The sequence below is a fragment of the Procambarus clarkii genome, chromosome 35 (assembly GCF_040958095.1).
Source record: "Procambarus clarkii isolate CNS0578487 chromosome 35, FALCON_Pclarkii_2.0, whole genome shotgun sequence".
NCBI classification, from domain to species: Eukaryota; Metazoa; Arthropoda; class Malacostraca; order Decapoda; family Cambaridae; genus Procambarus; species Procambarus clarkii.
In genome coordinates this window covers 16,295,159-16,367,247 of record NC_091184.1, presented here as the reverse complement: position 1 = coordinate 16,367,247, position 72,089 = coordinate 16,295,159, and the positions used below count along the sequence as shown (strand labels likewise).

At 41.7% G+C, this 72,089-nt stretch overlaps 1 protein-coding gene across 1 annotated transcript; it reads left to right on the top strand.

The window, feature by feature from the left end:
* The first annotated feature begins 20,769 nt into the window (after window positions 1-20,769).
* On the top strand, window positions 20,770-34,672 carry LOC123768362 (uncharacterized). The gene is made up of 6 exons (XM_069336152.1): window positions 20,770-20,915; window positions 21,342-21,592; window positions 24,758-24,888; window positions 27,457-27,636; window positions 29,484-29,640; window positions 34,055-34,672. Exons 3-6 carry the CDS (start codon window positions 24,799-24,801, stop codon window positions 34,060-34,062), a joined length of 435 nt encoding a protein of 144 aa, XP_069192253.1. The 5' UTR covers window positions 20,770-20,915; window positions 21,342-21,592; window positions 24,758-24,798; the 3' UTR covers window positions 34,063-34,672.
* The last annotated feature ends 37,417 nt before the right edge of the window (window positions 34,673-72,089 follow it).

Sequence of the window (72,089 nt, the reverse complement as noted above, 5' to 3'; positions counted from 1 at the left end):
GACAACATGTCTGGATAACCAGCAGCCTGGGAGGCCACAGTGACATCCGTGCTACACCGGGCAGACAACATGTCTGGATAACCAGCAGCCTGGGAGGCCACAGCTAGTGACATCCGTGCTACACCGGGCAGACAACATGTCTGGATAACCAGCGGCCTGGGAGGCCACAGTGACATCCGTGCTACACCGGGCAGACAACATGTCTGGATAAACCAGCAGCCGGGAGGCTGCAGATTCTTTTGGGCTACACCGGGCAGACAAAACGACTGGAAACGTTTACTGGTACTGGTAAACAAAACTGGTACTGTCTAGCTGTCAGTACTTAATAACTTAATGACAAAGTCAAGAAAACAAGTATAAAGGTAAAACGGTAAGTAAAATAACATGCACTTAGGCAATGCATAATTAGCAATAAATTGCTGAAGGAACTAATCATAATACGAGTCCAAGATAACTTAAAGGGAGAGGCATGAGGCCCGAAGACAGCGTCTAGGACATCCTAGCTGACTTTACTTAACTTAAAGGTGAAGCATAAGTTAAACAAACATAATTGTAAACCAGTAAAGTAAAAACATGCAGCAAGGGCGATGTAAAATGCAGGAAATTTGCTGAGGAAACTAAACGTAAATGCAGGGCCAGAATAAACTTAAAGCAAGAGGCAAGGGCCCGATCCCTACAACTATCACATCCTAGCTGACTTTACATAATAACTTAAAGGCAATAAGCAAAAGTTAAACAAACATAAATGTAAAACCAGCAAAAGAAAACATGCAGCTTGACACTGCATAAAATTCATTAATAAATTAAGGAAACTTATGGAAAATACAAGTCCATGAAAACTTAAAGCTAGAGTTTAGGTGCAGGTGCAGTCACAGTGAGAGGTTGTATTAGCTGAAGCTCCGATTGTAGTAACATTATTATTGCAATAATGGAAGGATTAGTGAAGGATTTGGTGAGTCTGGTTGGAGCTCTGAGAGCAGAGATGGATTCCCTGCGGGAGGAAACACGACGGCTGAGACTTCGGGAGGAAACGAAGGAGGAGACTAGTGTTGACGGGACCTCATCGTGGAGAGTCGTGAAGGACAGGGGTCATAAGAAGACCTTGACAAGGCCGCCTACAGACGCACTAAGGACAGCAAATTCATTTGCGTGTTGGAGGACGAGTGCTGTGGTGAGCCTGCAGTTCACTCGGAACAGAAATCAGCAAGGAGCGGAGCGCAGGCCCCTCAGGCTGCTCAGAAAGTTAAGGAGGTACCGAAGCGAATTTTGGTTGTAGGAGATTCCCAGGTGAGGTATTTAAGAACATAAGAACAAAGGCAACTGCAGAAGGCCTATTGGCCCATACGAGGCAGCTCCTATTTATAACCACCCAATCCCACTCATATACTTGTCAACCCGCGCTTGAAACAATCGAGGGACCCCACCTCCAGCACGTTATGCGGTAATTGGTTCCACAAATCAACAACCCTGTTACTGAATCAGTATTTACCCAAGTCTTTCCTAAATCTAAACTTATCCAATTTATACCCATTGTTTCGTGTTCTGTCTTGTGTTGATACTTTTAATACCCTATTAATATACCTTTTGTTATGTCCATACACCCACTTGTAAACCTCTATCATGTCACCCCTAACTCTTTGCTTTTCCAGTGAATGCAACTTAAGCTTTGTTAATCTTTCTTTATATGAAAGATTTCTAATTTGGGGAATTAACTTAGTCATCCTACGCTGGACACGTTCAAGTGAATTTATATCCATTCTATAATATGGCGACCAAAACTGAACTGCATAATCTAAATGGGGCCTAACTAGAGCAAGATATAGCTTGAGAACCACACCAGGTGTCTTGTTACTAACGCTGCGATTAATAAATCCAAGTGTCCGATTTGCCTTTTTTACGAACATTTATGCATTGATCCTTTTGTTTTAAATTCTTACTAATCATAACTCCCAGATCCCTTTCGCAATCCGACTTCGCAATCTCAACACCATCCAGCTCGTATCTTGTAACTCTATCATCATTACCTAACCTCAGAACTTTACATTTATCAGCATTAAACTGCATCTGCCAATCCTTTGACCATTTCAAAACCCTATCTAGATCAACTTGAAGTGATAGTGAGTCCTCCTCCGAATTAATTTCCCTACCGATTTTCGTATCATCGGCAAATTTGCAAATGTTGCTACTCAAACCTGAATCCAAATCATTTGTATATATTATAAACAACAAAGGTTCTAGGACAGAGCCTTGAGGTATTTAGACAGAACGTTTTGTGCCAGAGATAGGGGGAACAGATTAAGAGTTTGCTATCCGAGAGCTGGAATTGGTGATATTGTTGGAAACATGAATGATATTATGACGGGAAATGGGAACAAACCCATTATTTGTATTAGTGCAGGGGGTAATGATGTTGGGCGAGTTAGGAGTGAGGAACTAATACAGAGATTCAGGACAGCCATTGAATTAGTTAGGAGCAAGGGAGGAATCCCGATCATATGTGGCATTCTTCCAAGAAAGGGAGTGGGAAATGAATGGATGTCGAGGGCACTTGGTGTCAATTGGCGGCTGGAAAGATATTGCAAATCAAATGCAATATCTTTCATAGACAACTGGGAACACTTCTATGGAAGAAATGAAATGTATGCTCGTGATGGGGTGCATCTATCGAGGGCTGGGGTTGTTGCTGTTGCAAACTCGTTGGAACCAGTGGTTAGAGGTGTTTGTTTGGGTTTAAACTGTTAGTAGATAGTGGTATGGGAATTGATTTGGAGGAAGGAGGTAATAAAAGTATGTGTTCGTAGGAGAAAAGAATTGGCAAAATGATCAGGGAAAGAAAAGGGCCTCAAAATAACAGTTCACTTAGGGTATATTACACTAACAGTAGAAGTCTAAGAAATAAAATTAACGAATTAAATGCTCTTGTCTGCACAGAAAAATTAGATATTATTGCACTTACCGAAACGTGGATGAATGTAGAAAATAGAGAACTATTAGCTGAATATCAAATAAATAAATTTAAACTATTTCACACAGATAGATATATTAGACGAGGAGGGGGAGTAGCCATATATGTTACAGGACAATTTGAAATGTAGTCTCAAAGAGGGAATCAAAACTGAGCCACACACAGAAACTATTTGGATAGAACTAAACGAAAAAACAAATAATATAATAATAGGCGTTATATATAGGCCACAAAATTTAGACAGAATGGAAGCAAAGCATCTATGGGATGAAATATCTAGAGCATCTAGATCTAACAGTATTTATGTCATGGGTGACTTTAATTTTAGTGGAATAAACTGGTTGAACAAAACAAGGAACAGTGAAGCAGAAGATTTTCTAGAATTAATTGACGATTGCTTTCTTACGCAACACATTAAGGAACCAACGCGGGGAAAATAATATTTTAGATTTAGTGTTAACTAACAGGGAAATACAAATTAATGACATCGAAATAGGGTGTGAGCTAGAGAACAGTGATCACAAAGTAATCAGATTTAGCATAAAATGGAATAGACCTGTAGGAGAAAATTCTGTTAAAGTGCCAGATTTTCGAAAAGCTGATTTTAATAGCCTAAGAAACTTTTTGGTCAAATAGATTGGAAAGTCTTGAGTATAGGGTGTGGGCCGGTCTTAGAGCGAGACATGAACCCATGAACGACATTCCTGCTGTCGTCATCTTCAGAGAGGTGGTGGCACTGCTCTTTACTACCACCAAGAACTAACATGCTTAAAAGAAATTAGAACTAGAGACTGCTATGGGGAGTATATCTTCGCCAGCTTCAGAGTCAAGGGTGCCGAGTCTGTCCTGTCTGTGGGTGCAGTTTATAGAATTCCTAACACTGATGTGTCCGAATTCAACTCAAACCTTAGAAATCTAATACTTGATAACAGACTGAACAAAAACCACCTAATTATCGCAGGGGACTTTAATATTGACCTCTGCGAGCCAGAACACCCCACTGCTGTTAGCTTCCTCAACTGTATGAATTCCTGCTTCCTCATATCCTTAATCACTAGACCTAACTAGAATCACTGATAGCACTGCCACGACTCTAGATCACATCTGGACAAACATAACCTCTCCGCTTACTTCAGGTATAATCACCGATAGCACTACAGACCATTACCCCACATTTCTCTTAACTAACATTAGCAAACCACCTCTTGAGTCAAGAGAGATACGTTTTAGACTACACAATGAAACTGCTATAGACAATTTTATAACTGCTGCTGATAATGTCAACTGGGAGTCCGAGTTAGGTAACATAGAGGACATCAACCTAGCAGTGCAATCTTTTCTTCAAAAAACTCTTAGCCTTTATAATACCCACTGTCCTATGCTTACAAAACAAGTCACAACCAAAAGGCTTAACAATCCCTGGCTTACAAAGGGAATACTTAAATCTATTAATAAAAAACATGACTTTGAGATGAAGTATAGGTTAGGAATTGTCTCCAAAGAAGTCTCAAAGAATTACTCATTATTGCTATCTAAGATAATTAGACGAGCCAAAACTAAATACTACGAAGATAAATATACCCAAATAAAGAGCAACATTAAACAAACTTTGAGAACAATTTCACAAATATTGGGATCAAAGAAGTCTTTAAATAACAAACCGACTCTCCTGTCTAATAACGATGGTCAGCTTTCAGCCTCTGATTCTGCTATTGAGTTCAATAGGTTCTTCTCTTCCATTGGTTCATCCCTTGCAAATGACATTCCATCTTCCAGTACTGACATTAAGGACTATCTTACAGGTAACTATCCACAGTCTCTGTACCTAAAGCCTATTAATTCCACTGACGTCATTGAAATAATCCTTTCCCTTAAAACCAAGTCTGGTGCCCTTGAGGAGATACCAACTTTAATTTACAAAAAAGCCTCCAGATCTTTAGCCCCTGCTATTGCTTTGCTCTTCAACAAGTCACTTGAACTCCAAACCTTTCCAGATATTCTAAAAAAATCGAGAGTAACGCCTGTCCACAAATGTGGTGATCTCACAGATGTTAACAACTACAGACCTATATCAATCCTGCCTAACTTGTCAACAATTTTTGAAAAACTAATCTATAAGCAGCTTTACTCATATCTAGCCAAACTCAATATACTTAGCCCTTGCCAATATGGCTTCAGACCCAAAAAAAGCACTAACGATGCACTTATTAGTATGCTTAACTCGATTCATACAGCTCTTGATAAAAATGAGTTCCCTGTTGGGTTATTTGTGGACCTGCGTAAAGCTTTTGATACTGTCAACCACCAAAACCTTCTTCTTAAATTACATCATTATGGAGTCAGAGGACACTCCCTACAATACCACAAATCCTACCTTACTGACAGGCTCCAATATGTTTCTGTGAATAATACAATTTCTCCCACCCTACCCATCAACATTGGTGTTCCCCAGGGCAGCATACTTGGCCCTCTCCTCTTTCTCATCTACATTAATGACCTTCCAAATGCCTCCCAACACCTCAAACCAATTCTATTTGCTGACGACACAACCTTCATTTACTCCAGTCCTGATCCCCTTGCTCTAAATGCCACAGTAAATACTGAGCTAAATAAAGTCCATCTGTGGCTAACTGCCAACAAACTCACCCTTAACATTGACAAAACTTTCTATATTCTGTTTGGCAATAAGTCCTCTAATCAAATAAATCTCAAAATAAACAATACCCAAATTTGTAACAATATAGATGGCAAATTCCTTGGCATTCTCATTGACCATAAGCTGAATTTCCAGGGACACATTCTAAACATATCAAAAAAAGTTTCAAAAACTGTGGGCATTCTTTCTAAGATCAGATATTATGTTCCACGCCCTGCCCTGGTGACTCTCTATTACTCCCTTATCTATCCTTATCTCAACTATGGTATTTGTGCTTGGGGCTCTACTACCCAAAATCACTTACGTCCTCGTCCTCAACACAAAGCTGCTATTAGGACAATATCCAATTCTGGCCCCAGACATCACTCGGTACCCCTACTCAAATCTCTGAATATGTTAGACATTAAGTCACTGCACATTCTCTCATGTGTATTATACATATATAAAACGCTAAACTATAATGCCAATCCTGATCTCAAAAGCTTCATAGAAGGTTGTAACAGAACCCATGAGCACCACACCAGAAATAAATACAGTTTTGATATTCCTAGAGTACGACTTAATCAAACTAGAAATGCTCTACAAATCAAGGGGCCCAGAATGTGGAATGACCTTCCCAACCATGTTAAAGACTGTACCTCTCTCAACCAGTTTAAGTTAATAACGAAGCTATACCTAATAAATTCCCTGTAACCTACCTTACCCTTCTATTGTCAACCAATGTCTGTTTTTCTTTAAAGAGCGCTGTTTGTCGACATAATTGTATTTGTGCTGCTTTTTCATCTATGTTTTCATTTCTTGTTTTCATTTTACTCATTATGCTCAATTAGTATTAAGCTTGTCATTTAAGTTCATCATGCCCGAAACGCTTTGCGTAATAGTGGCTTTAGGCATTGTATGTACTAGCTCTACCTATAAGTCAACCAATCTTTGTAAAAATTCATTGTATGTATGTACCTTACCTAAATAAACATTTTATTTTATTTTATTTTATTTATTTTATTTTATTTTATTTTATAATTTATTTAAGAATATTCTAAACAAAGCACAGGAACGTAGTATACCATACAAATTGAATAGATCAAATACTAATGACCCAAAGTGGATAACAAATAATTTAAAGAACCTTATAGGTAAAAAGAGAGCTTGGTACAAAAGGATTAAGAATGGGGAAGTTAGTTTAGAACAGGAATTCATACAACTGGTTAGAAATGTTAAAAAAGAGATTAGGAAAGCAAAAAAAACTATGAAGTTCGCATAACAGAGCAAGCAATGTCATATCCTAAAGGGTTTTTCAGTTATATCGAACTAAGACTAGGGAAAGGATAGGTCCATTAAAATCGGAGACAGGTCAAATAACGGATAATGACAAGGAGATGAGTAGTATTTTTAACAAATATTTTATATCTGTATTTACTAAAGAAGAACTTAACAATATGCCTTCAGCCGAACAAGTCTATGTGGGTAGGGATGAGGACAGGTTGACTAGTTTAGCAGTTACCAGGGAGGATGTAATTAAACAATTAGAAAAACTAAAACCAAACAAATCCCCAGGGCCGGATGAAGTGTTTGCCAGGGTGCTTAAAGAATGCAAAGAGGAGCTTTCCGAGCCACTGTCTTCCATATTTAATAAATCAATAGAGTCAGGCAGAGTGCCAGAGTCATGGAAGGTAGCTAATGTGGTACCAATTTTTAAGAAAGGAGATAGATCACTTGCGTCAAACTATCGGCCAATTAGCCTAACGTCTATTGTGGGAAAGTTACTTGAATCAATAATTGCAAATACAATTCGTCTCCATCTTGAAAAACATAAATTAATAAATGAGTCGCAATATGGTTTTACAAATGGCCATTCGTGTTTAACAAATTTGCTAACTTTTTATTCCAGTATAGTTGAGGCAGTTCATAGTGGTAAGCTTTTGATACAGTGCCACATGAAAGACTAATTAAAAAAATAGAAGCTCATGGTATTGGAGGTGCTATATTAAGTTGGATTAGGACATGGCTATTCCAAAGGAAACAGAGAGTTAGTATAAATGGGGTTAAGTCAGAGTGGGATAATGTTGTTAGTGGAGTACCTCAGGGCTCTGTCCTGGGACCTCTGTTGTTTATAATATATATAAATGATTTAGATTCAGGTTTGAGTAGCAACATTTGCAAATTTGCCGATGATACGAAAATCGGTAGGGAAATTAAATCGGAGGAGGACTCACTATCACTTCAAGTTGATTTCTAGATAGGGTTTTGAAATGGTCAAAGGCTTGGCAGATGCAGTTTAATGCTGATAAATGTAAAGTTCTGAGGCTAGGTAATGATGATAGAGTTACAAGATACGAGCTAAATGGTGTTGAGATTGCGAAGTCGGATTGCGAAAGGGATCTGGGAGTTATGATTAGTAAGAATTTAAAACAAAAGGATCAATGCATGAATGTTCGTAATAAGGCGAATAGGCCACTGGGATTTATTAATCGAAGCGTTAGTAACAAGACACCTGGTGTGGTTCTTAAGCTATATCTTGCTCTGGTTAGGCCCCCATTTAGATTATGCAGTTCAGTTTTGGTCGCCGTACTATAGAATGGATATAAATTCACTTGAACGTGTCCAACGTAGGATGACTAAGTTTATTCCCCAAATTAGAAATCTTTCATATGAAGAAAGATTAGCAAAGCTTAAGTTGCATTCACTGGAAAGGCAAAGAGTTAGGGGTGACATGATAAAGGTTTACAAGTGGATGAATGGACGTAACAAGGGCATATTAATAGGGTATTAAAATTATCAACACAAGACAGAACACGAAACAATGGGTATAAGTTGGATGAGTTTAGATTTAGGAAAGACTTGGGTAAATACTGGTTCAGTAACAGGGTTGTTGATTTGTGAAACCAGTTGCCGCGTAACGTGGTGGAGGTGGGGTCCCTCGATTGTTTCAAGCGCGGGTTGGACATGTATATGAGTGGGATTGGGTGGTTATAAATAGGAGCTGCTTCGTATGGGCCAATAGGCCTTCTGCAGTTGCCTTTGTTCTTGTGTTCTTAGAGGCCGGAGGCCTGCGACACAGCAGCTAGCATAATCTAGCTGACTTTATCTAATAACTTAAAAGCAATAAGCAAAATGATAAACAAACATAATTGTAAACCAGTAATAAATAATACACATGCAGCAAGACGCTGCATAATTTGCGGGAATAGTTAGCTGATGTAACTAAACGTAAATGCAGGGCCAGTAATCTTAAAGCAAGAGGCAAGGTGGGGTGGGGGGCCGTACTCTGCGCCTATCACAGCCTAGCTGAGTTACTTGATAACTTAATGGTAAACAATAGTTAAACAATCACAATTGCAAAACCAGTAAGAGTAAATAACATGCAGCTTGACCCGCATAAATTGCAGTAATAAATTGAGGTAAATTAATGATACGCAATACCAAGATAATCTTAAAGTCAGAGGCATGAGGCTTGTAACTCAGGAACTAGCACAACCTAGGTTACTTTACTTAATAAATAACTGGATACAAGAAGCCAGAGTTTTAATAAGTTAATAAAACATGCACGAGGGCAATGCTAAATTGTAATAATAAATTGCAGAGAGAAACAAATCGTAGTTGCAAGCCCAAGGAAGGTAACAGCAAGAAGCTTGGACCCGCATCACGGGTCCAAGATAAATAAATTGCGGATAAATAAGTTGCGAGGCATAACACATTGTAACTGAAAGACAATAATATAAAACTTTATATAGCCAGCGTTTAGAGTAGGGTAAAGCAACAGGGCTAAATAGGAGCTGGCTTGAGCATTAAATGTCCTGAACAACAATAACAGCACTACCCAATATATAAACATAGGCATGGGGCGAAAGCAAAGGTAAAATTACAGTAAATATTGTAGCGTGAGGAAGCACGCCATGACTAACAGTCAGACTGTAAAGAAGCACTTATATAAATTGGTACTTATTTATAAACTCTGGCACTTATAAAGTTTGCTTCAAGCGCGGGTTGGACAAGTATATGAGTGGGATTGGGTGGTTATAGATAGGAGCTGCCTCGTATGGGCCAATAGGCCTTCTGCAGTTACCTTGTTCTTATGTTCTTATGTTATAAAGAATCAAATCAAATGTTTATTTAGGTAAGGTACATACATACAAGAGATTTTACAAAGAGTGATGGATTTATAGTTAGGGCTAGTACATAAAATGCCTAAAGCCACTATTACGCAAAGCGTTTCGGGCATGAAAAACTTAAATGACTAAATCTTGTATCTTGGGTAAATACTGGTTCAGTAACAGGGTTGTTGATTTGTGGAACCAATTGCCGCGTAACGTGGTGGAGGTGGGGTCCCTCGATTGTTTCAAGCGCGGATTGGACAAGTATATGAGTGGGATTGGGTGGTTATAGAATAGGAGCTGCCTCGAATGGGCCAATAGGCCTTCTGCAGTTACCTTTGTTCTTATGTTCTTATGTTCTAAAGCTTAATACTAATTGAGCATAAAGAGTAAAATGAAAACATAAGAACATAAGAACAAAGGCAACTGCAGAAGGCCTATTGGCCCATACGAGGCAGCTCCTATTTATAACCACCCAATCCCACTCATATACATGTCCAACCCATGCTTGAAACAATCGAGGGACCCCACCTCCACAATGTTACGCGGCAATTGGTTCCACAAATTAATAACCCTGTTACTGAACCAGTATTTACCCAAGTCTTTCCTAAATCTAAACTTATCCAATTTATACCCATTGTTTCGTGTTCTGTTTTGTGTTGATACTTTTAATACCCTATTAATATCCCCTTTGTTATGTCCATTCACCCACTTGTAAACCTCTATCATGTCACCCCCTAACTCTTCGCCTTTCCAGTGAATGCAACTTAAGCTTTGTTAATCTTTCTTCATATGAAAGATTTTTAGAGGAAGGCAGAAACAGAGTAGTAAATATAAGAGAGAGGAACAGTCAGATGGAACCACTACAGGATTACAGAGGGGAACGGAGATACCCACAAGACTGGAATTCAAATTACCAACAAGCACACAGGTGCTACACCAGACAACACCCGTCCTACTACCAAAACTGGACGAATCACTTCCAAAACGACACACCCTGGACGCAAACACAGTGGCCTCCTTACCAGAGCCTCAGATATTAACACCAAGTAAGGCTTCCAGCACTTCCACTAACACGATAACATCATTTATATTTGCCAACATCCAGGGTATAAAAACACGCAAAACCAACAAAGTTCAATTTATAGATGAAATTTATAGATTTGCCTCTCCTTCATGAGGCAAATGCAGTGTTTGCAGCCCTAACAGAAACCCACACAAAGGACTACCATGATGGTGAAATATGGATCTCAGAGTACAATCTTTTCAGATGTGATAGGAAACACCGGCTTCAGGGTGGGGTCAGCCTCTACATCAAAGACACACTCATCTGTACTGAGCTGCTAAACACCTCAAATGATATGGTGGAAGTGCTGATAATCAAAATAGAGATTTTAAATGTAGTTATTGTCCTTGTATATAAGTCACCGGAGGCAAACCCTCACCAGTTTAAAGACCAACTAATGAAAATAGAACACTGCTTGGAAAACCTCACAAATCCAGCTCCGAACATCATCCTGCTTGGGGACTTCAACCTACGGCACCTGAAATGGAAGCACCTGGCTAATACAGTAATATCAGAAAGAATACCAGGAAGTAGCCTAAATGAACAGGCACATGCAAATGACCTGCTACGGATGTGCGACAGGTTTGCCTTAAACCAGCAAATAGTAGAACCAACTAGGAAGGAGAACACGCTGGACCTCATTTTCACTAATAATGATGAATTGATCAAGAACATAATGATTACAAATACCTGTTACTCAGATCACAACTTAATTGAAGTTATGACAACCATGGGGAGTAGACCTTCAAAACCAGTCCAGATTCCCGGTGGAGGAGATTTCAGCAAATTCAACTTCAATAATAAACAGATAAACTGGGAGCAAATAAACCAGGACTTCACAGAAATAAACTGGGAAGAACAGCTGGAAAATGCAAACCTGAACCAGTGCCTGGAAAAAATAAGCTCAGTAGCACTAGAAATATGTTCAAACCGCATACCTCTAAGAAAAAAGAGGAAGAGATGCAGATTGGAACGGGAACGTCGTTCCCTATATAGGCGAAGAAAACGAATCGCGGAACAGGAATTCCAATTGACTTATAATCGATCCAGCAATGCTGCCCAGAGTAGGAAAAGACCATCGATAATGGATACCAGTTCCGAAAGTGACGGCGAGTGGCATCACGTGACTAAGGCTAACAGGACAAGCCACTCCATGACGACCCATCGCTCATTAATCTCTCCAGCTTCTCCAGCTCTCCCAGCGCCTCAGACTAGATCTACGTTTCCGGTCTTCAAAGTGCAACACACGGAAGGTAAGTCTTCCTACGCTACTGTAGTGGACCTGGAAAAAGAGTACCCCCAGCTCCAGGTCAGGGCAAAACCTAATCTCAAAGGAGAATACATTCTGAGGCCAAAAGACGAGTCGGCTGCTACGATTCTAAAAAATTACGCAAAATGTGAGGAACTGAAACCAGAGGATAAAATAAGTAAAATCATTGTCCTCCACTATCCCTTGCATATGGCCCTTGGCCATCTCGAAAAGCTGAACTATGTGGTGTCAGCAGAGAGATGCCAAGTACGAACAAAACAAGAAACTCGACAAGTCCTTCTCACAGTAAGAGGACGGATACCGGAGAAAACTTGACCTTGGAATCTGGGGCGTGTTCCAACACAGGCCTTACACCCCAGAACCCCTAAGATGCTTTAGATGTCAGAGATTTGGGCATCACAAAGATGGCTGCCAACGCCCAGTGAGGTGCGGAGTCTGCAGCCAGCCCCATGATACAAAAACATGTATTGATAAATTCAAGGCAAACCACCCTGTTCAGGCAAAATGTCCAGATTGTTCCAAGGCACATCATGCCTGGAACTTGAAATGCCCTGAAAGGCTCAAAAGGCTTCAAACGAACCCCACCACGCCAACAGCGGAGCCGAAACCCCCACCAAAACGAATACCAGCTCCCATGCCCACTAAAACCGCGTGGGGTCTACCCATTCAGGAAGAGGGGGCACACGGCCCTTCACCATCGGCCATGGTGAAGGGTGAGAAGACAGTACAGGACAAAAAGAAAGATGGAGGACACAAGACTCATGTTCAAAGCAGTCGGCCTCCCATTTCATCCAGCAAGCACACTGGGGTCAATAGGAGTAGCAATTCCAGTGCCAAAGTTACCACCGAGAAGGGTCTAAAAGCCACTAGGCCCTTAACCTGCACAACATTAAATAGTGCTCCCACTGAACTGAACGCTCTCTGGCCAATGCTCAAAACTTTGGTCACTGAGTTAATCGAAAGTCTGCTGTCTTCACATGGAATCAAGCAAACCACAGAGACTCGGAAGACAATTGAGCACAAGCTCAAAAAATTCGAAGATGTAATATCCACACCGTCAAGACAGCAGGGCAAGAGGCACCCCCATAAAAAGCAGATAGAGTCCAGGTCGTCGGAAAGCGACATTGATGAGGCAATTTCAGGACCACTAAGAACCTATACCCCAATTGCAACTTCCATGGCGTGTTCATCAGACTCCATGGATACCACGGAATTATCAGCACATTCCAAGAACCTAGAATTCTAAAGATCCTGCAATGGAATGCGCAAGGACTGCGCACTAAATTGCAACACTTGCAATGCATAGCAGCAACCAAAGGCATAGACATCCTGATACTACAGGAGAGCTTGCTTCGAGCCGGATTAGAACCTAAAATCTCAGGCTATCGAGGCTTCTTCCTTCCATGGATCAATGGGCAATCCAGGGGATGTGCAATCTATGTAAAATGTGACCTGATCTCCAAATCCATAACCAGCCCACCCAATTGTGGAGCAGGGACAGAGGTAATGGGAGTCACCATTGAGCTAAGACACGACAAACTTGAAGTGTTCAATGTGTACAGGTCTCCACAAGCCGAAATGGATCTCTCTGTGTTATTTGGACACGCGACAACAACAAACACAATCATTTGTGGAGATTTTAATGCCCATCATCGATTGGCACTGGGCTCGAACAAAACAAATGAAGCCGGCATACACATTACACATCTACTGGACCAGCTTCCAGAAATACAAATCCTAAACAAGAATGAACCTACCCACATCCAAGGAGGCAGATTAGACCTAACCTTCGTTTCAGCCTCCCTAAGAGATGCAGCAACATGGTCAGTTGAGCCCACACTCACAAGCGACCACTATGGGGTCCAAATTGATCTTCAGTTAGACCTACCCACCTCACCTCCGCCTCCATCTGAAGCCTGGAACTTTGCTTTAGCAAACTGGGAGCGATTTCAAAACCTCATTTCAGAGTGGCAAAGAAACTATGATCGTCCCGAAGACATTAATCAGGCAGAACAAGAATTTGTCAAAGCGATTCAAAGTGCAGCCAACCACTCAATCCCACTGAAAAAACAGTCCACCGGACACCATAAAGATCATTGGTACTATTGCGAACGTGTCAAAGAACTCAACCATAGACTCAATAGAACAAGAAAGCTATACAAAAAGCAGCCAAGTGACCGCAACCGGATCTTACTTTGTGAGGTCAAGGAACATGTACATCGAGAGACCAGACAAATAAAAGAACAAAAGTGGCTAGAATGGTGTTCACACCTGAATGAACACACCTCTCTCGGGGAGATGTGGCAGCAAATTCACCAGGCCAAAGGGAATAAAACACCTAAAGCTCCACACCCCAAAGATCCTCAACAGGAAGCCGAAGTACTGGCAACCAGGTTTGCAGAGAGAGCAGCCAGCAATCAACTTCCACCAGATGTATTAGCAGTACAGACCGGACTAGAGGAAGAAAGGTGGCACAGAGTCCTTGCAGCGTGTGGAAGAAGTCTCTGACACTAATGCCCCCTTCACACTGGATGAGCTCAATCGGGCTAAGAAAAACTCCAAGGATACATCCCCTGGAGCCGACAAAATAACCTATAAAATGATTAGAAACCTCGGCCCAGAGGGAGACGCTGCATACCTAAGGTTAATTAATTTAGCCTGGACTTCTCAAACTAGACCTTCTGCTTGGAATAGAGCAGACATAGTGCCGATCCCAAAACCCAAAGATCCAGCTAATCCCAGGCCCATCTCTCTCCAAAGCTGTGCAGCCAAGACGGCTGACAGAATGGCACTCAACAGACTGGAGTGGAAAATGCCTAAACTGCACCATGATATGTATGCCTATAGAAGAGGGGTTGGCACAGTGGAATGTATTACAACTCTGTTAGCCCACTTGAATGATAGACCAGGAATGCTGATATTCCTGGACCTCGAAAAAGCCTTTGAACTGGCTAGCGCCCCAGCTATTCTCTGCTGCCTCATTGACAAAGAGGTCAGAGGCAACCTGCTCTCCTGGACCAAAAACTCTCATAAACAGAGAAGCAAGAGTAAAACTTCATGGCACAGTCTCTGAGTACAAAAGACATGAAAATGGTACACCGCAAGGAGTACTTGCTAGGAGTACTTGAGTTCATAGCCCTCTTCTCTTCAACTGTTTAATGGAAAGAATAATGAGGTTGAAACTCCCACATCACTGCAGGCTGCTAAACTACGCGGACGACTTTGTCATCATCATAAAAGGAAGGGATGCGGCGCGCCTTGCACCCAAATGCTTAGACTGCATCAGTAAAGAGGCAAAACAGATTGGGATCAAACTCAACCCCTCAAAGTCAAAGGCCATGCCCATAAAAATAGCGAAGCCCAACATCCAACTCACAGTACAGGGTCAACCAATAGAATGGGTCGACACCTATCAGTATCTAGGAATCATCCTGGACACACACATGAATTTTAATGCTGAGGTCACATTACTTGAGAGAGCGAACTGCGGCCCGGACGGCAATCCTCAGGTCGCTAACCTCCCTTTCTGGAGGAGCCAATCTGCAAGTCCTTCGCACATACTATGTACAGGACAGTCAGATCAGTGATCGATTATGCCGCACCTGCACTCACAAATCTATCACACCAACAGTGGAAAAAGCTTGAAGTTGCCCAAAACAATGCTATGAGAGCTGCACTGGGAGCCCCCATGTGGACCAGGCTTGAAACTCTTAGACTGGAGACGGGTTTGCCCTCTCTACAAGAAAGAATATCACAAAGGACAGCTACAATTATCAGTAAGATAATTATTTCTTCTGATCCAATCCCAGTACGGCAGGCTTTGGTGGTTGGACTAGGCCAAAACAATGGAAACTCTTGGGTTGCAAGAGCAGGAAAAGTCCTAAACAGACTACATTTAAAAAACATGATTCTTGATAGAGAGGGTGATCATCCACACCCAAATTACACTCCTTCCGCGCCGTGGGAAGAGCCTACTTTCAAAATAGTAATAGAAAGTCTCCCAATGAAAAAGGCTGCCTATGATCCGACAATCCTAAGGCGCATAATAGAAGAGCAAATGTATAGCATAGCAGTAGCAGGAGCCACCCACATCTTCACAGACGGATCGGTGGACACAGAAAATGAGAGTGCTGGCGCTGCTCTTTGCACGACCAGCGTTCAGGCATATTGGAGACTGGGAGGACTAGTATCATCAACCCAAACTGAGCTGTTTGCCATACAACAGGCATTCGCATATGTGATTGCACAAAACACTCAAAATGCAATCATACACACAGACTCAAAAGCTGCACTTCAAATACTAGGACAAAAACAGTGGAAAGATAATGTGGAAATAATTACCACCATTTTGTATCAAGGAGCAGTCGCTAAAGGCAAAGGCCTCAACATAACTTTAAACTGGATCCCATCCCATATTGGAATCCCATTAAATGAAAAAGCTGATGAAATTGCTAAATTGGCAACTCGTCATCCAGTGATACATAAAACAATTCAACCCAGCCTAGAGAACATAAAAAACATCATTCACCAAAAAACTCTCACATCTCAACAAAGCCTACCTGCATCAGAGAATAGCTGAAGGTTCGCCATCTGCAATATGGTATCTTCAGGCAACCAAATTAGAAAGGTTAAATATCCCAAAAGGAATCCACAGGGAAATAGCAGTTAGGCTATATAGACTACGTCTAGGTTACAGATGCAACTGGGAGATTGGTGAACACCGACAGAGAGAGTGCATCTTCTGCCAAACTGTCACAGAAAAGCCATTACTTCACTATCTTCTGGAATGTGAAGCAACCAATGACCTTAGAAGAGCTTTAAGAGTTCCTGAATCATGCAGTGGCCACCCTGAAGCCATCAACACAGGCACTCTCCTGGTCAACAAAGGTGTCCAGCAGCTGGACACCCTCATAAAGACTGTGAAGCAGTATCCTCCCCCACGATAACAGCTTGATGGTTAAATGCAACCTCAGAACACTGGGAAAAAAAAAAATTGTACCACTTACGGGCTATTCATGCCCAGTGCCACCTCTTGGGTGGCTTAATCTTTATCAATCAATCAATCAATCGTACTCTGAGAAATTATTCACATCTAAAATTTGGGTCACAACAAGGGTCACGTTGTGCGACATCATTACACGCAACGAGTACAGCAACTCAACAATGCTAGTAGACGGGGATATAAAGAACTAGACCACACTTCTCTATCCTCCACAGATCTCCAGTATCAAGAGTTGATACTGGTAATGGCTCAAAAGGGCCACCACTTACGGGTTATTCATGCTCGTGCCACCTTTTAGGTGGCTTAATCTTCATCAATCAATCACTTTTCCATAGTTACGGGCTATTCATGCCCGTGCCACCTCTTGGGTGGCTTAATCTTCATCAGTCTTTATCCATTATGTGCCTCTGTAACCCTTTCCACTACCGCCCACAAGAAGGGTATGGGGTGCATAATAAATGAACTAAACTTAAAAAAAACTATAGGTATAAGTCGAGAAACCTAATTCAACCTACGCGTGGGGGTCAAATCACCATACTTGAGGGTCAAATTAGCATACACGAGGGGTACTGTGTTTAGATTAACATTTTAGTCTATAAACCCATTTAGTGGGTTACTAGGGCCAAGAATTGGCCATGAGGGTAATGACGTCACGATCCCACTGGCGTCGAGTGCCCAATTGTATTTGGACAAACTCATTTAAGCTTTAATCCCCTTGATAAGTATATTATTGTTATTATTATTAATTATGGTTAGAATACCACTGTGTAGGTCTTAAGTTTTGCGGAGGATGAGATGAAGATTAAACATTAAAAGAAGATTAGTAATGGTTTAGTGAGAGTATATGGCAAGTGTATTGGCCGCAGGGTTGCCAGATTGGGCTACAAGTAGCGAATTGGGCTACTTTTGAGAGCCCCGCGCTTCCAAAATTTTCATTTCGCTACTTGAGAGTTTTTGGGCTAGTATAAAAGCAAGTTGGGCTACTTTGGACTATTAATATTAAGACTCTCAATGACGATTATTTATGCTTTAATAATATAATGTGTACAAATCACAGCCGCGTCCAACAGCCTGATTGACTTACCCGACTGGTCCCAGACCGGCCCCCTGGGGATATTGATCCTAGGAACCTTCGAAAGAAAAAGTAACTGCAAGGCAAGGTAATCCTCCCCACGGGCCATAGATTTCCCAACCTTAATTGTTATTAATACTTCATCCCAAAAGCTACACCTGGTTCCACAGATCTTCATTAAGGGGAGAAGGTTATCTAGAAATTTACAGATTGATAAATGATGGGAAAGATCCCTTACAGTTAATACCAGTCTTTCTAATTACCACAAGCTACACAAGCTTCACAAAGCTTCAGAAAGCTTATGTTAGTAATGAATAAATATGATATATTTACTCATTATAATGTTGGTGCTGAATGTACAACATGAGAAAACATAATTTTAATCTGAAAAAGTACATTTTTTATTAAGAAATTAGACGAAAATAAAGAGCTGGTGACGCCAAATAAAGTCGACGATCCAAGCGTTGGTTAGGTTTGTTAGTTTTTTTTTTATTTTTTTTTTATTTATAATAATTTTTATTTAGGTAAAGGTACATACATAAAGAGATTTTACAAAGTTTGTTGGCTTTATAGATAGAGCTAGTACATACAATGCCTAAAGCCACTATTACGCAAAGCGTTTCGGGCAGATTATGTTTGTTTATTATGTTTGAAAATTATGTTTGTTTAAGTTAGGTTAGGTTAGTTTAGGTTAGGTCAGCGTAACCTAACATATCATATTTATTCATTACTAACGTATTGCCAGGAAGCTTTCTGAAGCTTTGTGAAGCTTGTGTAGCTTGTGGTAATTAGACGGACCCGTTAATACCTTTGTCAGGAAGACGATGGTTGGCAAGGAGCGGTAGTGTAAAGCGGCTGTTAGATTAGAGGGATTCTTTAACAACTTATTTCCAAATAGCTTTTTCCTCTTGTGATAAATATGTTGCAAGGCAACTATTTTCAATGTACGCTGATCCCTCCAATAAGCTATATTTCACATGTCTCAAACCAATCCTAAATGATTGGATGAACTGAATGATTGGATTTGAAAGGATAAACTGACTTTATAAAAAAGATGAAGCAGATCAGTGTAGCCTTCACACTGTCTTAGAAAACTTCACTCTTGGAATACTCAGTTGTGTGTTTATGTAAAAATAAAAATAAAATAAAATAAAATAAAATAAATAAAATAAAATAAAATGTTTATTTAGGTAAGGTACATACATACAATAAATTTTTACAAAGATTGGTTGACTTATAGGTAGAGCTCGTACATACAATGCCTAAAGCCACTATTACGCAAAGCGTTTCGGGCATGATAAACTTAAATGACAAGCTTAATACTAATTGAGCATAATGAGTAGAATGAAAACAAGAAATGAAAACATAGCTGAAAAAGCAGCACAAATACAATTATGTCGACAAACAGCGCTCTTTAAAAAAAACAGACATTGGTTGACAATAGAGGGGTAAGGTAGGTTACAGGGAATTTATTAGGTATAGCTTCGTTTTTATCGTAAACTGGTTGAGAGAGGAACAGTCTTTAACATGGTTGGGAAGGTCATTCCACATTCTGGGCCCCTTGATTTGTAGAGCATTTCTAGTTTGATTAAGTCGTACTCTAGGAATATCAAAACTGTATTTATTTCTGATGTGGTGCTCATGGGTTCTGTTACAACCTTCTATGAAGCTTTTGAGATCAGGATTGGCATTATAGTTTAGTGTTTTATATATGTATAATACACATGAGAGAATGTGCAGTGGCTTAATGTCTAACATATTCAGAGATTTGAGTAGGGGTACCGTATTACCGTACCGTACCGTATGTATTAACACGATGTACTGGAAGGGGTGAGAATAGCTTGAGCTACCTCATCCCTTTGTGTGTATTTTACCTCAATAAACTTATTTCAATTTCAATTTCAGAAGAATCGTTCATCCTCATCATGCAAAGCTTCATGCTAATTTGGACTACAATTCTATGTATCTGCCCCTGGAAAAAGTTGACTTTGGTTACGAATTTTCAACACTTCGGGTCACTAACAGACAAAACAATTTTATAACCCAGGAAAAGTTTCAAAATATTAAAGAAAGATGCGATAATTTTTTAATGAAAGCTTGCAAATAGTTTCTTTCTCGTATTCTAAGTAATGTTGAAACTTTAAAAAGGGTGAAAAATCTGTTACCTATCATATGCCTTAGCCACACACGGCCACTATTTTCAGAACTTCCATAAGTATTAGCTGACCAATCTAAGCTTCGTGAAATTGAAAGTCAGTGGCGCCTACTGTTAACCATTGACTGGTCCAACATTTGTGAGGGACAAATTCCAACATCTGGAGCGTCATTTTAGACCAAGACAATAACTGTCAAGAACGCTGCTGGCGATCCCATACTGATTGAACTCGCTGAGTTTGCATTGAAAATATACAGCTTGCAAATCAGTAATGCCCTGGTTGAACGGATATTTTCAAGAGTAACGTCTGTGAAAACTAAACTGAGAAATCGAATGGGACTTGAGCTTTTGACATCAATCTTGACATCAATCTTTGACATCAATCTTGACATCAATCTTTGACATCAATCTTGACATCAATCTTTGACATCAATCTTTGACATCAATCTTGAGAATCAAAACATATCTTGAAGAAAATGTAACTTGTTGCTCGTCATTTGAATCACTCATGTCAATTCTTAAATATGTCTGCAATATACAAGAACGAGGTTGTGGATGCAGATCAAGATCTTGATAATCTTCAACTGTAAAGACGTGGAAGGACTCCACACCCATTAGGCTTCAAACAGTAAATATTGGTAAGTTATCCTATTATCATATTGGTTAAATATATTAACTATATATTTCAGTTTATTTCTCAGTTTAGTGAAGCATAATGGGTGTATATATATATGTGCAGAGAAAATATTAATAAAACAATTAAAATCTTTGATGTACTCTATATATCAAAATAGATTACTTTAAAACCCGTATCAATCACTAAACAAAAAATTGGGCTACTCTTATGATACAAATTCGCTACTTTTAGAGCGTCAGCTCTCTACTTTCAGCAACACATTCATAAGGGAGACATCTGCCGTCATGCAGGGTGCATTCGCACCTCCACAGATCTCCAGTATCAGCTCTTGATACTGGTAATGGCTTAAAAGGGCCACCACTTACGGGCTATTCATGCCCGTGCCACCTTTTGGGTGGCTTAATCTTCATCAATCAATTACTTTCAGCAACTTGACTCTGGCAACCTGGCGTGTTTAAAAGGCGGGCCACCAGACACTTGTCAACCACAACACACTGAGCCGCCCCGAGGGAAGGTTTACGCTGCACCAGTAATACTCTACTAGCCAACAGTGCAAGTCCTCTCTTTCTACAGTAACGTTGAGTTGTGAGTGTTAGAAGATGTCAGTGATGGTGGTAGGTGTGAGGGCCGGGCGCGTGGTGTCAGCAGGAGCCAGACACAAGCACACACTCTCTGCAGGTAAGAACCTCTTATATCACCGTGTTGTTATCTGTTATAACTTACCTGTTCGTCCTTCTGTAAGTTGTGTATGTATAGGTGTGTCATTTTGCGTTATATCGTGCAAGGGGGACACAATGAGGTCATCCAAGGGTCGGTTAACACCAGCCTGACAACAAGAGAAGGTGACCCTGACCAACCTTGGGGACCGGATGGTCACGAGTTATTTCACATTACTCTGTATGATAAACATTGTGTGGTAGAAGAGTGGATTGTTTAGGTGCAGATTGTTCTAATGAGTCTAAATAGTTTAGTCTGAATTATGGCTGTACACTATATTAATGTTCTTGAGAGGAAGCAAGCAAGGTGAAGGAAATGGTCAGATCGTACACACGTTTCAACAAACTAAACTTATTTTGGTTGACTTCCCGGCCCTTCCTCTTGGTGTCCCGGAGTCAGGGCCGGGAAGATTGATAGTTGAATCCATCATTTAACTTTCAGTGAATCATGGGTCCTGACTCAAAGGTGCTTTTTATCGATCTGCTGCAAGGTAATGTTAACTTGGTTGTCAAGATGAGTATTATTATTCCCACATGTAAGGTCCTGCATTTGTCTATATTAAAGAGCATTTGCCAGTCTTCTGATCATGTGTAGAGATCGTGTAGGTCTCTTTGTGAGGCTTCAATATAATTTGTTGATATTGAATTATATAAATTAATTTAAGAATTAATTTTTCTGCAAGCACATAAAAGGTAGAATGTAAAAGGAACATGCACGACTTTGTAAAAATTAGAAAGCATGTACCTGATTTTTTTTTTAAATGTTAATAAAAATACAAATTACTGTATATGAATTATATATGTTGCTGAAAATTGCTGTAGTAAATGTTCCAAGTTGTGATCTTAAAATTATTCAGTAGCATTATAATCTCAATGTGTGCAAGAGAAGTGTTTACCTGTTTGCCGGAGAGCCACTAACACTAATGGACTCGACAAGGACAGGAAGCCGGCGGCTTGTTCAAGGTCCTCTCCCCATTTGTCTATCTTTTTCATTTGTACTTTAAAAGTTAACATTTTTTGGAGTTTTGGCATTTATGGCTTTGGTGGGTAGGTGGTTCCATGCCTTAATAACCCTGCTGGTGAAAAAGCATCTCCCGTTCTCGGTCTTACATTATGGCTTGTTGAGCTTGTAACCCTTGTTCCTTACAACTGACCTTTCGGAAAAAACAAATTTGCAGATCAACATCCTTCAAATTGTTCAGTATTTTAATCATCATGTCTCCAAGGGATGTTCATCCCTGGAAGACTTCAAGGTCTACCCTTGCTGTAAAACAGTTAACATTCACATTCTGTAATCCTTGTGAACCTGATAACAGCTTCTAAACTTCTTGCTGGCCTTTTTCTCCCAACTGCTAGCAGTAAAATGAATTGAACACTTGTTCATTAAAGACTTGATTGATTAAGCCACCCAAAAGGTGGCACGGGCATGAATAGCCCGTAAGTGGTGGCTCTTTTGAGCCATTACCAGTATCAATAGATGATACTGGAGATCTGTGGAGGTACGACTGCACCCTGCGTGACGGGAGATGTCTCCCTCATTAAAAGAGGTGGCCCGTCAATATACTGCATGAAATGGACAAACAAATAACATAATAAAATAAAGAAAACTTGAACCAGCACTTGATCACAGATAACATAAATTGTAATAAATTAATCACTGTATACCAGACCTAAAATTGTCAGATTTATAACGCCCAGCAAAACAATCTACTTAACTTCAGCAGCTGACACATCCTATCTCTCACAACTAACCACTCCACTGGTGGAGTCACTCCCCCTTACTAACTTGGAGAGGCACTCCTATGCAATTTCGCCAACCTATTGTATTCTAACAAAACGGTAATCCTTACTAACTCGGTGACACTGCCATACACTATTTGACAGAGTATTAAATACCTTAATATGTTTATGATAATACTTCCTAAAAGAGTCAGGATTCTCGGCCTCTGTATGCACACAATGTGTAATTTATTTACTAGGCTTCTGGTATTTGTGTAGAAGCAGTTTAAACACCTGACATTGTTCCTAGGGACATGTAAGATTGCTCCTGCATACTATTATTCCATACATACTATAGATATTGTGCCTGCTTGTCGACAAATCTATAGGGTTAGGTCTGCCTGACTGGGTGAATCCTCTCCTCCATCCACTGTCATGATCACCTGCCCAATCCTTGTTTTTAACTTTGTCTGTACAGTACTTTGTCTGTACTGGCCTGTGTGTAACTCCTTTAGTTTGTCTCGGTTCTTTGTTCTTTTGCTGTTCAACTGTGAAGTCTGGGGATGTGTTTGGCCGAGAAGCTATTTGAACTGTAGGATAAAAATATAGGATGACATACTAGGCGAGGTAGCAAGATTAAAATTTTTTGGGCCAATTTGTAAAGTAGTAGTATGGTGGGTACAGTAAGAGTATAATGAATAGAAGAGTGGTATGAAAGGTGAAGAATATAATGAAAGTAGGAATGTTGTGGGGTAATATTCTACTCCCAGTTGTGACAAATGGAATTTAAACTTTCTTATGGAGAGGGGTAGTGCTAAAGACTACAAGCTATGGTAATTATGATTTTGAGAGTTGGCTGGTATAAGCATGTGGCATGGTTATGGTAGTGAAGTAGAGTATAACATGGTGTTGGGGGGGGGGATGAATTGTGGAGCAAGTGAAAAGTGCAATACACCGTGGTGGTAAGAACATGGTAAAATACCTTAGGATCATTTACCAATGGTAAATAAGGGTGAAATATGGTAAAGGATCATACAGTAGGCAGACGACAGTTGTTTAGAAGGGAACAGTGGAAAGGTTTATGGAAAAAAAAGGGCAGAGACCTTTAATAGAGTGAAAGGTTTGAGGAACTTCTGCTAGCATGCTCTAGCAGAAGTTCCTGGATAGGGTTTCGGAATTCTTCTACTCCTCGAGCCAGGCCTGGGGCCAGGCTCTAGATGTGTGCAGCATTTATTAGTCAGGTTAAGCTTTAATGGGTCTGGCCAAAAATTGAACGAGTATGGCTTTAAGGGGACCACGACAATCCATTATATTTTCTAACATATACCCATCATATAATAAATGTTTGTGCAAAGAATGAGTGTCTATACATCTAGTGGGATGTAACATTGAAGATTTCCTTTACCAGAACAACAGCAGCAGTAACAGCAGCAACCACCACAGCAAAAGATGCACCAAGCAGCGAGTGGAATGACCAGTTTTCAACCATCACACATACCCATGCCAGCAAACGTAGAGGAGCTTCAGGCGTCGGAAAAGGTACAGTATGTTGAAGACATGGGAGAATTTAAGGGTGTCATTCAATTAACTCGACAGATGTGAGAAGTACTGTATTTATAAAGACTACCCTATAAAAAGGATTACAATAGTTAATAGTATAAAAGATTGGCTAGTTTCTTTCAGCCATGTATGATTTTATAATATTGTTGAGAACTTTATAAAATAATCCACCTACTGAATTTCTTCTCCAAAATGCACATTTCTAAATGAAAGAAATTTGAATTGAAGTTTATTGAATCGAGAATATATAAAAATATGCCCGGTAACCACCCAATTTTCACATTGAACATTTGAAGGTACAGATTGACTTGGTAATTGGGGTTGTTCTGTATGTAATTTAAAATGCATCTTTGCACAGGAACACACCATATTGGCCTTTTTATACCCGTGTATCACTTCACAACATAAAGTACATTTGTGCTTGCCTATCAGTGTTTGGCTCTCTGACTACAAAGGGGATGCCCTGCCTACTAGCCTTGTTGTGCTGTACTTGTTGCATTATAGTTGAACTATTCTGACAATCGCATTCTTTGTCGAATCTGCTGTTAAAGTTGTGGATGGAGGTGGCTTCCACTTCATCTTCTCTCTGTGCATTTCACTTGTTGACAACCTGTATGAGTATTTCCATGCACTTTTTATTTTTGTTTACCAGCTTAAACTTGTCCTCTAATGTATAGTTAGAAAGGCTTGGTACTTTCTCCTGATAATTACATAATTACCTTGTCCTATTTTTTCTCATTTTAAAGAGGCTATCATTGTTCACCTTGTTTATTCCTTTCAGTATCTTGTATGTTGTGATCATATCTCCTCTGTTTCTTTTGTCCTCCTGGGTTATGAGGTAAAGCTCCTTCAACATATTCAAGCTTAAGCATCTTGGCTCTGGAACTAATCTTTTGCAAACCTTGACACTTTTTAAATTTTAGTTTTATTTGACAAGGTGTGTATTTCAGGCCAATGCTGCATATTCCAGCAGCAAAAGCTGTGTAGATTGCTTTGAAATAGTCCTGATTTAGGTTTCTAAGCTACTTACTAGTGTTCACCAGCATCCCATATGCTACCAAAGCCACCCTACCTTTGTGTGCCTCTGGTGATATTGTTGGACTCAAATTATATTCTCTCTCAAATCTTACTCGAATTCCTGTAGTTGCTTCCCATTTATGGTTATAAACATCTTCTGGTCTTTTCTCCTTTTCCCCATCCTCATTACCTTACACTTAGTGGGTTGAACTCCATCAACTACCAGTATGTTTTCCCACTCCTGGAGTTTGTAAAGGTCCTGCAACATTTTGCAGTTCTCTATTATTACATTCCTCATTAGCTTTACAGAATCTGCAAATAGCAGCATATATGAGCACACACACTCTTGAGTAGCTCATTAATACAAGTTAAGGACAGTAGTGGTCCCAGGACCAAGCCTTGGGGGATCCTACTTATTATATTTCTCCTGCTGGAGACCTTGCCTCTTGACGTTTTGCCTTCTGTCCTTCAGGTACTCCCTTACTTTGTTTAGTGCCTTCCCAATTACCCCAGCTGACATTTCCATCTTTTACGCCAGTCTTTTGTGTGGAACAACATCGAATGCTTTTGACAGTTTAGGAAAATGCATTCTACCCAGATTACATCTTTCCTGGGTAGATTTCAAATTCAATCAGGTTTGCTAGGCATGACTTCCTCCTCCTCAGTTCCATGCTGACATTTTGTTACTAAAAGTTTAGTCTTTCCAGGTGCTCACTATTCTCTTCTCGATTAGTCTCCAGCACTTTATATTTACTTGTTATTGACACTGGTCTGTAATTTAGTACCTCCTGTCTGTCCCCATTCTTGTTGTGCATTTCCTAATGCCTGAAAATTTGATTTGTAATATATAACATTTAATTACTGTACAACAGTCATTGTTTATTTGTATACCAATCATGTCACTTGAGGCCTAGTCCCACTTAACTAGAGTAAATGTCAAAAGTAATAATAATTATTGTAACGTTTTGGTATAATGCAAGCCTAGCATTCCAAAGTATCATAAAGTCTTTGTTTTTCACTTGAGCAAACCTAATGACCAATCACTAAAATTTCATTCACATACCTACAAAGCCCATGAAGCTTGTATTAGTTTGTCAACTACAGTATTAGTTGCCATTTAATTCTTCAGGTTACTTTTTCATTAGAAAGCCAACTCTCTCCTTACTCCTCTAATTCTCTTACTCCTGCTTTTATACTTCCACTTTTTATTCTCATGTGAACCTTGCACATTGAACATTTTTCTCTCTCTTAACTTTTAACCTTCCATTCTCATGGTTTTAAACTTATTTCCTTTGCATTTAACGAGGACAGAAAATGCCTACTGCAATTTTTGTGCCCAGGCAGGTCAAAGCCCTAGGTTCAAGGGTAATTTTCCCATATGGAAAGGTATATGCTTTCTGATAATTTTATTATTCAGCAATAAATTGAAGGAGAGGGGGGAAAAATAGGTTTATGAATAACATAGGAACTGTGCTGTGCTGTAATTGAATAAAAGTACAGGTATTTGGTAATTTTCTTTCTCTTTTGCAGGCACGTTTCTCTCCTCGTCGCAACAGAGATGTTTCTTCACAGTTGAACCAAGTGGGCAGCTTGTTTAGCTCAGGGTTCATGGGCAACCAAGGGTCTCAGAGTGCCTACAACCGTGGAACACTGCCTGTTGACTCTCACGTTGATGTTTATGATGCACGCATCACAGTTTCTTTGTCTTCGGTGAGTTTGATTTATACCTAAAGTAAGATCCTTATTGTATATAATAATCATTCCTTAGACACCACATAGAACTGAACCATGTAGTAAGTATTTATATTTTAAGAGTCCTTGTTTGAAAGTTTATTTTTGGGAAAGTTAAGAAAGTTATACACAACATAATGATGCAGTAAGGCATCTCTGTGAAGCTTTTTTTTGTTTTTTAATAAGTTATTTAAAATTCAAAAATATTTAAAGGATAAATACTACATGGTAAATTGGGCACCACTCCTCATTTCCTTAAATGTGAATATCCTTGTATTACTTTGGTACACCACAACCAGGCATATGCAAATGCCTTTGGGAAAAGACCTATTTGGATGCAGACGAGTCAAAAGATTTGGGTGGTACTGGTTTAACATTTTTTTAATTTAATATTCATAAATGTTCATGTACATTTATTGTACTTTAGTTTAGCTAATGAGCCATGCTAATTTAGGTTATAAAAACTACATAGTGGGTATCCATTATCTATATGGTGTAATGGAATGATGAGTAGGTGAACTGCATATCGCTTGCTACACAATTCTTGTGACCTTTGAGAGCATAGTGTAACAGATATTCTGAGTGGCAAAATGTAAGCTCAGGAAAATAAAAAATACAATTAAACTAAGGTTTTCATACTGGTGATATGAAATGCCCAAGGGTAATTATTTATACTTGAGTGAAACATTAAGTATAAATGGTTAAGTATAGTGATACTTAACCTAAAAATGTGCTTATGATGAATCCAGAAATGTGTCACAAAAAATAAAATGCAGTTAACCTGCAAAATTGGTCCTGGGTTCGATTCCTTGGCAGTGTGGTGTTTGGGCTCATTTTGGGAATTAGTGTTGGAGGTTGCATTCTGGGATATGTTAGTAGGGTTATATGGACTTTTACACAAGTCAAACGGGTTTCTGTTCCCAATAATGTTAAATGGTGATTTTCCCTTACATTATTTAATATTTTACCTAATTATTATTTATCTTTTACCATCTCTTAACTTAAATATAGACACTTGTTTCACACTGGTTCTGGTTGGAATACCTCCCACTTGCACAAATTTTGCACAGCATTGCATATTGATCTTGACCCACAAAAATTTCTCTAGCTTCTCGTGCATATTTCACTTCATACACTTCTTTCTTCACATAATCAAATCACTCCAGTTTATCACCTTCCCTTCACCTCCATGTATGACTCGATGCCCACAAGGCATTTGAGAGGAACAAACTTGTCTCTGAACACACCCACCAAGACATCCACATTGCCTTTTAAGCCTTGCACACCCTCACTTTCCAACCACTACTTTGCATCCATTCACCACTTGAATGAAGCATGAAATACTTGTTGACCAAACAACACAATAGAAAGTGAAGGGATGACGACGTTTCGGTCCGTCCCGGACCATTCTCAAAGCGATTGTGATGAGGCAAAGGCAATAAATAGGCGAGAGAGAGGTGAGAAGAAAATCTTAGAGGAAGAAAAAGAAAGGTAAAAGTTATGAAAGGTAATGTGTAATAAAGGGGATAGGAATAGGAATGAGAAAGGGATCGTAAGAGAAAACATGAGACAGAAAAAGGAAAGAGAAAGATAAATGGAAGGGTAAGCTTACGTTAGGTCATGTTTGTTAAAACGTTTCCTTCACCACCTTCCCTCATCACAATAGACTTGAGAATGGTCCAGGACGGACCGAAACGTCGTCGTCCCTTCACCTTCTATTGTGTGGTCTGGTCAACATACTTTAGCCACGTTATTGTGACTCATCGCCTGCATAGAGAAAACTGTATTTTCATTCTGGTTTAATTAAATTTTTTTTATCTTTTCAGGTGATGCAAACAAATGTCCCCAAGCCTTATGGAATTTCAGGGAAGGCCCCAGTTCATCTAAACATGCTTGGTGGTCAGTGGGCCCAGGATGACAAGTATGTCTCTGGTGACCTCCTCGACCACCACCACTCTACCATCATCTTGAAGAAAAACCCAGGTACTGCCCTCATAACCTTTGGCAGTTTGGGACTCGGATTCCTCGTGAAGCGTGTTGCTCTGTTAAAACTGAGTGGACTTGATTATAGAGGTCTGGAGACTGTGTGTGGCAACAGTAGAATAGACTATTTAAACAGTCGACGGTTTTCTTCATGTGCTAACAATGTGTGTACCCCTGTTCTGTGTACCCATATGTTGAGGTGAGAGATTGCCTTTGCACCCAGGCCTCATCTTCTTCGGTGAAGGGCACGAGATTTATCTTGCAGACAGTTTTTCATTTCGGTGCTTGACAAAAAGGGCGAAGCACATTACAAACCTCCAAAACTGTGCTGCAGGTAGTATGTCCTGTTGCTTTGCAATGTGTAGCAGCACCTTGGAACTGTGTAGTGCTCTTCCTGGGCAGTAGGCTTTCATGGCATTTTACTGTGTTCTGGTGCTTTATAGTGCATCTTGGAAACTCGTTACTTTTTTTTTTTTCTCCTGCATTTCTGCAAGTTTTGTGTTTTCTTTCATTGGCTGGCTCTCTGCTGGTGCCTTCCTTCCCATCTCGCCTTCTTTTTTTCCTATGTCCCTAGTATTGTGGTGTTGGGCACTGGACATAGGTTCTCTTCTGGCCTCTTATAATTTGGTCCTCCCCTCTGTTCCCATTTGTTGCGTGTCGTGTGCATTACTGGATGACCTCTTTTGAATCTTGGCTTGTGTTGGTGGTAGAAACCTTATTTTAGTAACCATTTGATTTTAGTATTCAGTGTGGATCTGTTGGAATTTGAACGAAACTGCAAATTTGTGCATGCAAATTTGTGCATACAAGTGTGTGCGCGCCCCAGTCTGTGTATCCCCATTCCATGAGGACGGTGCTGTGCATCATCTTGGATTGACTATGTACCAATGGGTGTCACGTTCAGTTTTCTCTGTTCCAGATTCTTCTCTTGGCCCTCCTTGGTGTCCCAACTTGGTTCCTTTCCTTGTCTTTCTCCTCGCTTAGGATTTTGGGTGTCTGTATCTTATGGCTTCCTGGGCAGCTTTCTGATCCTAGTGTTGTTTCATGGCCAAATTGATTCACAGTACTATAGGGGAGTATGTTTTCATAGGTCTCTCTCTCTCTCTCTCTCTCTCTCTCTCTCTCTCTCTCTCTCTCTCTCTCTCTCTCTCTCTCTCTCTCTCTCTCTCTCTCTCTCTCTCTCTCTCTCTCTAAGTACATTATTTGTTCCTTTGCTTATTTTTTTCTTATGGCCTTGTCTGGTCAAGTGGCTTATTCTGACTGTTACTACATCCTATAATGGCACCTTGGTGGTGCCACTATGGCTTAGCTTTACCCCTCAATTTTTTATTTCTCCATTAATAAAATTTGTTAGCCACCTTCAGCTTTGGTTTCATCCAGGGACAACCTTACTTTCTTATGGCCAGTTCAGCCCTGGCTCCTGATTTCGGTGTGTGCCAGCTCCCATGTTCCTTATTTTTATTTCTTTACATGGCTCAGCAATTTATGCTCTTCACCATTGCATCATATATAATTGCTGATTCCAGTACTGATTCCAGGACTGATTCCAGTCCAGTATAATTCTTCCAGTACTGACATTAAGGACTATCTTACAGGTAACTATCCACAGTCTCTGTACCTAAAGCCTATTAACTCCACTGACGTCAATGAGATAATCCTTTCCCTTAAAACCAAGTCTGGTGCCCTTGAGGAGATACCAACTTTAATTTACAAAAAAGCCTCCAGATCTTTAGCCCCTGCTATTGCTTTGCTCTTCAACAAGTCACTTGAACTCCAAACCTTTCCAGATATTCTAAAAAAAGCGAGAGTAACGCCTGTCCACAAATGTGGTGACCCCACAGATGTTAACAACTACAGACCTATATCAATCCTGCCAAACTTGTCAAAAATTTTTGAAAAACTTATATACAAGCAGCTTTACTCATATCTAGCCAAACTCAATATACTTAGCCCTTGCCAATATGGCTTCAGACCCAAAAAAGCACTAACGATGCACTTATTAGTATGCTTAACTCGATTCATACAGCTCTTGATAAAAAGGAGTTCCCTGTTGGTTTATTTGTGGACCTGCGTAAAGCTTTTGATACTGTCAACCACCATAACCTTCTTCTTAAATTACATCATTATGGAGTCAGAGGACACTCCCTACAATACCTCGAGTCCTACCTTACTGACAGGCTCCAATATGTTTCTGTGAATAATACAATTTCTCCCACCCTACCCATCAACATTGGTGTCCCTCAGGGCAGCATACTTGGCCCTCTCCTCTTTCTCATCTACATTAATGACCTTCCAAATGCCTCCCAACACCTCAAACCAATTCTATTTGCTGACGACACAACCTTCATTTACTCCAGTCCTGACCCTCTTGCTCTAAATGCCACAGTAAATACTGAGCTAAATAAAGTCCATCTTTGGCTAACTGCCAATAAACTCACCCTTAACATTGACAAAACCTTCTATATTCTGTTTGGCAATAAATCCTCTAGTCTTATAAATCTCAAAATAAACAATACCCAAATTTGTAACAAATTAGATGGCAAATTCCTTGGCATTCTCATTGACCACAAGCTGAATTTCCAGGGACACATTCTAAATATATCAAAAAAAGTTTCAAAAACTGTGGGCATTCTTTCTAAGATCAGATATTATGTACCACGCCCTGCCCTGGTGACTCTCTATTACTCCCTTATCTATCCTTATCTCAACTATGGTATTTGTGCTTGGGGTTCTACTACCCAAAATCACTTACGTCCTCTAATTACCCAACACAAAGCCGCTATTAGAACAATATCCAACTCTGGCCCCAGACATCACTCGGTACCCCTACTCAAATCTCTTAATATGTTAGATATTAAGTCACTGCACATTCTCTCATGTGTATTATACATATATAAAACGCTAAACTATAATGCCAATCCTGATCTTAAAAGCTTCATAGAAGGTTGTAACAGAACCCATGAGCACCACACCAGAAATAAATACAGTTTTGATATTCCTAGAGTACGTCTTAATCAAACTAGAAATGCTCTGCAAATCAAGGGGCCCAGAATGTGGAATGACCTTCCCAACCATGTTAAAGACTGTACCTTTCTCAACCAGTTTAAGATAAAAACTAAACACTACCTAATAAATTCCCTGTAATCTACCTCACTCCTCTATTGTCAACCCATGTCTGTTATTTTCTTCTTTTTTTTTTAATCAACACTGTTTGTCAACCTATTGTATTTGTGCTGCTTTTTCAGTCATGTTCCCCTTTTTTTTTATCTTTATTTGTATTTGTTCTCAACACCTTTTATTCTTTATGCTCAATTAGTATTAAGTTCTAGATATTAATGTTTTTCTTGCCCGAAACGCATTGCGTAATAGTGGCTTTAGGCATTGTATGTACTAGCTCTATCTATATATCAATCCATTAATGTAACATCACTTGTATGTATATACCTTACCTGAATAAACATCTGAATCTGAATCTGCTTTGGTAGAGCTACATCTTGATTTTTGGCTAGATTTTTCTAGTTGTCTTTGAAGCTTGGCAGCCTTTTTAAAAAAGCAAATCATTGCTGTGTGCTGTTGATGCCCACTTGGGCATTTGATAACGTGCCTGTCCTTCGTCGTGGACAATTCAGATTCGTGCCTCTTTAGATGGTTAGTTTTTTCATTAGTACATTGTTCAAACTTTCAGGCAAGTACGTTTACTAGCTTTCTGGTCTTGGCTTGTTTTATCAGGAGATGCTTTTGTGCATTTCCTTCTTGTTTTATGCTTGGAATGAGAAGACTTTGTTCAGGCTCGATGCATTCAGTTACAACCATGAACAGTTATCTTCAGGCTTCTCAGAGTACAGTACTGTACTACTTTTGAGCTCTTCCTGATACATTTTGATGACATGTGGCATTGTGTAAAAGGAATCCTTATGGGTGACACACACATTGGTTGAATTTTAGTGTAATGTTATGAAGTGAAGCTAAAGAATTTGATTTTATTTCAGTTTGTAAAGATATTGGTAAAAAAAAAAGTTTCTATGTATAGCATCAGTAAAACCACTTGTTCACCATCTACTTTAAAATAGTCTGTTAGCCGAGTTGTTGGTTCAGTGTGGTTCCACTGGCACACTGCTGCTTAGTGCTATATAAAATACATTGTGTACAAGATTGTGTGTAATATTTTCTGACAGGCTACAACAGCAGAATTTAGAATGAATTAAAATTCTTAATATACTTGATGTACAGTATTTTCTCCATTTTTTTTCCTTGTACTCCATACTTCAAAGCATAGACTTAGTCTGCCTTTCGTGTAAAATCTATTGTGTTAGAACATGTTAACGGTGGAGCTAGGCTGGGTGGCAGCTGTTTGTACTAGTCTTGACCTTAATATTGGACCTGTTTATTTAATTTATTTTTTCTTTATTTTCAGTGGAGTAGATATGACGGGGTTGATAAAGAGTTTAGGCATCAACATAGGAAGGGTGACCGAGGGAGCTGCTGCTGCTGTGGGTTGTGAAACTTCGGCCTCCATAGCAACTGCACCAGAGGAAGCTCTTGGCGAGGTTGCAGCCACAGAAAGTCTTCAACGGGGAGACGTGGCAGAGGCTGTTGCCGCTGAAGTAGCTGGTAGTGCTAACAGTGTAAAAGTAAGTGCCGTAGATTTTAACACTGCGAGAGCAGCAGGGGCTGCCACATTTGTAGTGGCATATGCTGTGCATAAGGTGTTTGCTCCAGTACGTATAGCTATAACACTTACCGCCACTCCTTTTATTGTTAGACATCTACGAAAAACTGGATTTTTGAAACCACCCAAACCTAAAGCAAGTTAAGGCTTTAAAATTATAAATGCTGTTAAAAGCATTGGAATAATTCTTAATATTAATTTTTAGATTGAAATGGTCATTATTCTGATGAATTAGTAGGATATACAAAATATTGGCAAATTCTGTAGTCCTAAAATTGTAACAGTTGTAAACCTAATTTGCTCAAAAGATTTGCACATTAAATCTAAGGCTTATTGTCTCTTATTCATTAAAATAAGCCTTCATTACTTTTTTTTTTTTTTTTTTTTTTTTTTTTTTTTTTTTTTTTTTTTTTTTTTTTTTTTTGAGATATATACAAGAGTTGTTACATTCTTGTACAGCCACTAGTACGCGTAGCGTTTCGGGCAGGTCCCTGGAATACGATCGCCTGCCGCGAAGAATCGTTTTTTCATCCAAGTACACATTTTACTGTTGCGTTAAACAGAGGCTACAGTTAAGGAATTGCGCCCAGTAAATCCTCCCCGGCCAGGATACGAACCCATGACATAGCGCTCGCGGAACGCCAGGCGAGTGTCTTACCACTACACCACGGAGACTGTATTACTTGATACACATGTTGGCTTGCAGTACTATATAGGGTTTGTAATTTATAATTTTATATCAAACGTTCTCTTGAAGACATTTAGTGCTTGGTGATGGCTTGTAGCCTCTTGTTGCACAGACGTCCGTTGAATGAACTTTAGTGTTTACTAAATTGGGACCATGTTCAGAAGTTTCTGATGATTTGAATGTTTATTGATTGATCTCTGCTTCTGTGGGTGAGCACAGTTGTGTAATTTTAGCAAAGATTTATAATTTAAGCAATTTAAATTAAAATACTGTACTGTAATTATGAATTGTTTTATTTTGGTTACGAATGATTTCAGGGTTGTGCTGCAGTGTGGTTGTTTCTTTGATGCTATATAATACATGTAATACTGTACTATAATGAATGAATGAAAGAGGTATTTACAGCTTGTATATAGTTTTTTATTTAAAATGTTAAACCTTTTCACTATTACACAGCTTTTTTGTTTCTTACTCAAGAGCCAATGCTTTTCAACCTGATGAAATTGAGAAAGGGGTAAATTTGTGATTGGCTTTGAGCAAATCTGTGATGTATATAGCTCTAAATGTGGTACTTTTTGCTCTTTACACTTCTGCTGCTGCTGCTGTACAGAGTAGACAGTGGAAGGCTGTATCGACTAGATTGACAGTCACATAAGATTAGTGTATGAATAGCATGTGGGAGGCACACAAAAACTTGTAGCGAGTAGATTATCCCAATAATATACTCGCTCCAAATGCATTGTTAATATTCCTGTCAACCTTTGGAGATGAATGAGATGAGGCGTTGCCCGGGCAACACGGTGAGGTGTTGCCCGAGCATATAAGCAGCAGAATAGCAAACATTAACCAGAGTCTACTTTCAAGTGTGGTCTAGAGCAGACACTTGCGAGATACTGTACCGAAGCTCAGTGCGCTCAACTCACACCAAAGTATCACCTGTGTACTTCTGTATATTAGACCAAATATATATATAGTATCTTAGTGTCTGTGTTTATTGTCACCATACTTTACGTAACAATAGAACCGTTACAAACTCAAGTGATGTCTCTGACTAAGATCTTATGGTGGGTGTTATAAATATTTGGTGTGGGGCTTCTATGGGGTACTGGTACTATTAAGGGGTAAGGGTAGTTAGAAGACAGAGTATCAAATATGGGAGAGCTAAAAGGCCCGGCCCCTGTTATAAAAATAGATGTGGGGCTTCTATGGGGTACTGGTACTATTAAGGGGTAAGGGTAGTTAGAAGACAAGAGTATCAAATATGGGAGAGCTAAAAGGCCCGGCCCCCAAAATAAACTATCCACAGTAGTAATAACTTGCTACTAGACCATATATGTTAGTCTAAGGGTTGATCAATGCGCTCCCACACTGGAAGAAGAGATACTCTGTAATTCATGTACTTATTTATTAACCCCTTAACAACCCCCCATATACACTCACACCAATAACAATAATAATAATAACTTTACCACACTATCTTACGTTAAAAGCCTTGGTCCACCTAGGCAGGATACAAGGTTTACACTAATAACAAGCTAGGGTAAAGTACTACTGGATAAGCAGCTTAGGGTAGTGAGACCATGTGGTACCCTAATAAAAACACAACCCTTAGGGGTACCCAAAACACTGCCAAATACTATCCCCAGGTCTCACCAATATTTACTACCAGAGTAGGCACACTTAACACCATATAATACTTAACTTAAGGGTACAGGAACTTAGGGTAAGGGAAATAAGTAAGAGGAGAAGGGAGGAGAGTAGGGGTGCAGCCACAGAGTAGGTCTCGTCTCCACGAACACCAGCCAGAGAAGAGAGAGCTAGCGACCAGCTGGCCTCCCTCATGTCGAGGTGCCAGAAGGAGCCTAATTGATCGTGCAGCTAAGCACATTAAAGATCTTCCCCTATGCAACGTATTGTTACTCTATGAATGATTAGAAAGTATTAGTAAGCAAAGTTGGTGCCTATGTTATTATTTAATAATCAACCCCCAGCTCAGTCATTAAATGCTCTTTGAGAAACAATTATAGTCTTACGTCTGGCAGGGAAGATACAAACAATTGCCGTTCAAGATGCACTTAACTGTACTACTAGAAAGTTTAATAGCTCAATTTTGACCTCTGGTTTCTACTGGAGAACCCAGGGTCGTAACACTCCTCCCCCCTTCGGAGAAAAAAAAATGTGACTACTAGAATAGTAGTCATATATTTTTGTAAGAGTATACAGAGAATAAAAAGAAAAAACATATGACAAAAACAAAAAATCAATCAAAAACAATTTCTCTGCAAAAAAAAAAAAAAAATACAAAGGAGTTCTCTGAAAGAAAAAAAAAACATACACAAAAAAAAAAAGAACAGGGAAGTAAATAAATTGGACACGGAATATTTAATGTCACAGGAGAACCTAAAAAAAAATTAACTAAAGCATGACAGTTGGTAAATGGCTTTCTGTGGCTCAGATGAATGTTATTCAGGCAACCGGGACAGAGCGTCGGCTATCACATTGAGTCTGCCCGGTAGGTGGGTAATGGAAAGATTGAAGTCCTGTAGGTACAACGCCCACCTGAGGATGCGTTTATTCTTACCCTTCATCTGAGTCAGGAAGACTAGTGGGTTATGGTCCGTGTACACTTCCACTACATTACCTGTGAGGTAAACTTCGAACTTTTTACATGTTAACACTAGCGCCAACGCCTCTTTTTCCACCACTGAATAATTGCGTTGCGCCTTGTCGAATTTCACAGAGTAATAATATACTGGATGTTCCACCTGATCATTTCCAGTTTGCAACAACACTGCACTAGCACCCGAGTCAGACGCGTCAACATGAATTTTAAACGGTCGGTCGAACCTTGGACTAGCAAGCACTGGGGCGGAAGCTAAGATCAATTTCAAATTTTTAAATGCCTCTGCACAGTCTGATGACCACTTAAATTTAACGGCTTTCTGCAACAAGTCTGTGAGAGGAGTGGCAACACTGGAAAAGTTCTGACAAAAACGTCGATAGTACGCACACATACCGATAAATCTTTGAACGTCCTTTTTAGACTTTAGTACTGGATACTCCAGAATGGCACTGATTTTATCTTGCCGAGGTAACACTTTTCCTTGGCCCACTTCATAACCGAGGTACGTCACTGTGCCTTGGCCAAAATGACACTTTTTAGCATTTAAGGTAAGATATGTGGTCAGCCCAATTACTGTCAAACAGCACGATATCATCTAAATACGCCCGACAATTTGGCACCTTAGAGAGTTCATGAGTCTCTGGAACGTGGCAGGGGCATTACGCAAGCCGAACGGTAACACTTGATACTCAAAAACACCCTCGGGTGTCACAAACGCCGTTAGCTGTTTAGCACGTTCAGTGAGTGGGATTTGATAATACCCCCTCGAGAGGTCGAATTTCGAAACGTACTTGGCATTTCCCAACTCGTCGATGCAGTCCTCGAGGAGGGGCAGCGGATAGGCATCCACAATGGTCACCTTGTTGAGCTGCCGATAGTCGGTGCATAATCGCCAGGAGCCGTCTGGTTTGGGGACCAAAAGGCAGGGCGAGCACCAAGAGCCCTGGCTCGGCCAGATGAGGCCGTGCTGGAGCAAGAAGTCGACCTCCTTCCGTACGATGGCCTTCTTTTCTGGACTCATCCGATAGGGTTGAAGGCGAATGGGAGTGTAGTCCGTCAACTCGACATCATGGCAAATGGCATCAGTCTGGGTCGGGACCTCCCAGAACAGACTGGAGAATTCATCAACCAACGACTGCACCTCTTCACGTTGGGCCATCTGCAAATGGGACAGTCCCTCCACAGCATTCACAGAACTAGAATTATTGAAAATGAGATTAGTTGGGTCCCCAGAACAATCATCCCCTCTCTCACTGGAAATGGAAACATTGGTTAGTGCAATGGGCCTGGGGCCCTGGAACTTCTTCAGTCGATTTACATGTATGAGCATTACCTGGTTACGTTTGTCAGAGTGCCTCACTTTGTACGTGAGGTCCCCAGTCTTTTCTGTCACAATGTAGGGGCCTTCGTACTTGTGGGACATAGTGTTCCCTAGTCGAGGCTTTAATACCAGCACAGGGTCGCCAGGCTGAAATACCCGTAACTTAGATTTAGCATCATTACGTTCTTTCATCTTTTCTTGGGCCTTGCCAAGATACTTTAATGCAGCCGCCTTGCAGTCCTTGAGTCTCTGGTGGTGTTGCGCAAAGAAAGCCGAACCTTCGGTTAACGTTACGTTCCCTAACAGATTCTCCTGTAACATTTGCAAGGGTCCACGAACTCTATGGCCAAAGACTAACTCAAAAGGAGAACAGCCCAGTGAACTTTGTAATCCCTCTCTGGCCGCAAACAAAACATACGGTAAATTCTCATCCCAGAAGGTGTGGGAACTCTCGCACGATGTCTTCAACATCTGCTTCAGAGTTAGATGGAAACGTTCAATTACCCCCTGACTCTGTGGATGGTATGGGCTGGAAACCTTATGAGTTATTCCATGTTCTTTACAAAATTGCTCAAAAACATCAAACTTAAAATTAGTACCATTGTCAGTTTGCACGACCCGAGGCAGTCCAAAAGTGGAAAAAAATTGCAACATACGAGCAACAACAGTTTTTGCTCGGATGTTCCTTACAGCAAAAGCCTCTGGGTAACGAGTAGTGCTACACATCATCGTGATTAGGTAAATATTACCAGACTTAGTTCTAGGTAATGGTCCAACACAGTCCATTACCACATGAGAAAATGGTTCCTCTGGCACAACAATAGGCCTTAGAGGAGCTTTAGGTGGAGTCTGGTTTGGTTTCCCAACCAGTTGACAAACAACACACGCATTACAAAATTTTGCCACATCGCTTTTCAGCTTGGGCCAGAAAAAATACTTTAAAATTTTGTGATACGTAATATTTATACCTTGATGTCCCCCCATAGGATCATCATGAGCAGCTGCCAAAACTCTTTCTCTATAGCAGGTCGGCAACATAACCTGGTGGACTACCTCCCACTCATTTGACAAGGGAGCACTCTGTGGTCTCTATTTTCTCATCAAAATCCGATCATTGTAGTAGTACCCAGTTGCTGCGTCTACAATTTCCTCCATAGAGACAGCTGTCTCATGACAATCTGCAAGAGTGGGGTCAGCTTTCTGTAACTCACTCAAGGAGGCATCTAGGCCTTGGTCAGATGCCATTGGCCGAGGCTCAACAGTGTTCTCCTCCACCTCCCCACTACTCTCTGTAGATGGCGGTGGCAGGCTCTCCACAATGTCCTCGGCCACGTCATCGAGTCGGGCCATGAATGTGTCCGCGAGGTCCACTTGGTTTTCACCACTCGGAAAGCTCCTCGTGACCTCGGGATTTACCACCTTGGCAAGCACAGGGCTGCCCTTACATTTAAGTCCCATAGACCTGGTCACCACGCACGCAGGGTACACAACATTATCCTCTGCGGCGGGTGGATCCAGGCAAACCTTAGGGGTAGGCAACATAATAGGCAGTCTGGAGTCCCCTACCTTATCCCCTGCTAAATCATTACCAACTATTACATCAACATTAGGGAAAGGTAGGTATGAAGTGACTCCGACTGTACAAACACCCTTGTGGAAATCAGATTCCAGGGTAACCTTATGGAGGGGTACTGCTCGAGTATCACTAGTGACACCCTCGACCAGTACCACCTCTCCAGTGTTGAGAGTGTTGGCACCTTGCAACGCACTCTCTAATATTAAAGTCTGGATGGCACCGGTGTCTCGGAAGATCACCACGTCCTTCCAGGAAGAACCCTCAGACAAAAGTAGTCTCCCTTTCGATAAGAATGGGGTAAGCAAGTCCAACCACTGTGGGTTGGAGGTCTTACTCCCTAACCCTTCCGAAGGCCTCAAGCCCTGTGTCACAACTAGAGCATTGGGTCTTTTTTCTGGGTACAGTTGCCAACAACGGCTAATATTGTGGTTTGAACGATTACAGTGACCACAAAAACGTCGGGGAGAAGAGACATTACTAACAGAATTACCCTTCGGTTCACCCTTAGGTGCCGTGGGGCTAGACACTTTAACAGGGTTAGTTATGTCTGAAACAGAAGGTGCATTAGGTAAAGGGTTAGAATGAGCTGGTCTTGACTGGCTGTGGGTATAAGTTTTGCTACTCTGTGGGGTATAATTATTTCTATTGGGCCTTTTGCCCGCCAATTGGTAGTTTTCTGCCAACTTGGCCAAATCCCCTATTTTAGAATTTAACTCTATCCTTCCTTTAATGTACTGTGAAACATTCTCTGGCATAATATCTATAAAATGCTCCATTAAAATTAAGTTCCTGAGAGCCTCGTATGTTTCGGCTTTCGCCGAGCGAATCCATCTATCAAACAATCGAATTTGATCATTCACAAATTCAGTGAGCGATTGGTTGTGAGTAGGCCTAAGGTTACAATAAACTTGGCGGTGAGCTTCAGGAGTAATTTCATATGCCCGCAAAATACATTCCCTGACTTTATCATATTCGAAACACTCGTCGTCAGGCATGTTTATGAAAATATCTTGTGCTTTACCCCTAAGTCTTCCCTGTAGGATTTTCACCCACTCTTCCTTTGGCCAGTTCATGGACATGGCCAATCTCTGAAAATGGTTGAAAAACCTTTCAGGGTCCGACTCGGAAAATTCAGGCAAATTATGCTTTTTCTCATAATGCCTGGGGTTTGAATCCCCGGCAGGTGGAGGTCCAGTGGCATTCGCTCTAATTCTAGCCTCCTCGGTTTTGAGTCTTTGCTCCTCTAATTTTATTTTTGCTAACTCTAAAGCTAATTCTCTATCCTTATGAGCTGCACTTTCTGCTTGGCTAGGCTGGCATAAAGGTGTATCACTTGCCAATAGTTCTTCATCAATACAATGTTGTAATATTTCATTCACCAAAGTCCACTTTTTATCCGCGTCATTTAATTTTAGGCCAAATTCCTTGCCTAACAATACTAAATTAGACTTGGTAAGTTTCTTTATCTCTACTGCTGAAGGCTCACCTGCCAGTTTCTGCATTTCAGATGACATCACTAATAATTTTAGCTCCCAGCCAAAGAAAAAATTAAAAAATAAAAATTGGAAAAAAAAACAAAAATTTGCACGGCCCCTAACACAAGGCCACACTAACCTTAATCGTGAAGGGATCCAGCTGGGTGTCCAGTCAGTGCAAGAATGTCCTTTGCTAGATGAGCTGGACCCTAGGCTAGCACACAACCGTTCTGCGGAAAACAAAAAATTTTAATTTTGGCACTCAAGAATCTAATTTTTTACACTTATAATGTTCCTCCCGGACTGGCCAACCACTTGTTATAAATAATTGTGTGTGGGGCTTCTATGGGGTACTGGTACTATTAAGGGGTAAGGGTAGTTAGAAGACAGAGTATCAAATATGGGAGAGCTAAAAGGCCCGGCCCCCAAAATAAACTATCCACAGTAGTATTAACTTGCTACTAGACCATATATGTTAGTCTAAGGGTTGATCAATGCGCTCCCACACAGGAAGAAGGGATACTCTGTAATTCATGTACTTATTTATTAACCCCCTTAACAACCCCCCATATACACTCACACCAATAACAATAATAATAACTTTACCACACTATCTTACGTTAAAAGCCTTGGTCCACGTAGGCAGGATACAAGGTTTACACTAATAAGAATTACTCATTATTGCTATCTAAGATAATTAGACGAGCCAAAACTAAATACTACAAAGATAAATTTACCCAAATAAAGAGCAACATTAAACAAACATGGAGAACAATTTCACAAATATTGGGATCAAAGAAGTCTTTAAATAACAAACCGACTCTCCTGTCTAATAACGATGGTCAGCTTTCAGCCTCTGATTCTGCTATTGAGTTCAATAGGTTCTTCTCTTCCATTGGTTCATCCCTTGCTAATGATATTCCATCTTCCAGTACTGACATTAAGGACTATCTTACAGGGAACTATCCCCAGTCTCTGTACCTAAAGCCTATTAATTCCATTGACGTCAATGAGATAATCCTTTCCCTTAAAACCAAGTCTGGTGCCCTTGAGGAGACACCAACTTTAATCTACAAAAAAGCCTCCAGATCTTTAGCCCCTGCTATTGCTTTGCTCTTCAACAAGTCACTTGAACTCCAAACCTTTCCAGATATTCTAAAAAAAGCGAGAGTAACGCCTGTCCACAAATGTGGTGATCTCACAGATGTTAACAACTACAGACCTATATCAATCCTGCCAAACTTGTCAAAATTTTTTGAAAAACTAACCTATAAGCAGCTTTACTCATATCTAGCCAAACTCAATATACTTAGCCCTTGCCAATATGGCTTCAGGCCCAAAAAAAGCACTAACGATGCACTTATTAGTATGCTTAACTCGATTCATACAGCTCTTGATAAAAATGAGTTCCCTGTTGGGTTATTTGTGTACCTGCGTAAAGCTTTCGATACTGTCAACCACCAAAACCTTCTTCTTAAATTACATCATTATGGTGTCAGAGGACACTCCCTACAATACCTCAAATCCTACCTTACTGACAGGCTCCAATGTGTTTCTGTGAATAATACAATTTCTCCCACCCTACCCATCAACATTGGTGTTCCCCAGGGCAGCATACTTGGCCCTCTCCTCTTTCTCATCTACATTAATGACCTTCCAAATGCCTCCCAACACCTCAAACCAATCCTATTTGCTGACGACACAACCTTCATTTACTCCAGTCCTGATCCCCTTGCTCTAAATGCCACAGTAAATACTGAGCTAAATAAAGTCCATCTGTGGCTAACTGCCAACAAACTCACCCTTAACATTGACAAAACTTTCTATATTCTGTTTGGCAATAAATCCTCTAATCAAATAAATCTCAAAATAAACAATACCCAAATTTGTAACAAATTAGATGGCAAATTCCTTGGCATTCTCATTGACCACAAGCTGAATTTCCAGGGACACATTCTAAACATATCAAAAAAAGTTTCAAAAACTGTGGGCATTCTTTCTAAGATCAGATATTATGTACCACGCCCTGCCCTGGTGACTCTCTATTACTCCCTTATCTATCCATATCTCAACTATGGTATTTGTGCTTGGGGCTCTACTACCCAAAATCACTTACGTCCTCTAATTACTCAACACAAAGCTGCTATTAGGACAATATCCAATTCTGGCCCCAGACATCACTCGGTACCCCTACTCAAATCCCTGAATATGTTAGACATTAAGTCACTGCACATTCTCTCATGTGTATTATACATATATAAAACGCTAAACTGTAATGCCAATCCTGATCTCAAAAGCTTCATAGAAGGTTGTAACAGAACCCATGAGCACCACACCAGAAATAAATACAGTTTTGATATTCCTAGAGTACGACTTAATCAAACCAGAAATGCTCTACAAATCAAGGGGCCCAGAATGTGGAATGACCTTCCCAACCATGTTAAAGACAGTACCTCTCTCAACCAGTTTAAGTTAAAAACGAAGCTATACCTAATAAATTCCCTGTAACCTACCTTACCCCTCTATTGTCAACCCATGTATATTTTTTTTTTTTTTTTTTTTCAAATCAACACTGTTTTAATGTAATTTTCTGTAATAATTTGTAACTGTATTTGTGCTGTTTTTTCAACAATGTTCCCCCCTCTTTTACCTCTATTTTTATTTGTACTCAACGCATTTTTTTCTTTTTACCCATTAGTTTTAAGCTTTAGTCAGTAGTGTTTTTTCCTGCCCGAAACGCTTTGCGTAATAGTGGCTTTAGGCATTGTATGTACTAGCTCTATCTATAAAGCCAACAAACTTTGTAAAATCTCTTTATGTACCTTTGCCTAAATAAAAATTATTATTATTATTATTATTATTAATAACAAGCTAGGGTAAAGTACTACTGGATAAGCACTGAAGCTGGATGCAGCTTAGGGTAGTGAAACCAGGTGGGACCCTAATACAAAACTCAACACTTAGGGGTACCCAAAACGCTGGCAAATACTATCCCCAGGTCTCACCGATATTACTACCAGAGTAGGTACATTTAGAAATCATACAATACTTAACTTTAGGGTACAGGAACTTAAGGTAAGGGAAATAAGTAAGAGGAGAAGGGAGAAGAGTAGGGGTGCAGCCACAGAGTAGGTCTCGTCCGCACGAACGCCAGCCAGAGAAGGCCCTCCTAGCGACCAGCTAGGCCTCCCATGTCGTGGTGCAGGAAGGAGCCTAATTGATCGTGCAGCTAAGCACATTAAAGATCTTCCCCTATGCAATGTATTGTTACTTTACAAATGATTAGAAAGTATTAGTAAGCAAAGTTGGTGCCTATGTTATTATTTAATAATCAACCCCCAGCTCAGTCTTTAAATGCTCTTTGAGAAACAATAATAGTCTTACGTCTGGCAGGGAAGATACAAACAATTGCCGCTCGCGATGCACTCAACTGTACTACTAGAAAGTTTAATAGCTCAATTTTGACCTCTGGTTTCCACTGGAGAACCCAGGGTCGTAACATTGGGGCATTCACTACTGTCAAAAATTTTACTTTACCATAATATTTATCACATGAATCCATTGTACTTGACAAAACTCTATGAATCTGTATGGTACTGTGCTGGAACAAAGGTGGACTACTTTAAGAACAAATTAGAAAAGTTCTTGCAAGAAGTACTGGACCAACTGGGCTGTAGTGGATATATGGACCTATGGGCAGCTGCAAGCAACAGCCTGTTGGACCAAGTTATCACAAGTAGAGCCTAGTTTCATGCCGGGCTTGGGTAGTAGAACTCCTTCCGAGACCCTTCTCCATATCTTGCTGCCATAGTACTATACTCAAGTGCACGTCACTCTTCTTTATTGAGTGGTTTTCTGTACCCCATTCTCGTCCTGCGATTTATAACACAAAGGTACAGTGTTAAACAGCCTGAATGGTTCCTGATCAGGTTTTTGAAGGCTACACAAACATTAGCCAGCCATGCACATGTTGACAATGTTACCCTCTTGATGTTTGTGTATTGCCATACACTGCAGGGTCCAGCAAGTTCAGCAGAACTTCGGTTTCAACTCTTGACCATGTCGTAGCTCAGTCGATTAAGGCAGCGTCTGGGATGCTCCCAGACACAGGTTCGAATCCTCGTCACGGCCCTTGTAGATTTGTTCAGAAAGGGATATGTTTGTAATATACCGTATATACAGTATCTACCCGACTTAGGTACCTTCCATTTAGCACTCCCTGCTGGACTTGACAGCTGGTTTTGATAACTATTTGGAGTTAACATCTCATTTACTGAAGCTTCCAATAGAGGTGGAATAAGATTGCTCTTTGAATTTACTAAGCTTGCCCACTAAGTAAACAAGTGGCTGTTATTGGGTTGTTGTGGTACAACTTCATTTAAGTCGATGCTTTCCACCATGTTTTTGTGGAGTGTACTTGTCTAGTTGTGCTTGCAGGGGTTATACTTGCTTTGGCTCTTTGGTCCTGCCTCTTAACTGTTAAACACATGGTGTCCAGATTCCTGAGCCTACTGGGATCTATCATAACTACATTTGAAACTGTGTATGGAGTCAGCCTCCAGCGCATCACTGCCTAATGCATTCGATCTGTTAACTACCTTGACACTGAAATTCTTTCTAAAGTCTTTGTGGCTCATTTGGGTAAGTTTTGGTACTAAGTTTCCACCTGTGTACCCTCCCCCCCTTGTTAGTGTTCCACCCATGCTAAATATTTTGGTTCACCCTGTCAATTCCTCTGAAAACTGTGGGAAATGTGTGTGGGAATGTATTTCTCTGGAGTGACTGGGAATGTACCAGTCTCTGCAATTTTATGTGGGAGGGATGAATGAATGTGTGTGTGTGTGTAAGCGAGAGGGAAAATGTGTGCCTGTGATATGGACGAGCGGTGTGTGGGAATGAGTGAATTTATCATTTTCCTTAATGTTTTGAGAGCCCAAGAGTTACTTGGTTATATTTAACACAGCATTTGCAACTTTCCTGCTCTAGGAAGTAGGGTATAGCTCCATACAGATACCTAAATTAGGTGAATACCTAATTTAATGATTGACATTAATGGGGTGCGTGTGTGTGCGTGCACTTGTGTGCTTGATGACCATTTATATACAGTATATAATAGACCAAAGTGTTCAAATTTTCAGTGAAGGTGCTGTTGAGGTTATACTTATAAGCTGTATATATGTGTGTGAAATTTTACAATAAAACTACTGTATATTATTTTCCTTGATCATTTTCCTCCACTGTACTTACATGGCACTCAACCCTCTCATGAGCAGTCTTGATGTGTGGTGAAGGGAGGAGGCTAGCATACTACACACATGTGATCCACATGGCAATAGTGGCTTTTGAAAATTTTCTGCTCTTGTCAGGCTGATCGTATTTCGTGCACGGACACACACACAATCTGTTCCCCTTCGTCTGCCAAGGTGCTATAGCTCCTGTGGGCATAAATCCTATCTGATGCAGGAAAGGGGTATACATTAGAGACTTGCTCAAATGAACCTGGCTGATAGTAGTGTCAAGGTTAAACGGGTATTGAGAAGTTGGCAACCCTGTTGGTCCTTGGCATATTATCAAAATGTAAATGGGGACCTGCATGTATTCTCCCTGGGGTTTAGTCTGCCATATTTGTGCTCCATACTTGGTGGGGATCTATAGTGGAATCATTGGTTGATTCGTGCTTACACCTCCTTCGCCCTTCGGTTTGTGTGGTGGGATACTAGGTCCTCTAGTCTACTCCTTTAAACCCAATCCAGGTACAAGAGCTTGTACTGTACCTTGTAATGTACTGGGTTTGTTCTAGGAGGGCATTCTACTCCCAATGTCCAGGATGGGGCTAAGGCTCAACTTGTGATAGTTTGGTCTAATGGACTGTTACTTGATGGACTCCTCTGTAAGGGAAGCAAGTATTGAGTAGTACTCAAGATGGAACAAAACAGTGATTTGAATAGTATGAGCATTGGGATGGGATTCCTGGATTTGAAGGTTTTTATTATCCATCCCATCAATTTTCTAGCTGATGCAATATTTGCTTGATTATATTCACTAAATGTCAGGTTGCCAGGCATCACCAATCCCAGATCCTTTACATGTTGCTTTCCTCCTATGAGTTGATCTGATTGTCTTATACCCTGTATTTCATTTAACATCAAAACTTTTCTGTACCAAAGTACCTGGAATTTATCACTTAACCCTTAAACCGTGCAAATCATATATTTACAAACAGCAAACCTCATACAAACAGCTGCTCAGCAAAAAACCAACCTCTATATAAATGAGTGTCTTACAAAGCAGCGTGGATCCCTCCTCTACAGGCTGCGCCAAATTCGCAAACAAAACCCTGGTTTTATCAAGCAGTGCTACACAAGGAATGGTACGATTTTTGCGAAGAAAGAAGGTACAGGAAAAAGATATGAAATAAAATGTGACCAACAACTCCTGGCCTTCTTAAGTGATTGTGGTATATCTGAAAACCTGAACCCGACCAATGCCAGTACTTAAAATAACTCTTTCAGTGCCTGAGCCTAACCTAACTTAATCTAACTTTGTCTAAGGTGCTGTCTCTGCCTTACCATTTACCTGATGCTCTCCTATTCATATAATTTCCTAAATAATCCATCAAGTCTCCATGCACTTATGCAAGCATCTACCTCAGTTTCATTGTAAAATTTTACTCTTAAATCTAATCTTACCCTATTCCATTTATATTTTAAATTTATTTGTATTGATCTATGTCATTTATTGAAATCAATTATTGATCTCATTTTTGTTCTTTTAATTAAGTTCATACTAATTATAAGTTAAAACTAAGCTTAATAAAATTTATTATCTTTAAGATTATTTTACTTTACAATTATCATTAGTCAAATTTTTTTATATATTCATCTTGACAGTCTCTACTGATTTTTTGTTCTCTCCGCCAAACTTGTGTATCCTCCATGGCTATCTAGTGACCTTAATTCTACCTCTAATTGTTTCAATTCTTTGTTTACTTGCATTTATTGTTGTGTCTTGCCATAATTATTCTCTAATTTAGCAGACTCAATACTTTGTAAGCTCTTATTGTATAGTTATATTATTATATTGTGTTTTGCTATAATTACTTCCTATTTTACAGCAGATTTGTTTTTCATCTGTTCATGTAATTGCTTATCTTATTGTATTGTGACATTCTTTTCTATATTGATATATATTTTCTGTCTATTGTTACTTACAGTGTACCTGAGAGTACCTGTAAGCAATCTACCTCATTTTTCATTTTTGCTCAATTTTTTTTGTATTGCTTAGTCTTGTTTATATTTTTGTTTTGTATATCTATATCTTGTGTTTTGTATAGTCCATGTTTATATGTTTTTTTCTTTAATCTCATTCATTACCTAGGTTTCCTAGCCTAGCCATACTCCCTTACTCCATTGTACCCCTGTAAGCCCCTTTTGTGTTTGTTTGGTACAGTATTGTGTACATTTATTTCTTTTTGTTTTTCTTGTTTTTCCGGCAATCAGCTTTTTTTATGCAGTCAAGTATAGACCAAGAACTTAACCTCTTATCCACTATCTATGACAATAATCACTTTAATGATCTAAATTGCAGATATTTTGCAGCACATGATGTAAACAATGTATTAACTCATAGTCACAATATCTCTGTAATCAATTTGAACGTTAGATCCCTAGGCAAACACTTCGATGATGTTAGTGCCTTGATTGAAGCTATTGACAACAATTTCTCTTTTATTATACTTACTGAAACATGGTTGAAAGATGATACTACTCAACTCTTTAACATGCCTAACTACTCAGCAATCCACAACTGTCGTCAACTTCAGAGAGGTGGTGGCACTGCTCTTTACTACCACCAAGAACTAACATGCTTAAAAGAAATTAGAACTAGAGACTGCTATGGGGAGTATATCTTCGCCAGCTTCAGAGTCAAGGGTGCCGAGTCTATCCTGTCTGTGGGTGCAGTTTATAGAATTCCTAACACTGATGTGTCCGAATTCAACTCAAACCTTAGAAATCTAATACTTGATAACAGACTGAACAAAAACCACCTAATTATCGCAGGGGACTTTAATATTGACCTCTGCGAGCCAGAACACCCTACTGCTGTTAGCTTCCTCAACTGTATGAATTCCTGCTTCCTCATACCCTTAATCACTAGACCTACTAGAATCACTGATAGCACTGCCACGACTCTAGATCACATCTGGACAAATATAACCTCTCCGCTTACTTCAGGTATAATCACCGATAGCACTACAGACCATTACCCCACATTTCTCTTAACTAACATTAGCAAACCACCTCTTGAGTCAAGAGAGATACGTTTTAGACTACACAATGAAACTGCTATAGACAATTTTATAACTGCTACTGATAATGTCAACTGGGAGTCCGAGTTAGGTAACATAGAGGACATCAACCTAGCAGTTCAATCTTTTCTTCAAAAAACTCTTAGCCTTTATAATACCCACTGTCCTATGCTTACAAAACAAGTCACAACCAAAAGGCTTAACAATCCCTGGCTTACAAAGGGAATACTTAAATCTATTAATAAAAAACATGACCTTGAGAAAAAGTATAGGTTAGGGATTGTCTCCAAAGAATTCTCAAAGAATTACTCATTATTGCTATCTAAGATAATTAGACGAGCCAAAACTAAATACTACGAAGATAAATTTACCCAAATAAAGAGCAACATTAAACAAACATGGAGAACAATTTCACAAATATTGGGATCAAAGAAGTCTTTAAATAACAAACCGACTCTCCTGTCTAATAACGATGGTCAGCTTTCAGCCTCTGATTCTGCTATTGAGTTCAATAGGTTCTTCTCTTCCATTGGTTCATCCCTTGCTAATGATATTCCATCTTCCAGTACTGACATTAAGGACTATCTTACAGGGAACTATCCCCAGTCTCTGTACCTAAAACCTATTAATTCCATTGACGTCAATGAGATAATCCTTTCCCTTAAAACCAAGTCTGGTGCCCTTGAGGAGATACCAACTTTAATCTACAAAAAAGCCTCCAGATCTTTAGCCCCTGCTATTGCTTTGCTCTTCAACAAGTCACTTGAACTCCAAACCTTTCCAGATATTCTAAAAAAAGCGAGAGTAACGCCTGTCCACAAATGTGGTGATCTCACAGATGTTAACAACTACAGACCTATATCAATCCTGCCAAACTTGTCAAAAATGTTTGAAAAACTAATCTATAAGCAGCTTTACTCATATCTAGCCAAACTCAATATACTTAGCCCTTGCCAATATGGCTTCAGGCCCAAAAAAAGCACTAACGATGCACTTATTAGTATGCTTAACTCGATTCATACAGCTCTTGTTAAAATGAGTTCCCTGTTGGGTTATTTGTGGACCTGCGTAAAGCTTTCGATACTGTCAACCACCAAAATCTTCTTCTTAAATTACATCATTATGGTGTCAGAGGACACTCCCTACAATACCTCAAATCCTACCTTACTGACAGGCTCCAATGTGTTTCTGTGAATAATACAATTTCTCCCACCCTACCCATCAACATTGGTGTTCCCCAGGGCAGCATACTTGGCCCTCTCCTCTTTCTCATCTACATTAATGACCTTCCAAATGCCTCCCAACACCTCAAACCAATCCTATTTGCTGACGACACAACCTTCATTTACTCCAGTCCTGATCCCCTTGCTCTAAATGCCACAGTAAATACTGAGCTAAATAAAGTCCATCTGTGGCTAACTGCCAACAAACTCACCCTTAACATTGACAAAACTTTCTATATTCTGTTTGGCAATAAATCCTCTAATCAAATAAATCTCAAAATAAACAATACCCAAATTTGTAACAAATTAGATGGCAAATTCCTTGGCATTCTCATTGACTACAAGCTGAATTTCCAGGGACACATTCTAAACATATCAAAAAAAGTTTCAAAAACTGTGGGCATTCTTTCTAAGATCAGATATTATGTACCACGCCCTGCCCTGGTGACTCTCTATTACTCCCTTATCTATCCATATCTCAACTATGGTATTTGTGCTTGGGGCTCTACTACCCAAAATCACTTACGTCCTCTAATTACTCAACACAAAGCTGCTATTAGGACAATATCCAATTCTGGCCCCAGACATCACTCGGTACCCCTACTCAAATCCCTGAATATGTTAGACATTAAGTCACTGCACATTCTCTCATGTGTACTATACATATACAAAACGCTAAATTGTAATGCCAATCCTGATCTCAAAAGCTTCATAGAAGGTTGTAACAGAACCCATGAGCACCACACCAGAAATAAATACAGTTTTGATATTCCTAGAGTACGACTTAATCAAACCAGAAATGCTCTACAAATCAAGGGGCCCAGAATGTGGAATGACCTTCCCAACCATGTTAAAGACAGTACCTCTCTCAACCAGTTTAAGTTAAAAACGAAGCTATACCTAATAAATTCCCTGTAACCTACCTTACCTCTCTATTGTCAACCCATGTATGTTTTTTTTTTTTTTTTTTCAAATCAACGCTGTTTTAATGTAATTTTCTGTAATAATTTGTAATTGTATTTGTGCTGTTTTTTCAACAATGTTCCCCCCTCTTTTACCTCTATTTTTATTTGTACTCAACGCATTTTTTTCTTTTTACCCATTAGTTTTAAGCTTTAGTCAGTAGTGTTTTTTCCTGCCCGAAACGCTTTGCGTAATAATGGCTTTAGGCATTGTATGTACTAGCTCTTATCTATAAAGCCAACAAACTTTGTAAAATCTCTTTATGTATGTACCTTTGCCTAAATAAAAATTATTATTATTATTATTATTATTATTATAATAAAATCAGCAGACTTCTAGATGTTACTACTGCTCGGCTTAGACTCGGTTACAAGTATCTCTGGGAATTCTCATTATCTGCTGATGTAGACCTGACCATATGTAAACTGTGTCAAAAAACATTATTCGCACTCTCCGTCACTATGTGATGGAGTGCGAAAGATACGTGAATTCAGAGACAATTCTTTAACCAATGTTCCAGAGATGTGTAAACATTTCATTCAAAATGATCTACCAGAAATTTTAGCCAAATATCCCCAGTTTGCTAACTGTAGGTAGTAACTAAGTGATTGTAACCTATCCACCGCTGCCCACTGGATGGGGGGCGGTGTGCAGGACAAACATATAAATTGTGACACTAGCTCTCCACATATGTCAGTTGCATAATATAGAAACTGTACTTGTGGTCGATCTCGAACCCATTGTTGATGTGACGACTTATACTGAATTTTGTAACTAGCTCATCAAGATTGTAACTTGCTTAGCTAAATGAATTGTGGGGTTCAGTCCCTGAGCCCATTATGTGCCTCTGTAACCCTTTCCACTACCGCCCACAAGATGGGTATGGGGTGCATAATAAATGAACTAAAGTAACTAACTTCCGGCCTAAACATAACACTGGGAATGTTGTAACATCTCTGACTGCCCTGTTATCAATGATTTCAGACCAAATGGTACGAGGTATTTTGAGCTCTGTAACTACTTTTATTATTATTATTATTATTATTATTATTATTATTATTATTATTATTATTATTATTATTATTATTATTATTATTATTATTATTATTATTATTATTATTATTTATATATGGACGAGTTCATACATGGTTGTAAAGCCACTAGCACACATAGCGTTTTGGGCAGGTCCTTAGTCCTATGTTCCCTGGAATACCAACCAGGTACCCATTTTACTGTAGGGGTAAACAAAGGCTATAGTTAAGGATTGGCGGCGTCCAGTAAATCCTTCCCGGCCAGGATACGAACTCAGGACAAAGCGCAAGCTAAACGCCAGGCGAGTCTTAACCACTACACCACCGTGACTACTTCATACACTTACGTGTATTGGAAGATATTCTTGTGCTAGTGTACTGGTGGATCAGCCTGGCATTCCATATTCTTTCCTGATTCCCTGTATGACTGGCCTTCCTGTGAGGCGGGGAGGTTAGATGAACTTGTGGCTAGTTTTTGATCTACACTTTGTAATCCATCATATAGAATAGCGAAGCAGCATATTGCTGTGTAGACCTAAGCTTATTAATACAAGATTTTCTGAATATTAATTTCAGTGGGAGACACAGTTCATCTGCCAGTTCTTTTATAACGTGATTTAATTTCGTTTATACCTGGGACTTTTGAGTCGTTGACCCAATGTACCTTCTTGTATATATAAAATAAATAAATACATAAATTTACGATGCTTATTGTTTGAGACATTTATTTTTGCTATATTTCGTATATGACAAGTGAAATTCAGTTCCTTGTCAATGTGAACACCAAAAATAATTTTCCAACTACTCTGCTTTCAATTTGGGTATTGTTAAATGTTAGTGTAATATGTTCCATAGCAAGTCATTGAGTGCTCCTCGTACAACAGGTGTTAAGGTCACTAACCAGCAGAGTCACCCCATAAATGTATCTCGTTTTCTGTCAAACAAAAATCACAGAGAATGTTAAAATTTGTCAATAACATAAACTGTAACTTCAGAGATATCTAAGTCAATATGTGGATTTATTCCGTGATAGCGTGACAATTATAGACTAAGTAACATAAATAATTTAAAATACAAGCCTAAGGGACATGTGGGAGCACTGGATAAAACTGGGTTAAAATGTTTATCATAAAATGTATAAAATTATCGATTATATCATTGACAGTATTTATTTATTTATTATTTATTTATTTATTTATTTATTTATTTATTTATTTATTTATTTATTTATTTATTTATTTATAAGAAGGTACATTGGGGATTAACAGAGAACATAGAAATTGAGTTGATTTTACATTCTTGTAAAGCCACTAGCACGCTTAGCGTCTCCTCCATAGAATAAGAACCATATATGGCTTCATGCATGGAAGGAGTGTGCATCATTGCATCACCACCATTCTTACTCTTAACACTTTTTACTCTGTATTAGACTCATGTCAGGACCTAGGTTTAGTTATCTCAGCAGAGAAAACAAAGATACACAATCGGCGCCCACCCAGGCAGGGAGGAGCTGTTCGCAAGATGCAACTGTCTGATGGCTCCCAGCTTGACTATGTTAACAGATTCAAATACATTGGCCTTGAGGTGCCACTGTATGGTCCTGTTGTATTCAGACTCTGTCGTCAGTATAAAGAGAGGCTCCGAGCTCTCAAGGCTGTTGCAGGTTATCACTCAGGCTATGGTGCCAATGTTAGGATTGTTAAAATGATGTACCTTGCACACATCAGATCATTAGTGGATTATGTTGCAACTCTGCTTGTCTGCTTGCTCTGGAGGACTTGGAGGCTTCGTGGGGCTGGAGACTTGGAGGCGTGGAGGTCTCGGAGGGCTCGGAGGGCTTGGAGGGCTTGGAGAGGGTTGGAGGGCTTGGAGGGGGTTGGAGGCTTGGAGGGCTTGAAAAACTGTAGAAGGAGGAAGCCGTGTGAATTACCCTTGGGTGCCCTCGTGTCAAGCAGAGATTTAATATAAGAAAGGAACGTAATATTCGGAGCGTTATTGATCGTGTTACTGAAATTATGGCACAAGCCTCACTACAGGAATTTCCGGAGATTTCAGAACCGCTAGACCGAGTGGGGGCTGATTTGATTGATCTCCATTGCAGCCATTCAGGCAATCGGTACGTGTTGGTATTAGTGGCCCATCTGTCCAGATACACCACCTTGATCGCCATCCCTCAAAAGGATTCTCATACTGTTGCCCGAGTATTTTTGAATAGGTTCGTAAATGTATTTGGACCTCCTAAAGTTTTAGTTTCGGACCGAGGTCAAGAATTTAATGGGGATATATTTAGAGAAGTTTGTAAGATATTGGAGACAACCTCATGTTACGAACCCGGATCCAGCGTCCGAGCATGGAGCAGTGACCACAGCGCCATCTGTGGGTCAGCTCCCGAAACCCCCGCCAAAGGGACGACGACACCTGGTGAGGACAAGGTGTACCAGCCACGAGGGCCAGTTTCCAGTCCTGTGCAGCTCACAACACAGCCGCTCCTGACCTCTGGTGAGGTGGTGCTCCGACGACAGCGCCATCTATGGGCTGGATACGTCAGGTGTTTGTGCCCGAGCCCGTAAGTATTAGTGTCCCGGTTATTGATGACGTGTCTGCTTACAGAGCCGACCTGGGACCACTGTGATGGAAGTGGAGTCAGTCTACCCGAGGCAGCCAGTCTCCATACCTTGAAGTTTGCTGCAGCTATTGTGAAGTCGTCCCCCCGGAAGAACACTGTGGTGTGTTAGCCTGTCAGTAGAGTGGCAGTAAAAGGATTTACCCGGGACCGACTGTTGGAGACGATCATCCACTGGGGTACTGAAGACAGAAGAGTGACTTGTGTTGTCACATGAGACTCCTGTCTAGGGCGTACCCCTTATATCGTTCGTGGAGTGGCCGTACCAGCCTTGGTGGCTCAGTACCTGCCAGCAGACCAGCTGGACGTGTGGTTGACGGCCTCCACGACGGTGCCCCCAGTGGACCTGCGTTTTGGCTGACCTGTGGCCCGGGTAGGCTCGGCATTCTCAGAGGACACGTCGTGAGGCCACGAAGAAAGCACCAAGGACTCAGCACCAAGTGGTGTGGCACCAGCGTCTTCAGCAGAAGACCACGATTATGGATTAATCCCCTTGTATAGTGTTAATACCCCCCCCCCCTTGTGTAACCGTTTTATATATTATTTATTGGTATTTATTGGTTATTATTTATCTACAATTTCCTGACTGACAGAACCCAATGTGTAATAGTCAACAAAATAAAATCCAGCCCATCAACCGTGAAGAGCTCAGTCCCCCAGGGTACTGTGCTTGCTCCAGTACTTTTTCTCATCCTCATATCGGACATAGACCAGAACACAACCTATAGCAATGTATCATCCTTTGCAGATGACACTAGGATTTTCATGAGAGTTGGCAACATAGAGGACACGGCAAACCTCCAATCAGATGTTGATCAGGTCTTTCTATGGGCTACAGAAAATAATATGGTATTCAACGAGGATAAGTTTCAGCTCATGCGCTACGGAAAAATTGAAAACATAAAAACAGGAACCACGTACAAAACGCAGGCAAATCATAACATAGAACGAAAAGGTAATGTAAAGGACCTGGGTGTACTCATGTCGGAAGACCTTACCTTTAAAGAACACAATAAAGTAGCCGTCACAACTGCAAGAAAAATGACAGGTTGGATAACAAGAACTTTTCACACTAGAGATGCTATACCGATGATGATACTTTTCAAAACGCTTGTGCTATCTAGAGTGGAGTACTGCTGCACAATGACAGCCCCTTTCAAAGCTGGAGAAATTGCTGACCTAGAGAGCGTGCAGAGATCCTTTACTGCTAGAATCCACTCAGTAAAACATCTAAATTACTGGGACCGACTAAAGAGCCTAAATCTGTACTCCCTTGAGCGCAGGCGGGAGAGATACATAATAATTTACACGTGGAAAATAATTGAGGGGCTGGTCCCAAACCTGCACACAGAAATAACACCACATGAGACCAGAAGACATGGCAGGATGTGCAGAATACCCCCGTTGAAAAGCAGAGGTGCAACAGGTACTCTGAGAGAGAACTCTATCAACATCAGAGGCCCGAGACTGTTCAACACGCTTCCACTACACATAAGGGGCATAACTGGCAAACCCCTCACAGTGTTCAAGAGAGAACTGGATAAGCACCTCCAAAGGATACCTGATCAACCAGGCTGTGACTCATACGTCAGGCTGCGAGCAGCCGCGTCTAACAGCCTGGTTGATCAGTCCAGCAACCAGGAGGCCTGGTCGACGACCGGGCCGCGGGGACACTAAGCCCCGGAAGCACCTCAAGGTAGCCTCAAGGTAGGTTGGTGACGGACATTATATAATATTAAGTTCTTAGCTTTCTTTCCCTACTCCCTTTAAGTTACTTGCGTCACGGATCTCATCCCTTGATAGCCACTACTGGCTCGGGAACGGATACATATATCTTCCTCTAACAACATCAGAGTAAGGACCCCGTTGCGTCCCGAGAGGGCCGTAACATAATTGGCATCCCCAGCGGGATCCGTCCCCTTGTTAAGTATGTTTGACAGGGGTGGTGAAGTGGCGTAATCCCTGTATATAATTCCCCCTGTGTGTGACGATTGTGACGTTATACGTCCTGTGCGGTGCTCAAGAGTGACTAAGTGCGATATTGTGCAGTGCGGTGCTCGCTGTGATTAAGCGATTAAGTGCAATATTGAGTAGTGCGGTGCTCAGTGATTCAGTGCAATATTGTAGAGCGAAGTGTTCGCTGTGATTCAGTGCAATATTGGGCAGTGCGGTGCCCGAAGTAATTACGTGCAATATTGGCAAGTGCAGAGTTTGGTACGATAAAGTGGAATATTGGCGTAGAACAGTGCTCGGTGTGTTAAGTGCTAACGTGTAAGCAGTGTGTTAAGTGCTAAGTGTTCCATCTGTGACAATGGCAGACAAAGCTACCATCGATGATCTGGACGAGGTTCAGGCTTTTCTGAACAGAGAGGATTGTCTTGCCAGATTAAAATATTTGAGCAAACCAGAGCTTGTACTAGTGAGCGCCTACCTGGAGATCAAGATCCGTGCCAGTGATTCCCGTGTGGAGATCTTGTCCAAGGTACACCGGCACCTGAAAGCAGAAGAGAAACAGGAAGGCGAGACTCCTAGTACAAAGGAAAGTGCAGACATAGCTTCCACGGAAAAGGAAGATAAGGGCAGCGACGTTGACAGTGATTCAGGCGAGCTTAATATCAGCTTCCTAACAGTCAAGATGCGTGCCCTAGAGATCAATCGTGAAATAGAATGGAAGAAATTAGAAATGGAACGAGAGAGACAAGATAAAGAATTAGAGATGAGACGTTTAGAATTAGAAGAAAGGAAAGCAGAGAGAGAAAGAGAAGAGAAACGAGAAAGAGAAGAACGAGAAAGAGAAGAGAAACGAGAAAGAGAAGAACGAGAAAGAGAAGAGAGACGAGAAAGAGAAAGAGAAGAACGAGAAAGAGAAGAGAGACGAGAGAGAGAAGAACGAGAACAAGAGAGAGAAGAACGAGAAAGAGAAGAGAGACGAGAGAGAGAAGAACGAGAACGAGAGAGAGAAGAACGAGAGCGAGAAAGAGAGGAACGAGACAGACAAGAACGAAGAGACAAAGAGGAAAGAGAGAGACAACATGAACTAGAAGTTTTGCGATTAGGCGGTGGTCGGAGGCAAACAAAGGACACCAGTAGCTTCGATCCGGTACGCAACATCAAAATGGTCCCCAAATTCCATGAGAAGGAAGTGTCAAAATTCTTTGCAGCCTTCAAGAAAGTCGCTGCCTCTTTGGAGTGGCCAAGGGAGAATTGGGCCATCATGATACAGTCAGTCTTGACTGGGAAGGCCCAAATCGCCTACTCTACGTTATCCCTTGACGACTCCGGCGATTACGATATGGTGAAGAAAGTAGTGCTCATGGCGTACCAATTGGTACCTGAGGCGTACAGGCAGAAGTTCAGAAACCTGAAGAAGACCTCAGAGCACACTTTCACCGAATTCGCTACAATCAAGGAGCGACTTTTCCAGGAATGGTGTGCCTCTCGGAAGGTGGAGACCAGGGAAGACCTCGAACAGCTGATTCTGCTCGAGGACTTCAAGGATTGTTTGTCTGGAGACCTCAAGACGTACTTAGAGGAACAGCAGGTGGAGACCTTGAGTGCAGCAGCCACCATGGCTGAAGAGTATATCCTGACTCATAGGCCGTCTGCTAAGTACGTCCCGAGGAATTACCAGCGCCGGTTTGACAGACCTCACGACGAAGAAGAAAGACCCGTCCCACAAAGTGCTAAGAAGACGCCCCCAGGTAGCCCTCGAAGAACAAGTCCTAGTAGTCCGAAACACCGTAGTCCGAGGAGAAACATGGTGTGCTGGACTTGTGGGCAGAAGGGGCACATAGCTGCTAGGTGCCGAGGCAGAAGAGGTGGCAGCGCACGAAGGGAGGTGATGTTGATGAGCTGTGTTACACCACCAGTAGGAAAGCAGTCTACGACGACGCAGGAAGGACCAAGTTTGTTGGCCCCTCACACTTCAACCGGGTATGTAACGAGTGATCATACTGGTAGATCAATTGTAGTGCTCAGAGATAGTGGAGCAGCCCAGTCCCTGATCGTGAAGAGCTCGTTACCCGAGGGAGTAAGTGTGGATGGGCGACAAAAGGTTGTCCTGGTTGGGTTTCCTAGGACGCAGTACATCGCCCCCTGAGTGCCAGTACATCTTGACTCGCCTGATTTCAGCGGCACATGTGCGTTGGCAGTAGTCGATACCCTCCCTGTGGCTGGGATTGACGTGGTACTAGCCAACGACTTGGTGACCGATTGGAGCACCAATCGTCCCAAGGTTGCGGACGAGTCTACCAGAACAGCACGGTCTGAGGTAACAGGCAATGGTAATGTCCAGGTAAAGTCAGACCCGGATTTGAACATGTCTAATTTGTCCTCTCCCCCGCAGATCGACAGTTATCTAGCAGTGTCTCCTGATTCTTCTCTCGACAAGGAACATGAGGTTACGATGGCAGAAGTACCTGAGCTAGAAGAGAGGCCTTGTGTGCAGGCGCCCACGGATACCAACGAGTCTGGAGCGAAGGCTGAGGTGTGCTTGCGATATGGCAAGTTACAGCATGTAGTGAACCAGCCAGAGATTCCCCAGACGTCAGAGGTAGGTGCGGTGTGTTCAAAAGGTCTAGTGCCCTCTTCTGTCCAAGCCAGGCTAGTGGATGGTGCCGGTTATGGACATGACAAGCTCAGGAAACTTATCCCTCGACTTACCAAATGTTTCCTATCGGTATTTTGTTTGATTCTCGTATGTGTTCTTGTTTGTGCTCTCAGTGAGGACCGGTGGACGACCCGACGAATGATGGCTCCCATGAACATCGTGAAGAGGTCCCAGGGATTGGAGATTTGTACTGCAAGTGTTGCAGTTGAAGAAGGGACCTGGAAGGTAATGGTAGATACAGGAGGTACGAGAAATGATAATATGAGTGACTGTTTCCGACAGGTTGACACCCCCCCGCGTGATAGCTGAGCCTCAATGCAGCGTTATGCGGAACGTTGGTCGACCTGACGGTGGCAGAGTGAATGCCATCTGCGACGTACAAGCAGCCCTGTTGGGACTAGGTGTAGACCTAGTAGGGTATGCTGTAAGTATTGACTTACCCACTGTCGCGATCACTCTGAATTATCAGACCCCTGTATTCCAGGTTCCTGTCTCCCTGAAGGACCATCGGACCGGCACCAGAAATGCCGTCTGTGGTCAGCCATCACCGGTGCCACTACACAGGGGAGTCGCCCCAGATCGTGTCTACACCGATCCTTCCTCGAGAGATGTGAGATGATGCCCCTGTTTGCCATCGCAGAGGAGGTGTGGAAGATTACGTCAGGCAGGTCATCGCCTGCCATCTGCAAGTTCCCGTTGTGCCGGAGTTGTCCAGTAGGACAGTTCTGTGGACGAGACAGCCTCACCATTCCAGATTATAATGCATGTGTGTCCATTTGGAGTTGTGTCGTCGTACTAATTTGGTTTGTGTTTCTTTTTATAGAACCCCAAACCAAATTCTTTTTGGTGGGGAGGTGTTACGAACCCGGATCCAGCGTCCGAGCAAGGAGCAGTAACAACTACGCCATCTGTGGGTCAGCTCCCGAAACCCCCGCCAAACGAACGACGACACCGGATGAGGACGGCGAATATCGGCCACAAGGGCCAGTTTCCAGTCCTGTGCAGCTCACAACACAGCCGCTCCTGACCTCTGGTGAGGTGGTGCTCCGACGACAGCGCCATCTATGGACTGGATACGTCAGGTGTTTGCGCCCGAGCCCGTAAGTGAGGTGTATTAGTGTCCCGGTTATTGATGACGTGTCTGTTTACAGAGCCGACCTGGGACCACTGTGATGGAAGTGGAGTCAGTCTACCCGAGGCAGCCAGTCTCCATACTGTGAAGTTCGCTGCAGCTGTTGTGACGTCGTCCCCCCGGAAGAACACTGTAGTGCGTTAGCCTGCCAGTGGAGTGGCAGTGAAAGGATTTACCCGGGACCGACAGTTGGAGACGATCATCCACTGGGGTGTTGAGGACAGGAGGGTGATTTGTGATATCACACGAGACTCCTGTCTAGGGCGTACCCCTTATATCGTTCGTGGAGTGGCCGTACCAGCCTTGGTGGCTCAGTACCTGCCAGCAGACCAGCTGGACGTGTGGTTGACGGCCTCCACGACGGTGCCCCCAGTGGACCTGCGTTTAGGCTGACCTGTGGCCCGGGTAGGCTCGGCATTCTCAGAGGACACGTCGTGAGGCCACGAAGAAGGCACCGAGAGTTATGGCACCAGCGTCTTCAGTAGAAGACATCGATTGAGGATTAATCCCCTTGTAAAGTGTTAATACCCCTCCCCTTTGTGCACTCATTTATTTTATATATTTAAACGGTGATGGTAATTATAATATTAAGTTCTTAGCTTTCTTTCCCTACTCCCTTTAAGTTACTTGCGTCACGGATCTCATCCCTTGATAGCCACTACTGGCTCGGGAACGGATACATATATCTTCCTCTAACAACATCAGAGTAAGGACCCCGTTGCGTCCCGAGAGGGCCGTAACATGAATATTCGTGTATTTTATGCCAACTTATATGAATTCCAGCTTCGGATATCACAGTTTTCACTGCTTTGTGTCTGTCTCCAGGAGCCAGACACAACTGGTAAGCCATGAGCACTACCTTCTTCACCTTATCGTAATCACTGGAGTCATCAAGGGACAACGTGGAGTAGGTAATTTGGGCCTTCCCAGTCAAGACGGACTGTATCATGATGGCCCTATTCTCCTCTGGCCAATCCAAAGAGGCAGCAACTTTCTCGAAGGCTGCGAAGAACTTCGAAACTTCCTTTTCGTTGAATTTAGGGACCATCTTTATATTCCTTACCAGATCAAAACTACTTCGCCAATACTGCACTTAATCGCACCGAGCACCAAACTCGCCAATACTGCACTTAATCACACAGAGAACCGCACTTGCCAATATTGCACTTAATCACACTGCACTGAACAGGACGTATAACATCCTAATAATTACAAACAGGGGAATTATTCACAGGAGATTTCACTACGTCACCATCCCTGTCAAACATGCTTGACAAGGGGTCGGATCCCTCAGGGGATGCAAATTATGTTACGGCCCTACTGGGACGCAACCGGGTTCTTTTCTGATGGTATTAGTTTTTTGGGCATCCAGCCCCAAGTTAGTAGAGGCTTTCAAGGGGTGAGATCCATAATGCAAGTAAAATCAATGGGGAGGTACATTAAATACACAAGTATACTTAATTATATACTGTATATTCCTTTCCCACCACCATATGTAAATTAAAGTCACAAAAGGGAATTATTACAACACAGTATTTACATCTTAGTCTTCCTCTGAAGACACTGGATACTTGGCGATGCTCACTCTGGTAGCCTTTCCTGGTTTTCTCTTCCGTGGCCCAGAACCCACCATGAATCTACCCTGGCCACAGGCCAGCCAAATTACAATCCCACTGGGTGCCTCGTCGTGATGGCCTACAACCACAGTCCAGCCTGTAGCTGGCAGGTACTAGTCATCCTCGCTGTTAGGCCACTCCATGACTAATACTAAGGTTGCGAGCCCTAGGCAGGAGCCTCGTGTGACTCGCTGGTCACTCTCCTCGGTCGGCACCGCAGTGGGTGGTCTCTTCCACCAGCCAGCCCCGGAGACGGCGAATCCTGTCACTGCCACTCCTCAGGCAGGTTATCACACACTCACCAGAGTTCGTCCGGGGATGGCTCACAGCTTCTACAAAGCAGACTGGTGAAGAGACCTTGGCTGCCTTGGGTAGACTGATTCAATGTACCTCACAGCCGTCCTAGGTTGACTCTGAAAGCAGACACATCATCAGTACTGGGGACACTACATGGGATCACTAGGAAACATCACTTACTAGCTTAGACACAAACGTCCACTTATTCGCTCCATAGATGGCGATCACTGTCTAAGCGCCACCTCACCAGAGGTCAACAGCGGCTACGTCACGAGCTGACTAGGACAGGCATCCAGCACTTATTGCCGGTATCTCTCGTCATCACTCGATGGCGTTGTCCATGTGGGATTTTCGGTAGCGGACTTACAGATGGCGTGGACTTCACAGCTTCTGGCTCGGGCGAGGAATTTTGGTTCGTAACACACGCGCCCAAAGTCCATGCTTTGGGCACACTATACAGTAATGTAAGTTTGCCTCGGGTAATAAATAACAGTGATCATCATTACCCGGTTTCAGGGGATGGACGGTGTTTCAGGCCATCCTCCAAAGGTTTCACAATGTCAGCAAGAAAACGGTCAATTTAAAGTAGTCTCTCCTACCCTACCAGAGGCTCCAAAACAGAAAAAGGGACAGTACATCACTTTTTTGAGTTGCTTTCATTTTCTTGTAATTTTTTTGGCTTTGTGTGATGCATATGAGCAAAAAGTGATGCTCTTTATCGGAGGACAGGTTAGGTATTTACTCGGAGTAGAGAGAATATTATAGAGAATCTTTTTTTTTCTCTTTGGCAGGAACACCACTTGAATATGGCGTTGCTTGTGTGGGTGTGGCGGCGAAGTGATCTGGCTGCAGCGGTGCGACCCATCGTGGCTGTACTGATTTACGTGCTGGATGATCCCGGAAGCGCCTTAGTCGGACCTTAGCGTGCATCTTAGCCCAGACACAAGTTCGAACCCTCATTACGGCCTTTGTGGATTTGTTCATTAAATGTATCATGATATTGTGATTTCTGTATCACAAGTGATGTTCTTTTCCTTAAGAATATATTCCATGATTTGTATACAGATAAAGGTTTGATTGATAACAGTTGTGTACCTCAACTTGTCTTGATAATAAACAATAAAAGTATATTTGAGTTTAAAAACTTATTATTGCTGTCAAGTTTCATAATTTCCAGAGTACAAGACGACTGGTATTGCCCCTTTTAACCCCTCCGTGGTGCCTCCTTGCCGTGGTGAGGGGCTCACGTACACCTCCCTGTGACCGGTGTAGGTTGCCTTTGCCCCCTCTCCTGCCCCTTTTTGGGTGGTGGACGTGCTGAAGGGCACCACGTAGGGGCCTTATGAGCCATCGGACCACCCGCTGGAGGGGTCGCCTGTGAGGGGCCGCCCTGAGTGGATGGTTGGGTGTCCAGGCTGGTGCGATAGGGGGAATGGGGTCTTAGCACCAGTGTGGGAGAATGGACGATGTTGTAGGACTCCCCTGTTGAAAAGGGGGAGCACCGCTGGGGTCAACGCACCCTTCCTGCACTGGCCCGCGCTCAGTCTCCCTGGCTGCCCTGGTAGGTGGTATCTCTTGGTTCCAGGTCCCAAATTTTTGTTATTGTTTGCTGCATGGATGACGACACGACTTCTCTTAGCCAGGCTCATGGGGTGGGTGACCAGGCCCCTGAGTTGGACCGTCCTGGAAGACCAGGATCTGTAGCCCCCACTACAGGGCCCGGTTTAGGCCCAGACCGAACTCTTCCTTCCTGCTCCCCTCCCTCCTCTGTGGTTGGGTCGAGCCCCAAGCCTGCTGTGGTGACCGCCTCGTCCCCTTGCATGGCTAAATCTTATTGTGACTACTGCACCTTTTGACCCATCTCTCTCTAAAGGTTCTCATCGCCGTCCCCGCCATGGCTACTCTCTCTTATGCTCCCTTCCCATACTAATTCGTACCATGCTTTGCTTTGTTTGGTCCTCCTACGTGGACTAATTACTTTGACCTCCATCCTTTACATGTAACTCCTGACAATTTTTCCCTTCATAGGCATCTTGTAGATTCCGTAGATGCCTCAGTTACCTTCAACCCCACCCGTCTTGGTACCCGTGTCGTTGCTGCTTCTCAGGATGCAGCCACTCGCTTAGTCGCCTTATCCTGCCTTGGCGAGACCCCTGTTCGGGTCTCAAAGAACGCTCGGGTAAATGCCAGTGTTGGCACTGTTCTCCTCCCACACCATGTTGCGACTAGTGTTAGGAATCTAAAAGACTGAAAAGACCACGAGGATATCAAGCATATCCTCAAGGCCCAGGGTCATTCTGTCCTCCAGGTGGATTCGTTTACTCATCCCCCTCATGGTTATCGCCGTCTGCCCCTTCGGGTTGTGAAGATTAACTTTGATGGTAGGATCCTTCCGCCCTCTGTCATTCTTGTTGGTGCCAGATGCTCCGTTCAGGAGAATATTCCATCTCCTCGGCTCTGCAATAAGTGCTGGAGGTTTGGGCATGGTGCCCTCAAATGCTCTAGTCCTGTCTCTCTCTGTCCCATGTGTGGAGGCGAGGGTCACTCTAAGTTGGAGTGCACTTCTCCCTAGGTCCGCTGCCTCAATTGCGGTGAGGCCAACCCTACCTTCTCCCGCACGTGTATACGTTACAAACTTGAGGCGGCTGTCCTCAACTTGAAGCACCGGGACCATTTGTCTTTTCCTGAGGTTCAGCGCTAAGTTCATTGTCTCCCCTCCTTCGCTGGCGTATCCTATGCTCGCGTGGTACGCTCTTCCTCTCCTCGTCCTTCCCACCTTACTCAGTCTCACAACCGTTTCTAAGCCTTAGACCCGAACACACCCACCACCACCTCCCTTGTTTCCCTCCGTTCTGTCCCAGAGGGTTCCCTCCCCTTCTGGTTCTCTGTCTAGGGTATCCCTTCTTTCTACCCAGTATGTCATGTCTCCTGTGTCTTCTTTCTCCTCTCCTTTTGGTCTTCCTTCCCGTCATTCTCCTCCGTCTCTTGGCTCACCACGCCACCTGACAGTGCGGGCTGATGTGCATTGCTCTCCTTGTGGTCATGTTGTTTGCTCGCACTCTTCTACTTTCGAGATGCTGGAGTCTGTTGCCCAGTACATTGCTGCTGGGAAACCAGTCTCTTTGAGTCAGAAGCGGAAACCTGGCTCCTCTCCTTCCTCCTTCCCGGTAGGTAAGAAGGCTTCGCTTTCTTCTCAACCCCCTATCTCTGATTCTTTTGTTCCTTCCCCTCCCGCTTCGGTGGTGGAGCTCCCTGTTCCTACTGTGGGGGTTTGTTTAGCCCCCGGTTCCGTCTCGGATACTGCCCTTGCTGAGGTGCGCTCCCCTCTTTCTGCCCCTCCTCCTTTTCCTTTTCCTCCTCCAGACCCTGTTCGTCCACCTCTGGTCTGTTCTCCTACTTCTTTCCCTCCTTCTTTACTCAGTTTACCCATGCCTCCTAACCCTGACTTCGCTGATCCTGACCCTGTGCTTCTTTCACGTGCTGTATTCTCTTTTCACCTTTGTTTCTTCTTTGATCTCTGTTGCAATCCTTTCTCTTTTTGCCAATGTCTATTCTTCCGTGGAACATCCGTGGATAATACGCCAAATTCCTTGACCTCCAACTTCTAATTTCACAGTTTTCGCCCCTTTGTGTCTGTCTCCAGGAGCCGATGTTTGGTGCTCGTCCTGGTCGCTTCCGTGGCTATTCTTTTCTCTCACCCCCCCCCCCCAGCTGTTGCTGGGGCCCATAACCCTGCTCTCTTGATTCACTCAGATGTTCCCTTCGTCCCCTTACTTTTTCCTCGCCTCTCCACTGTTCTGCTGCTGTTCTGCTCTCTTGATTCACTCAGATGTTCCCTTCGTCCCCTTACTTTTTCCTCGCCTCTCCACTGTTCTGCTGCTGTTCTGCTCTCTTGATTCACTCAGATGTTCCCTTCGTCCCCTTACTTTTTCCTCGCCTCTCTACTGTTCTGCTGCGTGTGTCTTTGTGCGTAAATGGTACGTGGTTTGTTCCATTTATCTCCTCCCCACTGTCCCACTTTCTCTTCCTGATCTTAAACACCTCCTAGACTCCTTGCCAGAACCTGTGCTCCTGCTGGGTGATTTCAATTGTCGTCATGCCTTTTGGGGTGATGTGCTGACAAACACCCAGGGTCACCTCCTTGAACCTTTCCTTCTCTCTTCTTAATTCTTCCCTGTCCCTTCTTAATTCTGGTGAGCCCATTTATTTGGACTCTCGGACTTGCTCCCTTTCCTGTCTCGATCTTTCTCTGTGCTCGTCATCCCTTTCCTTAGATTTTGGGTAGTGGGTCCTTGATGACTTCCATGGCAGTGACCATTTTCCTATCCTTGTTAGTTTTTTCTCTTTTCACCCTCCTCTCTCCTTCCCTAGGTGGCGGTTTGCAGAGGCTGACTGGTGCCTCTTTACTCTCCATGTTACTATTTCCGACCTCTCCGTTCTGCCTCTCCCTCATGCCCTCCTTGTTTTTCATGACACTGTCTTTGATGCTGCCCTCCACTCTATTCCTCGCGCTTCCTCTTGGGGAATGCGGAAGTGCGTTCCCTGGTGGAATGTGGACTGTACTCGGGCTGTCCGCTGTAAGCGTGCAGCCTGGAAGAGACATCGCTGAGTCTTTTATTTTGTTTCGAAAGGCAAGAGCGGTGGCCCGTAGGACCATCCGTTCGGCTAAACGTGCTTGCTGGATGTCTTATGTCTCCACCGTTATGTCCAAAACTCCTCTACCACTGGTCTGGAAACATATTCACAAGATTACGAACTTACCCGCGTAAGTTCGTTCCCGATGTCTCGCCGGTCCTTCGCCTCTGTGGTGTTCTTGTGGCGGACCCATTGCAGGTCGTGACCGAACTGGGTTCCCACTTTTCATGTTAGTTTTGGTTCTCATCTTCCCCAATCCTTCCTTCTTCGTAAGCCTATTCTTGAATCTCGTCCTTTAAATTTCTGTACTCATCTTCGCCTTCCCTTTAATGATCCCTTCTCTCTCTCTGAGTTTCAGTCTGCCCTAGCCCTCTGTGGTTCTACGGCAGTGGGCTCCAATGGCATTCATTATGAAATGCTTTGCCATCTCTCTCTGTGCACGTCTCAGTATTTACTGAGTCTGTAAAATAGGAAGAAGAACCAAGAACTGGCATGCTTAAAAGTAATTAGAACTAGAGTCTACTATGGGGAGTATACCTTCGCCATTTTCAGTCAAGGGTGCTGAGTCTGTCCTGACTGTTGGAGCAGTCTATAGAATTCCTAACACTGATGTGTCCGAATTCAACTCTAACCTTAAAAATCTAATACAAGGTAACAGACTGAACCAAAGCTCTCTAATTATCGCAGGGGGACTTTAATATTGACCTCTGCGAGCCTGAAAACCCTACTGCTGCCAGCTTCCTCAACTGTATGAATTCCTGCTTCTTCATATCCTTAATCACTAGACCTACTAGAATCACTGATAGTACTGCCACGGCTCTTGATCACATCTGGACCAACATAACCTCTCCGCTTACTTCAGGGATAATCATCGATAACACTACAGACCATTACCCCACATTTCTCCTAACTAACGTTAACAAACCACCTCTAGAGACAAGGGAGATAAGCTTTAGGCTGTACAATGAAACTGCAATAGGCAATTTTATAGCTGCTGCTGCTAATGTCAACTAAGAGACCGAATTAGGTAACATATGTGACATCAATCTAGCAGTGGAATCTTTTCTTCAAAAAACTCTCAGCCTTTATAACACCCACTGTCCTATGCTAACGAAACAAGTCACAACTAAAAGGCTAAACAATCCCTGGCTTACAAAGGGAATACTTAAATTCATTAATAAAAAACATGACATTGAGAAGAAGTATAGGTTAGGAATCGTCTCCAAAGAATTTTCAAAGAATTACTGGTCATTGCTGTCTAAAATAATTAGAAGAGCCAAAATTAAATACTACGAAGATAAATTTACCCAAACAAAAGGCAACATTAAGAAAACATGGAGCACAATTTCACAAATATTGGGATCAAAGAAGATTTTAAATAACAAACCAATTCTCCTGTCCAATAACGATGGTCTGCTTACAGCCTCTGATATTGCTATTGAGTTCAATAGGTTCTTCTCTTCCATTGGGTCATCCCTTGCGAATGATATTCCATCTTCCAGTACTGATGTTCAGGACTATCTTACAGGTAAGTATCCACAGTCTCTGTACCTAACGCCTGCAAATTCCACTGATGTTAATGAGATAATCCTTTCCCTTAAAACCAAGTCTAGTACGTGCCCTTGAGGAGATACCAACCTTAATTTACAAAAAAGCCTCCAGAACTTTAGCCCCTGCTATTGCATTGCTCTTCAACAAGTCACTTGAACTCCAAACCTTTCCAGGTATCCTAAAAAAAAGCGAGAGTAACCCCTGTCCACAAATGTGGTGATCTCACAGATGTTAACAACTACAGACCTATATCAATCCTGCCAAACTTGTCAAAAATATTTGAAAAATTGATCTACAAGCAGCTTTACTCTTATCTAGCCAAACACAATATACTTAGCTCTTGTCAATATGGCTTCAGACTCCAAAAAAAGCACAAGCGATGCACTTATTAGTATGATTAACTTGATACATGCAGCTCTTGATAAAAATGAGTTCCCTGTTGGGTTATTTGTGGACCTGCGTAAGGCTTTTGACACTGTCGACCACCAAAACCTTCTTCTTAAGTTACATCATTATGGTGTCAGAGGTCACTCTCTGCAATACCTCAAATCTTACCTTACTGACAGGCTAGTTAGTTTAGTTCATTTATTATGCACCCTATACCAATTATTGTGGGCGGTAGTGGAAAGGGTTACAGAGGCACATAATGGGCTCAGGGACTGAACCCCACAATTCATTTAGCTAAGCAAGTTACAATCTTGATGAGCTAGTTACAAAATTCAATATAAGTCGTCACATCAACAATGGGTTCGAGATCGACCTCAAGTACAGGTTCTAAATTAAGCAACTGACATATGTGGAGAGCTAGTGTCCCAATTTCCATGCTTGTCCTGCACACCGCACCCCATCCAATGGGCAGCGGTGGATGTTTCTGTGAATAATTCAATTTCTCCCACCCAACAATCAACATCGGTGTTCCTCAGGGCAGCATACTTGGCCTTCTCCTCTTTCTCATCTACATTAATGACCTTCCAAACGCCTCCCAACACCTCAAGCCAATTCTATTTGCTGACGACACAACCTTCATTTACTCCAGTCCTGACCCCCTTGCTCTAAATGCCACAGTAAATATCGAGCTAAATAAAGTCCATCTTTGGCTAACTGCCAACAAACTTACCCTTAACATTGACAAAACTTTCTATATTCTGTTTGGCAATAAATCCTCTAACCAAATAAATCTCAGAATAAACAATACCCAAATTTGTAACAAATTAGATGGCAAATTCCTTGGCGTTCTCATTGACCACAAGCTGAATTTCCTGGGACACATTCTAAATATATCTAAAAAAGTTACATCATTATGGATTGTAAATATATCCTCCTCCTACATCCTACAATCCTCCTACAACACCTTACTACAATCTCCTACAACTCATTACTACAATTACCTAGAACACGCTACTACAATCACGTACAATATGTTATTACAATCTCCTACAACACGTTATTACAATCACCTACAACACATTATTACAATCTCCTACAACACATTATTACAATCTCCTACAACACGTTATTACAATCTCCTACAACACATTATTACAATCTCCTACAACACGTTATTACAATCTCCTACAACACGTTACTACAATCTCCTACAACACGTTACTACAATCTCCTACAACATGTTACTACAATCACCTACAACACGTTACTACAATCTCCGCTTCGTTTCCGTTTCCGCCTCGGCTGGGAATCGAACCCGGATCCCTTAGGACTCCAACTCCTGAGCGCTGTCCACTCAGCCGCGAGACCCCCCTCCTTTGTACTCACCTAGTTGTATTCTTCTAGTTGTGCTTGCTGCACTCCAGTATGTGTCTATTGCCTTCTAGATCCTTCCATAATCTGTTCATGAGTTTCCAGTACCTTCCAGTTCACGAGTTTCCAGAAGGATCCAATGTGTGTTTCTGCCACAGAACCTTCCAGTAATCCTCAACAACTGGAACACCGCCGTAGAGTCTCAACAATATTCCCTCCACAAGCAACTTTAACAATTTATGGGCGGGGTCTCCCGGGGCGAGGGTGGGCAGTCAGGGCGTGAAATATGGCCCCCGCGCCGCCACGCTCAACGCCGCTCCTGATTCACGCCGGCAGTCAGGGTGTGAAATA

Bases quoted from the DNA above. Each gene is read 5' to 3' on its own strand.
- LOC123768362 (XM_069336152.1), top strand. From the start codon at position 24,799: ATGCACCAAGCAGCGAGTGGAATGACCAGTTTTCAACCATCACACATA. The intron at 24,889-27,456 runs GTACAGTATGTT...TCTCTTTTGCAG, and splicing joins AGCTTCAGGCGTCGGAAAAG to GCACGTTTCTCTCCTCGTCG. The intron at 27,637-29,483 runs GTGAGTTTGATT...TTATCTTTTCAG, and splicing joins TCACAGTTTCTTTGTCTTCG to GTGATGCAAACAAATGTCCC.